The sequence below is a fragment of the Triticum dicoccoides genome, chromosome 2A (assembly GCF_002162155.2).
Source record: "Triticum dicoccoides isolate Atlit2015 ecotype Zavitan chromosome 2A, WEW_v2.0, whole genome shotgun sequence".
NCBI lineage: Eukaryota > Viridiplantae > Streptophyta > Magnoliopsida > Poales > Poaceae > Triticum > Triticum dicoccoides.
The window spans coordinates 1068526-1140614 of record NC_041382.1 but is presented as its reverse complement, the minus strand read 5'-3'; the positions used below and the strand labels follow the sequence as shown (position 1 = coordinate 1140614).

Genomic DNA, 72089 nt, shown 5'->3' with positions numbered 1-72089 from the left:
AGACCGCACCATATCCAATAGAGTGCGATTACGACGTTCGGACACACAGTTTCGCTGAGGTGTTCCAGGCGGCGTGAGTTGTGAAACGATTCCACATTTCCTTAAGTGTGTGCCAAATTCGTGACTTAAATATTCTCCTCCACGATCTGATCGTAGGAACTTTATCTTTCGGTCACGTTGATTCTCCACCTCATTCTGAAATTCCTTGAACTTTTCAAAGGTCTCAGACTTGTGTTTCATTAAGTAGACATACCCATATCTACTTAAGTCATCAGTGAGAGTGAGAACATAACGATATCCTCCACGAGCCTCGACGCTCATTGGACCGCACACATCGGTATGTATGATTTCCAGCAAGTTGGTTGCTCGCTCCATTGTTCCGGAGAACGGAGTCTTGGTCATCTTGCCCATGAGGCATGGTTCGCATGTGTCAAATGATTCATAATCAAGAGACTCTAAAAGTCCATCAGCATGGAGCTTCTTCATGCGCTTGACACCAATGTGACCAAGGCGGCAGTGCCACAAGTATGTGGGACTATCGTTATCAACTTTACATCTTTTGGCATCTACACTATGAACATGTGTAATATTACGCTCGAGATTCATTAAGAATAAACCATTGACCATCGGAGCATGACCATAAAACATATCTCTCATATAAATTGAACAACCATTATTCTCGGACTTAAATGAGTAGCCATCTCGTATTAAACGAGATCCAGATACAATGTTCATGCTCAAACTTGGCACTAAATAACAATTATTAAGGTTCAAAACTAATCCCGTAGGTAAATGTAGAGGCAGCGTGCCGACGGTGATCACATCGACTCTGGAACCATTCCCGACGCGCATCGTCACCTCGTCCTTCGCCAGTCTCCGTTTATTCCGCAGCTTCTGCTGTGAGTTACAAATATGAGCAACGGCACCAGTATCAAATACCCAGGAGTTACTACGAGTACTGGTAAGGTACACATCAATTACATGTATATCAAATATACCTTTGGTGTTGCCGGCCTTCTTATCCGCTAAGTATTTGGGGCAGTTCCGCTTCCAGTGACCCTTCCCCTTGCAATAAAAGCACTCAGTCTCAGGCTTGGGTCCATTCTTTGACTTCTTCCCGGCAACTGGCTTACCGGGCGCGGCAACCTCCTTGTCGTCCTTCTTGAAGTTCTTCTTACCCTTGCCCTTCTTGAACTTAGTGGTCTTATTGACCATCAACACTTGATGTTCTTTCTTGATTTCAGCCTCTGCTGACTTCAGCATAGAAAACACTTCAGGAATGGTCTTTTCCATCCCCTGCATGTTGTAGTTCATCACAAAGCTCTTGTAGCTTGGTGGGAGCGACTGGAAGATTCTGTCAATGACCGCCTCATCAGGGAGGTTAATATTCAGCTGGGTCATACGGTTGTGCAACCCAGACATCTTGAGTATGTGCTCACTGACAGAACTATTTTCCTCCATCTTATAACTGTAGAACTTGTCAGAGACATCATATCTCTCAACCCGGGCATGAGCTTGGAAAACTAGTTTCAGCTCTTCGAACATCTCATATGCTCCGTGGTGCTCAAAACGCTTTTGGAGCCCCGGTTCTAGGCTGTAAAGCATGCCGCACTGAAGAGGGAGTAATCATCAGCACGAGTTTGCCAAGAATTCATAATGTCTTGGTTCTCTGGGACGGGAGCGTCACCTAGCGGTCCTTCTAGGACATATTGTTTCCTGGCAGCTATGAGGATGATCCACAGGTTCCGGACCCAGTCCGTATAGTTGCTGCCATCATCTTTCAGCTTGGTTTTCTCTAGGAACGCGTTGAAGTTCATGTTGACATGAGCGTTGGCCATTTGATCTACAAGACATATTTGCAAAGGTTTTTAGACTAAGTTCATGATAATTAAGTTCTAATCAAATTATGAACTCCCACTTAGGTTAGACATCCCTCTGGTCATCTAAGTGTTACACGATCCGAGTCAACTAGCCCGTGTCCGATCATCACGTGAGACGGACTAGTCATTGTCGGTGAACATTCTCATGTTGATCGTATCTTCCATACGACTCGTGTTCGACCTTTCGGTCTCCGTGTTCCGAGGCCATGTCTGCACATGCTAGGCTCGTCAAGTTAACCCTAAGTGTTTTCGCTGTGTAAAACTGTCTTACACCCGTTGTATGTGAACATAAGAATCCATCACACCCGATCATCACGTGGTGCTTAGAAGCGACGAACTGTAGCAACGGTGCACAGTTAGGGTAGAACACTTCTTGAAATTTTGTAAGGGATCATCTTATTTACTACCGTCGTCCTAAGTAAACAAGATGCATAAACATAATAAACATCACATGCAATTATATGGTTGTGACATGATATGGCCAATATCATATAGCTCCATTGATCTCCATCTTCGGGGCTCCATGATCATCTTGTCACCGGCTTGACACCATGATCTCCATCATCATGATCTCCATCATCATGTCTTCATGAAGTTGTCACGCCAACGACTACTTCTACTTCTATGGCTAACGCGTTTAGCAATAAAGTAAAATAAGTTACATGGCGTTCTTCAATGACACGCAGGTCATACAAAAATAAAGACAACTCCTATGGCTCCTGCCGGTTGTCATACTCATCGACATGCAAGTCGTGAATCCTATTGCAAAGAACATGATCTCATACATCACAATTCATCATTAATGACAACTTCTGGCCATATCACATCACATGATCAATCGCTGCAAAAACAAGTTAGACGTCCTCTAATTGTTGTTGCATCTTTTACGTGGCTGCAATTGGGTTCTAGCAAGAACGTTTTCTTACCTACGAATAACCACAACGTGATTGTATCAACTTCTATTTACCCTTCATAAGGGCCCTTTTCATCGAATCCGCTCCAACTAAAGTGGGAGAGACAGACACCCGCCAGCCACCTTATGCAACTAGTGCATGTTAATCGGTGGAACCGGTCTCACGTAAGCGTATGTGTAAGGTTGGTCCGGGCCGCTTCATCCCACAATACCGTTGAAGCAAGAAAAGACTAGTAGGGGCAAGTAAGTTAACAAGATCCACGCCCACAACAAAATTGTGTTCTACTCGTGCAAAGAGAACTACGCATAGACCTAGCTCATGATGCCACTGTTGGGGAACGTTGCAGAAAATTAAAATTTTTCCTCCGGATTCACCAAGATCCATCTATGAGTTCATCTAAGCAACGAGTCAAGGAAGAGAGTTTGCATCTACATACCACTTGTAGATCACGAGCGGAAGCTTGCCAAGGGGATGGTGATGATGGAGTCGTACTCGAACGTGATTCGGATCACCGATGTCCAAGTGCTGAACGGACAGCACCTCCGCGTTCAACACACGTACGGGACGGGAGACGTCTCCTCCTTCTTGATCCAGCAAGGGGGAAGGAGAGGTTGAGGAAGATCGCTCCAACGGCAGCAGGATGGCGTGGTGTAGTCGGTGCAGCAGTACTCCGACAGGGCTTCGCCAAGCACGTATGGAGGAGGAGAGGTGTTGGGGAGGGGAGGGGCTGCGCCTTGGCTTGTGGTGCTGCAGCCCTCCCCTCACCCCTCTATTTATAGGGGAAGGGGCAAGGGGGGCCGGCCCCTCTAGATGAGATCTAGAGGGGGGGCGGCGGCCAGGGTGGGGGGACTTGCCCCCCAAGCAAGGGGGGTGCCCCCTTTAGGGTTTCCCCCCCAACCCTAGGCGCAAGGACCCAAGGAGGGGGGCACGCCCAGCCCACCAGGGGCTGACTGCTATCCCATGCGGCCCCATGTGGCCCCCCGGGAGGGGTGGCCCCTCCCGGTGGACCCCCGGAACCCTTCCGGTGGCCCCGGTACAATACCGATAAGCCCCCGAAACTTTTCGGTGTCTGTATAACAACTTCCCATATATAAAACTTCACCTCCGGACTATTCCGGAACTCCTCGTGACGTCCGGGATCTCATCCGGGACTACGAACAACATTCGGGTGTCACATACTAGTCTTCCTAACAACCCTAGCGTCACCGAACCTTAAGTGTGTAGACCCTACGGGTTTGGGAGACATGCAGACATGACCGAGACCACTCTCGGGCAATAACCAACAGCGGGGTCTGGATACCCATGTTGGCTCCCACATGCTCCTCGATGATTTCATCGGTTGAACCACGATGTCGAGGATTCGATCAAACCCTGTATACAATTCCCTTTGTCAATCGGTACGTTACTTGCCCGAGACTCGATCGTCGGTATCCCAATACCTTGTTCAGTCTCGTTACCGGCAAGTCACTTTACTCGTACCGTAATGCATGATCCCGTGGCCAACACCTTGGTCACCTTGAGCTCATTATGATGATGCATTACCGAGTGGGCCCAGAGATACCTCTCCGTCATACGGAGTGACAAATCACAGTCTCGATCCGCATAAAACAATAGATACTTTCGGAGATACCTGTAGTGCACCTTTATAGTCACCCAGTTACGTTGTGACGTTTGATACACCCAAAGCACTCCTACGGTATCCAGGAGTTACACGCTCTCATGGTCGAAGGAAGAGATACTTGACATTGGCAAAGCTCTAGCAAACGAACTACACGATCTTGGTGCTATGCTTATGATTGGGTCTTGTCCATCACATCATTCTCCTAATGATGTGATCCCGTTATCAACGACATCCAATGTCCATAGCCAGGAAACCATGACTATCTGTTGATCACAACGAGCTAGTCAACTAGAGGCTCACTAGGGACATATTGTGGTCTTTGTATTCACTCGTGTATTTACGATTTCCGGATAATACAGTTATAGCATGAATACAAGACAATTATCATGAACAATGAAATATAATAATACTTTTATTATTGCCTCTAGGGCATATTTCCAACAGTCTCCCACTTGCACTAGAGTCACTAATCAAGTTACATTGTGATGAATCGAACACCCATAGAGTTCTGGTGTTGATCATGTTTTGCTCGCAAGAGAGGTTTAGTCAACGGATCTGCGACATTCAGATCTGTATGTACTTTGCAAATTTCTATGTCTCCATCTTGAACATTTTCACGGATGGAGTTGAAACGACGCTTGATGTGCCTGGTCTTCTTGTGAAACCTGGGCTCCTTGGCAAGGGCAATAGCTCCAGTGTTGTCACAGAAGAGTTTGATTGGCCCCGACGCATTGGGTATGACTCCTAGGTCGGTGATGAACTCCTTCACCCAAATCGCTTCATGCGCTGCCTCCGAGGCTGCCATGTACTCCGCTTCACACGTAGATCCCGCCACGACGCTCTGCTTGCAGCTGCACCAGCTTACTGCTCCACCATTCAACATATACACGTATCCGGTTTGTGACTTAGAGTCATCCGGATCTGAGTCGAAGCTAGCGTCGACGTAACCCTTTACGACGAGCTCTTCGTCTCCTCCATAAACGAGAAACATGTCCTTTGTCCTTTTCAGGTACTTTAGGATATTCTTGACCGCTGTCCAGTGTTCCTTGCCGGGATTACTCTGGTATCTTGCTACCAAACTTACGGCAAGGTTTACATCAGGTCTGGTACACAGCATGCCATACATAATAGATCCTATGGCTGAAGCATAGGGGATGGCACTCATCTCTTCTTTATCTTTTGCCGTGGTTGGTGATTGAGCTGAGCTCAATCTCACACCTTGTAACATAGGCAAGAACCCTTTCTTGGACTCATCCATTTTGAACTTTTTCAAAATCTTATCAAGGTATGTGCTTTGTGAAAGAACTATGAGGCGTCTCGATCTATCTCTATAGATCTTGATGCCTAATATATAAGCAGCTTCTCCAAGGTCCTTCATTAAAAAACATTTGTTCAAGTAGGCCTTAATGCTGTCCAGAAATTCTATATTATTTCCCATCAAGAGTATGTCATCTACATATAATATGATAAATGCTACAGAGCTCCCACTCACTTTCTTGTAAACGCAGGCTTCTCCATAAGTCTGCATAAACCCAAACGCTTTGATCAACTCATCAAAGTGAATATTCCAACTCCGAGATGCTTGCACCAGCCCATAAATGGATCGCTGGAGCTTGCATACTTTGTTAGCGTTCTTAGGATCGACAAAACCTTCCGGCTGCATCATATACAGTTCTTCCTTAAGATGCCCGTTAAGGAATGCCGTTTTGACGTCCATCTCCCATATCTCATAATCATAGTATGCGGCAATTGCTAACATGATTCGGACGGACTTCAGCTTCGCTACGGGAGAGAATGTCTCGTTGTAGTCAATCCCTTGAACTTGTCGATAACCCTTAGCGACAAGTCGAGCTTTGTAGATGGTAACATTGCCATCCGCGTCCGTCTTCTTCTTAAAGATCCATTTGTTTTCTATCGCTCGCCGATCATCGGGCAAGTCTGTCAAAGTCCATACTTTGTTTTCATACATGGATTCTATCTCGGATTTCATGGCTTCAAGCCATTTGTTGGAATCTGGGCCCGCCATCGCTTCTTCATAGTTCGAAGGTTCACCGTTGTCTAACAACATGATTTCCAGGACAGGGTTGCCGTACCACTCTGGTGCGGAACGTGTCCTTGTGGACCTACGAAGTTCAGTAGTAACTTGATCCGAAGTACCTTGATCATCATCATTGTTTTCCTCCTTGATTGGTGTGGGCATCACAGGAACATTTTCCTGAGCTGCACCACTTTCCCGTTCGAGAGGTAGTACTTCATCGAGTTCTACTTTCCTCCCACTTACTTCTTTCGAGAGAAACTCTTTTTCCAGAAAGCATCCGTTCTTGGCAACAAAGATTTTGCCCTCGGATCTTAAGTAGAAGGTATACCCGACAGTTTCCTTAGGGTATCCTATGAAGACGCATTTTTCCGACTTGGGTTCGAGCTTTTCAGGTTGAAGTTTCTTGACATAAGCATCGCATCCCCAAACTTTTAGAAACGACAGCTTAGGTTTCTTCCCAAACCATAATTCATACGGTGTCGTCTCAACAGATTTAGACGGTGCCCTATTTAAAGTGAATGTAGCTGTCTCTAGAGCGTATCCCAAAAATGATAGTGGTAAATCGGTAAGAGACATCATAGACCGCACCATATCCAATAGAGTGCGATTACGATGTTCAGACACACCGTTTCGCTGAGGTGTTCCAGGCGGCGTGAGTTGTGAAACGATTTCCACATTTCCTTAAGTGTGTGCCAAATTCGTGACTTAAATATTCTCCTCCACGATCTGATCGTAGGAACTTTATCTTTCGGTCACGTTGATTCTCCACCTCATTCTGAAATTCCTTGAACTTTTCAAAGGTCTCAGACTTGTGTTTCATTAAGTAGACATACCCATATCTACTTAAGTCATCAGTGAGAGTGAGAACATAACGATATCCTCCGCGAGCCTCAACGCTCATTGGACCGCACACATCGGTATGTATGATTTCCAACAAGTTGGTTGCTCGCTCCATTGTTCCAGAGAACGGAGTCTTGGTCATCTTGCCCATGAGGCATGGTTCGCATGTGTCAAACGATTCATAATCAAGAGACTCTAAAAGTCCATCAGCATGGAGCTTCTTCATGCGCTTGACACGAATGTGACCAAGGCGTCAGTGCCACAAGTATGTGGGACTATCGTTATCAACTTTACATCTTTTGGCATCTACACTATGAACATGTGTAATATTACGCTCGAGATTCATTAAGAATAAACCATTGACCATCGGAGCATGACCATAAAACATATCTCTCATATAAATCGAACAACCATTATTCTCGGACTTAAATGAGTAGCCATCTCGTATTAAACGAGATCCAGATACAATGTTCATGCTCAAACTTGGCACTAAATAACAATTATTAAGGTTCAAAACTAATCCCGTAGGTAAATGTAGAGGCAGCGTGCCGACGGCGATCACATCGACTTTGGAACCATTCCCGACGCGCATCGTCACCTCGTCCTTCGCCAGTCTCCGTTTATTCCGCAGCTCCGGCTGTGAGTTACAAATATGAGCAACGGCACCGGTATCAAATACCCAGGAGTTACTACGAGTACTGGTAAGGTACACATCAATTACATGTATATCAAATATACCTTTGGTGTTGCCGGCCTTCTTATCCGCTAAGTATTTGGGGCAGTTCCGCTTCCAGTGACCCTTCCCCTTGCAATAAAAGCACTCAGTCTCAGGCTTGGGTCCATTCTTTGACTTCTTCCCGGCAACTGGCTTACCGGGCGCGGCAACCTCCTTGCCGTCCTTCTTGAAGTTCTTCTTCCCCTTGCCCTTCTTGAACTTAGTGGTCTTATTGACCATCAACACTTGATGTTCTTTCTTGATTTCAGCCTCTGCTGACTTCTGCATAGAAAACACTTCAGGAATGGTCTTTTCCATCCCCTGCATGTTGTAGTTCATCACAAAGCTCTTGTAGCTTGGTGGGAGCGACTGGAGGATTCTGTCAATGACCGCCTCATCTGGGAGGTTAATGTTCAGCTGGGTCATACGTTTGTGCAACCCAGACATCTTCAGGATGTGCTCACTGACAGAACTGTTTTCCTCCATCTTACAACTATAGAACTTTTCGGAGACATCATATCTCTCGACCAGGGCATGAGCTTGGAAAACTAGTTTCGGCTCTTCGAACATCTCATATGCTCCGTGATGCTCAAAACGCTTTTGGAGCCCCGGTTCTAAGCTGTAAAGCATGCCGCACTGAACGAGGGAGTAATCATCAGCGCGAGTTTGCCAAGCATTCATAATGTCTTGGTTCTCTGGGACGGGAGCGTCACCTAGCGGTCCTTCTAGGACATATTGTTTCCTGGCAGCTATGAGGATGATCCTCAGGTTCCGGACCCAGTCCGTATAGTTGCTGCCATCATCTTTCAGCTTGGTTTTCTCTAGGAACGCATTGAAGTTCATGTTGACATGAGCGTTGGCCATTTGATCTACAAGACATATTTGCAAAGGTTTTTAGACTAAGTTCATGATAATTAAGTTCTAATCACCAAAAGATGCTACAACAATTAGAGGACGTCTAACTTGTTTTTGCAGCGATTGATCATGTGATGTGATATGGCCAGAAGTTGTGATGAATGATGAATTGTGATGTATGAGATCATGTTCTTTGTAATAGGATTCACGACTTGCATGTCGATGAGTATGACAACCGGCAGGAGCCATAGGAGTTGTCTTTATTTTTGTATGACCTGCGTGTCATTGAAGAACACCATGTAACTTATTTTACTTTATTGCTAAACGCGTTAGCCATAGAAGTAGAAGTAGTCGTTGGCGTGACAACTTCATGAAGACACGATGATGGAGATCATGATGATGGAGATCATGGTGTCAAGCCGGTGACAAGATGATCATGGAGCCCCGAAGATGGAGATCAATGGAGCTATATGATATTGGCCATATCATGTTACAACCATATAATTGCATGTGATGTTTATTATGTTTATGCATCTTGTTTACTTAGGACGACGGTAGTAAATAAGATGATCCCTTACAAAATTTCAAGAAGTGTTCTCCCCTAACCGTGCACCGTTGCTACAGTTCGTCGCTTCTAAGCACCACGTGATGATCGGGTGTGATGGATTCTTACGTTCACATACAACGGGTGTAAGACAGTTTTACACAGCGAAAACACTTAGGGTTAACTTGACGAGCCTAGCATGTGCAGACATGGCCTCGGAACACGGAGACCGAAAGGTCGAACACGAGTCGTATGGAAGATACGATCAACATGAGAATGTTCACCAACGATGACTAGTCCGTCTCACGTGATGATCGGACACGGGCTAGTCGACTCGGATCGTGTAACACTTAGATGACCAGAGGGATGTCTAATCTAAGTGGGAGTTCAAAATTTGATTAGAACTTAATTATCATGAACTTAGTCTAAAAACCTTTGCAAATATGTCTTGTAGATCAAATGGCCAACGCTCATGTCAACATGAACTTCAACGCGTTCCTAGAGAAAACCAAGCTGAAAGATGATGGCAGCAACTATACGGACTGGGTCCGGAACCTGAGGATCATCCTCATAGCTGCCAGGAAACAATATGTCCTAGAAGGACCGCTAGGTGACGCTCCTGTCCCAGAGAACCAAGACATTATGAATGCTTGGCAAACTCGCGCTGATGATTACTCCCTCGTTCAGTGCGGCATGCTTTACAGCTTAGAACCGGGGCTCCAAAAGCGTTTTGAGCATCACGGAGCATATGAGATGTTCGAAGAGCCGAAACTAGTTTTCCAAGCTCATGCCCTGGTCGAGAGATATGATGTCTCTGAAAAGTTCTATAGTTGTAAGATGGAGGAAAACAGTTCTGTCAGTGAGCACATCCTGAAGATGTCTGGGTTGCACAAACGTATGACCCAGCTGAACATTAACCTCCCAGATGAGGCGGTCATTGACAGAATCCTCCAGTCGCTCCCACCTAGCTACAAGAGCTTTGTGATGAACTACAACATGCAGGGGATGGAAAAGACCATTCCTGAAGTGTTCTCGATGCTGAAGTCAGCAGAGGCTGAAATCAAGAAAGAACATCAAGTGTTGATGGTCAATAAGACCACTAAGTTCAAGAAGGGCAAGGGCAAGAAGAACTTCAAGAAGGACGGCAAGGAGGTAGCCGCGCCTGGTAAGCCAGTTACCGGGAAGAAGTCAAAGAAAGGACCCAAGCCTGAGACTGAGTCCTTTTATTGCAAGGGGAAGGGTCACTGGAAGCGGAACTGCCCCAAATACTTAGCGGATAAGAAGGCCGGCAACACCAAAGGTATATTTGATATACATGTAATTGATGTATACCTTACCAGTACTCGTAGTAACTCCTGGGTATTTGATAGCGGTGCCGTTGCTCATATTTGTAACTCACAGCGGGAGCTGCGGAATAAACGGAGACTGGCGAAGGACGAGGTGACGATGCGCGTCGGGAATGGTTCCAGAGTCGATGTGATCGCCGTCGGCACGCTACCTCTACTTTTACCTACAGGATTAGTTTTGAACCTTAATAATTGTTATTTAGTGCCAAGTTTGAGCATGAACATTGTATCTGGATCTCATTTAATACGAGATGGCTACTCATTTAAGTCTGAGAATAATGGTTGTTCGATTTATATGAGAGATATGTTTTATGGTCATGCTCCGATGGTCAATGGTTTATTCTTAATGAATCTCGAGCGTAATATTACACATGTTCATAGTGTAGATGCCAAAAGATGTAAAGTTGATAACGATAGTCCCACATACTTGTGGCACTACCGCCTTGGTCACATTGGTGTCAAGCGCATGAAGAAGCTCCATGCTGATGGACTTTTAGAGTCTCTTGATTATGAATCGTTTGACACATGAGAACCATGCCTCATGGGCAAGATGACCAACACTCCGCTCTCCGGAACAATGGAGCGAGCAACCAACTTGTTGGAAATCATACATACCGATGTGCGCGGTCCAATGAGCGTTGAGGCTCGCGGAGGATATCGTTATGTTCTCACTCTCACTGATGACTTAAGTAGATATGGGTATGTCTACTTAATGAAACACAAGTCTGAGACCTTTGAAAAGTTCAAGGAATTTCAGAATGAGGTGGAGAATCAACGTGACCGAAAGATAAAGTTCCTACGATCAGATCGTGGAGGAGAATATTTAAGTCACGAATTTGGCACACACTTAAGGAAATGTGGAATCGTTTCACAACTCACGCCGCCTGGAACACCTCAGTGAAACGGTGTGTCCGAACATCGTAATCGCACTCTATTGGATATGGTGCGGTCTATGATGTCTCTTACCGATTTACCGCTATCATTTTGGTGATACGCTCTAGAGACATCTACATTCACTTTAAATAGGGCACCGTCTAAATCCGATGAGACGACACCGTATGAATTATGGTTTGGGAAGAAACCTAAGCTGTCGTTTCTAAAAGTTTGGGGATGCGATGCTTATGTCAAGAAACTTCGACCTGAAAAGCTCGAACCCAACTCGGAAAAATGCGTCTTCATAGGATACCCTAAGGAAACTGTCGGGTATACCTTCTACTAAAGATCCGAGGGCAAAATCTTTGTTGCCAAGAACGGATGCTTTCTGGAAAAAGAGTTTCTCTCGAAAGAAGTAAGTGGGAGGAAAGTAGAACTCGATGAAGTACTACCTCTCGAACGAGAAAGTGGTGCAGCTCAGGAAAATGTTCCTGTGATGCCCACACCAATCGAGGAGGAAAACAATGATGATGATCAAGGTACTTCGGATCAAGTTACTACTGAACTTCGTAGGTCCACAAGGACATGTTCCGCACCAGAGTGGTACAGCAACCCTGTCCTGGAAATCATGTTGTTAGACAACGGTGAACCTTCGAACTATGAAGAAGTGATGGCGGGCCCAGATTCCAACAAATGGCTTGAAGCCATGAAATCCGAGATAGAATCCATGTATGAAAACAAAGTATGGACTTTGATAGACTTGCCCGATGATCGGCGAGCGATAGAAAACAAATGGATCTTTAAGAAGAAGACGAACGCGGATGGCAATGTTACCATCTATAAAGCTCGACTTGTTGCTAAGGGTTATCGACAAGTTCAAGGGATTGACTACGACGAGACATTCTCTCCCGTAGCGAAGCTGAAGTCCGTCTGAATCATGTTAGCAATTGCCGCATACTATGATTATGAGATATGGCAGATGGACGTCAAAACGGCATTCCTTAACGGGCATCTTAAGGAAGAACTATATATGATGCAGCCGGAAGGTTTTGTCGATCCTAAGAACGCTAACAAAGTATGCAAGCTCCAGCGATCCATTTATGGGCTGGTGCAAGCATCTCGGAGTTGGAATATTCGCTTTGATGAGATGATCAAAGCGTTTGGGTTTATGCAGACTTATGGAGAAGCCTGCGTTTACAAGAAAGTGAGTGGGAGCTCTGTAGCATTTCTCATATTATATGTAGATGACATACTCTTGATGGGAAATAATATAGAATTTCTGGACAGCATTAAGGCCTACTTGAACAAATGTTTTTTAATGAAGGACCTTGGAGAAGCTGCTTATATATTAGGCATCAAGATCTATAGAGATAGATCGAGACGCCTCATAGGTCTTTCACAAAGCACATACCTTGATAAGATTTTGAAAAAGTTCAAAATGGATGAGTCCAAGAAAGGGTTCTTGCTTATGTTACAAGGTGTGAGATTGAGCTTAGCTCAATCACCGACCACGGCAAAAGATAAAGAAGAGATGAGTGTCATCCCCTATGCTTCAGCCATAGGATCTATTATGTATGCCATGCTGTGTACCAGACCTGATGTAAACCTTGCCATAAGTTTGGTAGCAAGATACCAGAGTAATCCTAGCAAGGAACACTGGACAGCGGTCAAGAATATCCTGAAGTACCTGAAAAGGACAAAGGACATGTTTCTCGTTTATGGAGGAGACGAAGAGCTCGTCGTAAAGGGTTACGTCGACGCTAGCTTCGACTCAGATCCGGATGACTCTAAGTCACAAACCGGATACGTGTATATGTTGAATGGTGGAGCAGTAAGCTGGTGCAGCTGCAAGCAGAGCGTCGTGGCGGGATCTACGTATGAAGCGGAGTACATGGCAGCCTCGGAGGCAGCGCATGAAGCGATTTGGGTGAAGGAGTTCATCACCGACCTAGGAGTCATACCCAATGCGTCGGGGCCAATCAAACTCTTCTGTGACAACACTGGAGCTATTGCCCTTGCCAAGGAGCCCAGGTTTCACAAGAAGACCAGGCACATCAAGCGTCGTTTCAACTCCATCCGTGAAAATGTTCAAGATGGAGACATAGAAATTTGCAAAGTACATACGGATCTGAATGTCGCAGATCCGTTGACTAAACCTCTCTCGCGAGCAAAACATGATCAACACCAGAACTCTATGGGTGTTCGATTCATCACAATGTAACTAGATTAGTGACTCTAGTGCAAGTGGGAGACTGTTGGAAATATGCCCTAGAGGCAATAATAAAAGTATTATTATATTTCATTGTTCATGATAATAGTCTTGTATTCATGCTATAACTGTATTATCCGGAAATCGTAAATACACGTGTGAATACAAAGACCACAATATGTCCCTAGTGAGCCTCTAGTTGACTAGCTCGTTGTGATCAACAGATAGTCATGGTTTCCTGGCTATGGACATTGGATGTCGTTGATAACGGGATCACATCATTAGGAGAATGATGTGATGGACAAGACCCAATCATAAGCATAGCACCAAGATCGTGTAGTTCGTTTGCTAGAGCTTTGCCAATGTCAAGTATCTCTTCCTTCGACCATGAGAGCGTGTAACTCCTGGATACCGTAGGAGTGCTTTGGGTGTATCAAACGTCACAAGTAACTGGGTGACTATAAAGGTGCACTACAGGTATCTCCGAAAGTATCTATTGTTTTATGCGGATCGAGACTGGGATTTGTCACTCCGTATGACGGAGAGGTATCTCTGGGCCCACTCGGTAATGCATCATCATAATGAGCTCAAGGTGACCAAGGTGTTGGCCACGGGATCATGCATTACGGTACGAGTAAAGTGACTTGCCGGTAACGAGACTGAACAAGGTATTGGGATACCGACGATCGAGTCTCGGGCAAGTAATGTACCGATTGACAAAGGGAATTGTATACAGGGTTTGATGGAATCCTCGACATTGTGGTTCAACCGATGAAATCATCGAGGAGCATGTGGGAGCCAACATGGGTATCCAGACCCCGCTGTTGGTTATTGCCCGAGAGTGGTCTCGGTCATGTCTGCATGTCTCCCGAATCCGTAGGGTCTACACACTTAAGGTTCGGTGACGCTAGGGTTGTTAGGAAGACTAGTATGTGACACCCGAATGTTGTTCGGAGTCCCGGATGAGATCCCGGACGTCACGAGGAGTTCCGGAATAGTTCGGAGGTGAAGTTTTATATATGGGAAGTTGTTATACAGACACCGGAAAGTTTCGGGGGCTTATCGGTATTGTACCGGGGCCACCGGAAGGGTTCCGGGGGTCCACTGGGAGGGGCCACCCCTCCCGGGGGGCCACATGGGGCCGCATGGGATAGCAGCCAGCCCCTGGTGGTCTGGGCGCGCCCCCCTCCTTGGGCCCTTGCGCCTAGGGTTGGGGGGGAAACCCTAAAGGGGGCGCCCCCCTTGCTTGGGGGGCAAGTCCCCCCACCCTGGCCGCCGCCCCCCGCCCCCTCTAGATCTCATCTAGAGGGGCCGGCCCCCCTTGCCCCTTCCCCTATAAATAGAGGGGTGAGGGGAGGGCTGCAGCACCACAAGCCAAGGCGCAACCCCTCCCCTCCCCAACACCTCTCCTCCTCCGTACGTGCTTGGCGAAGCCCTGTCGGAGTACTGCTGCACCAACTACACCATGCCGTCGTGCTGCCGTTGGAGCGATCTTCCTCAACCTCTCCTTCCCCCTTGCTGGATCAAGAAGGAGGATACGTCTCCCGTCCCGTACGTGTGTTGAACGCGGAGGTGCTGTTCGTTCAGCACTTGGACATCGGTGATCCGAATCACGTTCGAGTACGACTCCATCATCACCATCCCCTTGGCAAGCTTCCGCTCGTGATCTACAAGTGGTATGTAGATGCAAACTATCTCCCTTGACTCGTTGCTTAGATGATCTCATAGATGGATCTTGGTGAATCCGTAGGAAAAATTTTAAATTTCTACAACGTTCCCCAACAGTGGCATCATGAGCTAGGTCTAAGCGTAGTTCTCTTTGCACGAGTAGAACACAATTTTGTTGTGGGCGTGGATCTTGTTAACTTACTTGCCCCTACTAGTCTTTTCTTGCTTCAACGGTATTGTGGGATGAAGCGGCCCGGACCAACCTTACACGTACGCTTACGTGAGACCGGTTCCATCGATTAACATGCACTAGTTTCATAAGGTGGCTAGCGGGTGTCTGTCTCTCCCACTTTAGTTGGAGCGGATTCGATGAAAAGGGCCCTTATGAAGGGTAAATAGAAGTTGACAAAAAATCACGTTGTGGTTATTCGTAGGTAAGAAAACGTTCTTGCTAGAACCAAATTGCAGCCACGCAAAAGATGCAACAACAATTAGAGGACGTCTAACTTGTTTTTGCAGCGATTGATCATGTGATGTGATATGGCCAGAAGTTGTGATGAATGATGAATTGTGATGTATGAGATCATGTTCTTTGTAATAGGATTCACGACTTGCATGTCGATGAGTATGACAACCGGCAGGAGCCATAGGAGTTGTCTTTATTTTTGTATGACCTGCGTGTCATTGAAGAACGCCATGTAACTTATTTTACTTTATTGCTAAACGCGTTAGCCATAGAAGTAGAAGTAGTCGTTGGCGTGACAACTTCATGAAGACACGATGATGGAGATCATGATGATGGAGATCATGGTGTCAAGCCGGTGACAAGATGATCATGGAGCCCCGAAGATGGAGACCAATGGAGCTATATGATTTTGGCCATATCATGTCACAACCATATAATTGCATGTGATGTTTATTATGTTTATGCATCTTGTTTACTTAGGACGACGGTAGTAAATAAGATGATCCCTTACAAAATTTCAAGAAGTGTTCTCCCCTAACTGTGCACCGTTGCTACAGTTCGTCGCATCTAAGCACCACGTGATGATCGGGTGTGATGGATTCTTACGTTCACATACAACGGGTGTAAGACAGTTTTACACAGCGAAAACACTTAGGGTTAACTTGACGAGCCTAGCATGTGCAGACATGGCCTCGGAACACGGAGACCGAAAGGTCGAACATGAGTCGTATGGAAGATACGATCAACATGAGAATGTTCACCGACGATGACTAGTCCGTCTCACGTGATGATCGGACACGGGCTAGTCGACTCGGATCGTGTAACACTTAGATGACCAGAGGGATGTCTAATCTAAGTGGGAGTTCAAAATTTCATTAGAACTTAATTATCATGAACTTAGTCTAAAAACCTTTGCAAATATGTCTTGTAGATCAAATGGCCAATGCTCATGTCAACATGAACTTCAACGCGTTCCTAGAGAAAACCAAGCTGAAAGATGATGGCAGCAACTATACGAACTGGGTCCGGAACCTGAGGATCATCCTCATAGCTGCCAGGAAACAATATGTCCTAGAAGGACCGCTAGGTGACGCTCCCGTCCCAGAGAACCAAGACATTATGAATGCTTGGCAAACTTGCGCTGATGATTACTCCCTCGTTCAGTGCGGCATGCTTTACAGCTTAGAACCGGGGCTCCAAAAGCGTTTTGAGCATCACGGAGCATATGAGATGTTCGAAGAGCTCAAACTAGTTTTCCAAGCTCATGCCCGGGTCGAGAGATATGATGTCTCCGACAAGTTCTATAGTTGTAAGATGGAGGAAAACAGTTCTGTTAGTGAGCACATCCTGAAGATGTCTGGGTTGCACAACCGTATGACCCAGCTGAACATTAACCTCCCAGATGAGGCGGTCATTGACAGAATCCTCCAGTCGCTCCCACCTAGCTACAAGAGCTTTGTGATGAACAACAAGATGCATGGGATGGAAAAGACCATTCCTGAAGTGTTCTCGATGCTGAAGTCAGCAGAGGTTGAAATCAAGAAAGAACATCAAGTGTTGATGGTCAATAAGACCACTAAGTTCAAGAAGGGCAAGGGTAAGAAGAACTTCAAGAAGGACGGCAAGGAGGTTGCCGCGCCCGGTAAGCCAGTTGCTGGGAAGAAGTCAAAGAATGGACCCAAGCCTGAGACTGAGTGCTTTTATTGCAAGGGGAAGGGTCACTGGAAGCGGAACTGCCCCAAATACTTAGCGGATAAGAAGGCCGGCAACACCAAAGTTATATTTGATATACATGTAATTGATGTGTACCTTACCAGTACTCGTAGTAACTCCTGGGTATTTGATACCGGTGTCGTTGCTCATATTTGTAACTCACAGCAGGAGCTGCGGAATAAACGGAGACTGGCGAAGGACGAGGTGACGATGCGCGTCGGGAATGGTTCCAGAGTCGATGTGATCGCCGTCGGCACGCTGCCTCTACATTTACCTACGGGATTAGTTTTGAACCTTAATAATTGTTATTTAGTGCCAAGTTTGAGCATGAACATTGTATCTGGATCTCGTTTAATACGAGATGGCTACTCATTTAAGTCCGAGAATAATGGTTGTTCGATTTATATGAGAGATATGTTTTATGGTCATGCTCCGATGGTCAATGGTTTATTCTTAATGAATCTTGAGCGTAATATTACACATGTTCATAGTGTAGATGCCAAAAGATGTAAAGTTAATAACGATAGTCCCACATACTTGTGGCACTGCCGCCTTGGTCACATTGGTGTCAAGCGCATGAAGAAGCTCCATGCTGATGGACTTTTAGAGTCTCTTGATTATGAATCGTTTGACACATGCGAACCATGCCTCATGGGCAAAATGACCAAGACTCCGTTCTCCGGAACAATGGAGCGAGCAACCAACTTGTTGGAAATCATACATACCGATGTGTGCGGTCCAATGAGCGTTGAGGCTCGCGGAGGATATCGTTATGTTCTCACTCTCGCTGATGACTTAAGTAGATATGGGTATGTCTACTTAATGAAACACAAGTCTGAGACCTTTGAAAAGTTCAAGGAATTTCAGAATGAGGTGGAGAATCAACGTGACCGAAAGATAAAGTTCCTGCGATCAGATCTTGGAGGAGAATACTTAAGTCACGAATTTGGTACACACTTAAGGAAATGTGGAATCGTTTCACAACTCACGCCGCCTGGAACACCTCAGTGAAACGGTGTGTCCGAACGTCGTAATCGCACTCTATTGGATATGGTGCGGTCTATGATGTCTCCTACCGATTTACCGCTATCATTTTGGGGATACACTCTAGAGACAGCTACATTCACTTTAAATAGGGCACCGTCTAAATCCGTTGAGACGACACCGTATGAATTATGGTTTGGGAAGAAACCTAAGCTGTCGTTTCTAAAAGTTTGCGGATGCGATGCTTATGTCAAGAAACTTCAACCTGAAAAGCTCGAACCCAAGTCGGAAAAATGCGCCTTCATAGGATACCCTAAGGAAACTGTCGGGTATACCTTCTACTTAAGATCCGAGGGCAAAATCTTTGTTGCCAAGAACGGATGCTTTCTGGAAAAAGAGTTTCTCTCGAAAGAAGTAAGTGGGAGGAAAGTAGAACTCGATGAAGTAATACCTCTCGAACGGGAAAGTGGTGCAGCTCAGGAAAATGTTCCTGTGATGCCCACACCAATCGAAGAGGAAAACAATGATGATGATCAAGGTACTTTAGATCAAGTTGCTACTGAACCTCATAGGTCCACAAGGACACGTTCCGCACCAGAGTGGTACGGCAACCCTGTCCTGGAAATCATGTTGTTAGACAACGGTGAACCTTCGAACTATGAAGAAGCGATGGCGGGCCCAGATTCCAACAAATGGCTTGAAGCCATGAAATCCGAGATAGAATCCATGTATGAAAACAAAGTATGGACTTTGACAGACTTGCCCGATGATCGGCGAGCGATAGAAAACAAATGGATCTTTAAGAAGAAGACGGACGCGGATGGCAATGTTACCATCTATAAAGCTCGACTTGTCGCTAAGGGTTATCGAGAAGTTCAAGGGATTGACTACGACGAGACATTCTCTCCCGTAGCGAAGCTGAAGTCCGTCCGAATCATGTTAGCAATTGCCGCATAGTATGATTATGAGATATGGCAGATGGACGTCAAAACGGCATTCCTTAACGGGCATCTTAAGGAAGAACTGTATATGATGCAGCCGGAAGGTTTTGTCGACCCTAAGAACGCTAACAAAGTATGCAAGCTCCAGCGATCCATTTATGGGCTGGTGCAAGCATCTCGGAGTTGGAATATTCGCTTTGATGAGATGATCAAAGCGTTTGGGATATGCAGACTTATGGAGAAGCCTGCGTTTACAAGAAAGTGAGTGGGAGCTCTGTAGCATTTCTCATATTATATGTAGATGACATACTCTTGATGGGAAATAATATAGAATTTCTGGACAACATTAAGGCCTACTTGAACAAATGTTTTTCAATGAAGGACCTTGGAGAAGCTGCTTATATATTAGGCATCAAGATCTATAGAGATAGATCGAGACGCCTCATAGGTCTTTCACAAAGCACATACCTTGATAAGATTTTGAAAAAGTTCAAAATGGATGAGTCCAAGAAAGGGTTCTTGCCTATGTTACAAGGTGTGAGATTGAGCTCAGCTCAATCACCGACCACGGCAAAAGATAAAGAAGAGATGAGTGTCATCCCCTATGCTTCATCCATAGGATCTATTATGTATGCCATGCTGTGTACCAGACCTGATGTAAACCTTGCCGTAAGTTTGGTAGCAAGATACCAGAGTAATCCCGGCAAGGAACACTGGACAGCAGTCAAGAATATCCTGAAGTACCTGAAAAGGACAAAGGACATGTTTCTCGTTTATGGAGGAGACGAAGAGCTCGTCGTAAAGGGTTACGTCGACGCTAGCTTCGACTCAGATCCGGATGACTCTAAGTCACAAACCGGATACGTGTATATGTTGAATGGTGGAGCAGTAAGCTGGTGCAGCTGCAAGCAGAGCGTCGTGGCGGGATCTACGTGTGAAGCGGAGTACATGGCAGCCTCGGAGGCAGCGCATGAAGCGATTTGGGTGAAGGAGTTCATCACCGACCTAGGAGTCATACCCAATGCGTCGGGGCCAATCAAACTCTTCTGTGACAACACTGGAGCTATTGCCCTTGCCAAGGAGCCCAAGTTTCACAAGAAGACCAGGCACATCAAGCGTCGTTTCAACTCCATCCGTGAAAATGTTCAAGATGGAGACATAGAAATTTGCAAAGTACATACGGATCTGAATGTCGCAGATCCGTTGACTAAACCTCTCTCGCGAGCAAAACATGATCAACACCAGAACTCTATGGGTGTTCGATTCATCACAATGTAACTAGATTAGTGACTCTAGTGCAAGTGGGAGACTGTTGGAAATATGCCCTAGAGGCAATAATACAAGTATTATTATATTTCATTGTTCATGATAATTGTCTTGTATTCATGCTATAACTGTATTATCCGGAAATCGTAAATACACGTGTGAATACAAAGACCACAATATGTCCCTAGTGAGCCTCTAGTTGACTAGCTCGTTGTGATCAACAGATAGTCATGGTTTCCTGGCTATGGACATTGGATGTCGTTGATAACGGGATCACATCATTAGGAGAATGATGTGATGGACAAGAACCAATCATAAGCATAGCACCAAGATCGTGTAGTTCGTTTGCTAGAGCTGTGCCAATGTCAAGTATCTCTTCCTTCGACCATGAGAGCGTGTAACTCCTGGATACCGTAGGAGTGCTTTGGGTGTATCAAACGTCACAACGTAACTGGGTGACTATAAAGGTGCACTACAGGTATCTCCGAAAGTATCTATTGTTTTATGCGGATCGAGACTGGGATTTGTCACTCCGTATGACGGAGAGGCATCTCTGGGCCCACTCGGTAATGCATCATCATAATGAGCTCAAGGTGACCAAGGTGTTGGCCACAGGATCATGCATTATGGTACGAGTAAAGTGACTTGCCGGTAACGAGACTGAACAAGGTATTGGGATACCAATGATCGAGTCTCGGGCAAGTAACGTACCGATTGACAAAGGGAATTGTATACAGGGTTTGATCGAATCCTCGACATCGTGGTTCAACCGATGAAATCATCGAGCAGCATGTGCGAGCCAACATGGGTATCCAGACCCCGCTGTTGGTTATTGCCCGAGAGTGGTCTCGGTCATGTCTGCATGTCTCCCGAACCCGTAGGGTCTACACACTTAAGGTTCGGTGCCGCTAGGGTTGTTAGGAAGACTAGTATGTGACACCGAATGTTGTTCGGAGTCCCGTATGAGATCCCGGACGTCACGAGGAGTTCCGGAATAGTCCGGAGGTGAAGTTTTATATATGGGAAGTTGTTATACAGACACCAGAAAGTTTCGGGGGCTTATCGGTATTGTACCGGGGCCACCGGAAGGGTTCCGGGGGTCCACCGGGAGGGGCCACCCCTCCCGGGGGGCCACATGGGGCCGCATGGGATAGCAGCCCGCCCCTGGTGGGCTGGGCGCGCCCCCCTCCTTGGGCCCTTGCACCAAGGCGCAGCCCCTCCCCTCCCCAACACCTCTCCTCCTCCGTACGTGCTTGGCGAAGCCCTGTCGGAGTACTGCTGCACCAACTACACCACGCCGTTGTGCTGCCGTTGGAGCGATCTTCCTCAACCTCTCCTTCCCCCTTGATAGATCAAGAAGGAGGAGACGTCTCCCGTCCCGTACGTGTGTTGAACGCAGAGGTGCTTTCCGTTCAGCACTTGGACATCGGTGATCCGAATCACGTTCGAGTACGACTCCATCATCACCATCCCCTTGGCAAGCTTCCGCTCGTGATCTACAAGTGGTATGTAGATGCAAACTCTCTCCCTTGACTCGTTGCTTAGATGAACTCATAGATGGATCTTGGTGAATCCGTAGGAAAAAATTTAATTTTCTGCAACGTTCCCCAATAGTGGCATCATGAGCTAGGTGTATGCGTAGTTCTCTTTGCACGAGTAGAACACAATTTTGTTGTGGGCGTGGATCTTGTTACCTTACTTGCCCCTATTAGTCTTTTCTTGCTTCAACGGTATTGTGGGATGAAGCGGCCCGGACCAACCTTACACGTACGCTTACGTGAGACCGGTTCCATCGATTAACATGCACTAGTTTCATAAGGTGGCTAGCGGGTGTCTGTCTCTCCCACTTTAGTTGGAGCGGATTCGATGAAAAGGGCCCTTATGAAGGGTAAATAGAAGTTGACAAAAAATCACGTTGTGGTTATTCGTAGGTAAGAAAACGTTCTTGCTAGAACCAAATTGCAGCCACGCAAAAGATGCAACAACAATTAGAGGACGTCTAACTTGTTTTTGCAGCGATTGATCATGTGATGTGATATGGCCAGAAGTTGTGATGAATGATGAATTGTGATGTATGAGATCATGTTCTTTGTAATAGGATTCACGACTTGCATGTCGATGAGTATGACAACCGGCAGGAGCCATAGGAGTTGTCTTTATTTTTGTATGACCTGCGTGTCATTGAAGAACGCCATGTAACTTATTTTACTTTATTGCTAAACGCGTTAGCCATAGAAGTAGAAGTAGTCATTGGCGTGACAACTTCATGAAGACACGATGATGGAGATCATGATGATGGAGATCATGGTGTCAAGCCGGTGACAAGATGATCATGGAGCCCCGAAGATGGAGACCAATGGAGCTATATGATTTTGGCCATATCATGTCACAACCATATAATTGCATGTGATGTTTATTATGTTTATGCATCTTGTTTACTTAGGACGACGGTAGTAAATAAGATGATCCCTTACAAAATTTCAAGAAGTGTTCTCCCCTAACTGTGCACCGTTGCTATAGTTCGTCGCATCTAAGCACCACGTGATGATCGGGTGTGATGGATTCTTACGTTCACATACAACGGGTGTAAGACAGTTTTACACAGCGAAAACACTTAGGGTTAACTTGACGAGCCTAGCATGTGCAGACATGGCCTCGGAACACGGAGACCGAAAGGTCGAACACGAGTCGTATGGAAGATACGATCAACATGAGAATGTTCACCGACGATGACTAGTCCGTCTCACGTGATGATGGGACACGGGCTAGTCGACTCGGATCGTGTAACACTTAGATGACCAGAGGGATGTCTAATCTAAGTGGGAGTTCAAAATTTCATTAGAACTTAATTATCATGAACTTAGTCTAAAAACCTTTGCAAATATGTCTTGTAGATCAAATGGCCAACGCTCATGTCAACATGAACTTCAACGCGTTCCTAGAGAAAACCAAGCTGAAAGATGATGGCAGCAACTATACGAACTGGGTCCGGAACCTGAGGATCATCCTCATAGCTGCCAGGAAACAATATGTCCTAGAAGGACCGCTAGGTGATGCTCCCGTCCCAGAGAACCAAGACATTATGAATGCTTGGCAAACTTGCGCTGATGATTACTCCCTCGTTCAGTGCGGCATGCTTTACAGCTTAGAACCGGGGCTCCAAAAGCGTTTTGAGCATCACGGAGCATATGAGATGTTCGAAGAGCTCAAACTAGTTTTCCAAGCTCATGCCCGGGTCGAGAGATATGATGTCTCCGACAAGTTCTATAGTTGTAAGATGGAGGAAAACAGTTCTGTTAGTGAGCACATCCTGAAGATGTCTGGGTTGCACAACCGTATGACCCAGCTGAACATTAACCTCCCAGATGAGGCGGTCATTGACAGAATCCTCCAGTCGCTCCCACCTAGCTACAAGAGCTTTGTGATGAACAACAAGATGCATGGGATGGAAAAGACCATTCCTGAAGTGTTCTCGATGCTGAAGTCAGCAGAGGTTGAAATCAAGAAAGAACATCAAGTGTTGATGGTCAATAAGACCACTAAGTTCAAGAAGGGCAAGGGCAAGAAGAACTTCAAGAAGGACGGCAAGGAGGTTGCCGCGCCTGGTAAGCCAGTTACCGGGAAGAAGTCAAAGAAAGGACCCAAGCCTGAGACTGAGTGCTTTTATTGCAAGGGGAAGGGTCACTGGAAGCGGAACTGCCCCAAATACTTAGCGGATAAGAAGGCCCGCAACACCAAATGTATATTTGATATACATGTAATTGATGTATACCTTACCAGTACTCGTAGTAACTCATGGGTATTTGATACCGGTGCCGTTGCTCATATTTGTAACTCACAGCGGGAGCTGCGGAATAAACGTAGACTGGCGAAGGACGAGGTGACGATGCGCGTCGGGAATGGTTCCAGAGTCGATGTGATCGTCGTCGGCATGCTACCTCTACTTTTACCTACGGGATTAGTTTTGAACCTTAATAATTGTTATTTAGTGCCAAGTTTGAGCATGAACATTGTATCTGGATCTCGTTTAATACGAGATGGCTACTCATTTAAGTCTGAGAATAATGGTTGTTCGATTTATATGAGAGATATGTTTTATGGTCATGCTCCGATGGTCAATGGTTTATTCTTAATGAATCTCAAGCGTAATATTACACATGTTCATAGTGTAGATGCCAAAAGATGTAAAGTTAATAACGATAGTCCCACATACTTGTGGCACTGCCGCCTTGGTCACATTGGTGTCAAGCGCATGAAGAAGCTCCATGTTGATGGACTTTTAGAGTCTCTTGATTATGAATCGTTTGACACATGCGAACCATGCCTCATGGGCAAAATGACCAAGACTCCGTTCTCCGGAACAATGGAGCGAGCAACCAACTTGTTGGAAATCATACATACCGATGTGTGCGGTCCAATGAGCGTTGAGGCTCGCGGAGGATATTGTTATGTTCTCACTCTCGCTGATGACTTAAGTAGATATGGGTATGTCTACTTAATGAAACACAAGTCTGAGACCTTTGAAAAGTTCAAGGAATTTCAGAATGAGGTGGAGAATCAACGTGACCGAAAGATAAAGTTCCTGCGATCAGATCTTGGAGGAGAATACTTAAGTCACAAACTTGGTACACACTTAAGGAAATGTGGAATCGTTTCACAACTCACGCCGCCTGGAACACCTCAGTGAAACGGTGTGTCCGAACGTCGTAATCGCACTCTATTGGATATGGTGCGGTCTATGATGTCTCCTACCGATTTACCGCTATCATTTTGGGGATACACTCTAGAGACAGCTACATTCACTTTAAATAGGGCACCGTCTAAATCCGTTGAGACGACACCGTATGAATTATGGTTTGGGAAGAAACCTAAGCTGTCGTTTCTAAAAGTTTGGGGATGCGATGCTTATGTCAAGAAACTTCAACCTGAAAAGCTCGAACCCAAGTCGGAAAAATGCGCCTTCATAGGATACCCTAAGGAAACTGTCGGGTATACCTTCTACTTAAGATCCGAGGGCAAAATCTTTGTTGCCAAGAACGGATGCTTTCTGGAAAAAGAGTTCCTCTCGAAAGAAGTAAGTGGGAGGAAAGTAGAACTCGATGAAGTAATACCTCTCGAACGGGAAAGTGGTGCAGCTCAGGAAAATGTTCCTGTGATGCCCACACCAATCGAAGAGGAAAATGTTCCTGTGATCAAGGTACTTTAGATCAAGTTGCTACTGAACCTCATAGGTCCACAAGGACACGTTCCGCACCAGAGTGGTACGGCAACCCTGTCCTGGAAATCATGTTGTTAGACAACGGTGAACCTTCGAACTATGAAGAAGCAAATGGCGGGCCCAGATTCCAACAAATAGTCATGGTTTCCTGGCTATGGACATTGGATGTCGTTGATAACGGGATCACATCATTAGGAGAATGATGTGATGGACAAGAACCAATCATAAGCATAGCACCAAGATCGTGTAGTTCGTTTGCTAGAGCTGTGCCAATGTCAAGTATCTCTTCCTTCGACCATGAGAGCGTGTAACTCCTGGATACCGTAGGAGTGCTTTGGGTGTATCAAACGTCACAACGTAACTGGGTGACTATAAAGGTGCACTACAGGTATCTCCGAAAGTATCTATTGTTTTATGCGGATCGAGACTGGGATTTGTCACTCCGTATGACGGAGAGGCATCTCTGGGCCCACTCGGTAATGCATCATCATAATGAGCTCAAGGTGACCAAGGTGTTGGCCACAGGATCATGCATTACGGTATGAGTAAAGTGACTTGCCGGTAACGAGACTGAACAAGGTATTGGGATACCGACGATCGAGTCTCGGGCAAGTAACGTACCGATTGACAAAGGGAATTGTATACAGGGTTTGATCGAATCCTCGACATCGTGGTTCAACCGATGAAATCATCGAGGAGCATGTGGGAGCCAACATGGGTATCGAGACCCCGCTGTTGGTTATTGCCCGAGAGTGGTCTTGGTCATGTCTGCATGTCTCCCGAACCCGTAGGGTCTACACACTTAAGGTACGGTGACGCTAGGGTTGTTAGGAAGACTAGTATGTGACACCCGAATGTTGTTCGGAGTCCCGGATGAGATCCCGGACGTCACGAGGAGTTCCGGAATAGTCCGGAGGTGAAGTTTTATATATGGGAAGTTGTTATACAGACACGGGAATGTTTCGGGGGCTTATCGGTAATGTACCGAGGCCACCGGAAGGGTTCCGGGGGTCCACCGGGAGGGGCCACTTCTCACGGGGGGCCACATGGGGCCGCATGGGATAGAAGCCAGCCCCTGGTGGGCTGGGTGCGCCCCCCTCCTTGGGCCCTTGCGCCTAGGGTTGGGGGGGAAACTTACGGCAAGGTTTACATCAGAGTTCCCCAACAAGGTCGAGCATGAGTCGTATAGTAGATACGATCAACATGAAGATGTTCACCGATGATGACTAGTCCGTCTCACGTGATGATTTGACACGGCCTAGTTGACTCGGATCATGTAATCACTTAGATGACCAGAGGGATGTCTATCTGAGTGGGAGTTCATAAGATGAACTTAATTATCCTGAACATAGTCAAAAGACCTTTGCAAATTATGTCGTAAGCTCGCGTTTTAGTTCCACTGTTTAGATATGTTCCTAGAAAAAATATAGTTGAAAGTTGATAGTAGCAATTATGCGGACAGTAGAAAGCTTATGTCCTTAATGCACTGCTCAGTGTGCTGAACCCCAAACGTCGTTTGTGGATGTTGCGAACATCGGACATACACGTTTTGATAACTACGTGATAGTTCAGTTAAACGGTTTAGAGTTGAGGCACTAAAGACGTTTTCGAAACATCGCGGAACATATGAGATGTTTCAAGGGCTGAAATTGGGATTTCAGGCTCGTGCCCATGTCAAGAGGTATGAGACCTCCGACGATTTTCTTAGCCTGCAAACTAAGGGAGAAAAGCTCAATCGCTGAGCTTGTGCTCAGATTGTCTGAGTGCAACAATCACTTGAATCGAGTGGGAGTTGATCTTCCAATAAGATGGTGATGTTTCTCCAAAGTCATTGCCACCAAGCTGCTAGAGCTTCGTGATGAACTATAACAAATCAGGGATAGATATGATGATCCTTGAGATATTTGTGATGTTTGACACCGCGAAAGTAGAAATCAAGAAGGAGCATCAATTGTTGATGGTTGGTGAAACCACTAGTTTTCAAGAAGGGCAAGGGCAAGAAGGGATACTTCATGAAACGGCAAATCAGCTGCTGCTCTACTGAAGAAACCCAAGGTTGAACCCAAACCCGAGACTAAGTGCTTCTGTAATAAGGGGTACAGCCACTGGAGCAGAATTACCCTAGATACTTGGTAAATGAGAAGGCTGGCAAGGTCGATAGAAGTATATTGGATATACATTATGTTAATGTGTACTTTACTAGTACTCCTAGTAGCACCAGGGTATTGAGATACCGGTTCGGTTGCTAAGTGTTAGTAACTCGAAATAAAAGAGCTACGGAATAAACGGAGACTAGCTAAAGGTGAGCTGACGATATGTGTTGAAAGTGTTTCCAAGTTTGATGTGATCAAACATCGCACGCTCCCTCTACCATCAAGATTAGTATTAAACCTCAATAATTGTCATTTGGTGTTTGCGTTGAGCATAGACATGATTGGATTATGTCTATCGCAATACGGTTATTCATTTAAGGAGAATAATGGTTACTCTGTTTATTTGAATAATACCTTCAATGGTCTTGCACCTAAAGGAATGGTTTACTGAATCTTGATCGTAGTGATACACATTTTCATGCCAAAAGATATAAGATAGTAATGATAGTACCACTTACTTGTGGCACTGCCATGTAAGTCATAATGGTATAAAACGCATGAAGAAGCTCCATGTTGATGGATCTTTGGACTCACTCGTTTTTGAAAAGTTTGAGACATGCGAACCATGTCTATTGGTGTGTACGCATGAAGAAACTCCATGCAGATGGATTGTTTGGACTCACTTGGATACCTCGTTTTTCAGTAAAATGGAAAAAGATAGCAACTTGTTGGAAGCAACACATTTTGATGTGTGCAGTCCAATGAGTGCTGAGGCATGTAGTGAATATCATTATGTTCTTACTTCACAGATGATTTGAGTAGATACTGAGTATATTTACTTGATGAAACACAAGTCTGAATTATTGAATGGTTCAAGTAATTTCAGAGTGAAGTTGAAGATCATCGTGACAAGAGGATAAAATGTCTATGATATGATCATAGAGATCAGTATCTGAGTTACGAGCTTTGGCACGCAATTAAGACAAACCGGATACGTATAGTGGAGCAACCATTTGGAATAGCTCCAAGTGGAGCGTGGAAGAAGCATTTACAATATGACATAGAGAATTGCGAAGTACATACGGATCTGAATGTTGCAGACCCGTTGACTAAAACCTCTCTCACAAGCAAAACATGATCAAACCCCAGATCTCATTGAGTCTTAATCACATGATGATGTGAACTAGTTTAGTGACACTAGTAAACTCTTTGGATGTTGGTCACATGGTGATGTGACCTGTCATTGTTAATCACATGGTGATGTGAACTAGATTATTGACTCTAGTGCAAGTGGGAGACTGTTGGAAATATGCCCTAGAGGCAATAATAAATTAGTTATTATTATATTTCCTTGTTCAAGATAATCGTTTATTATCCATGCTATAATTGTATCGATAGGAAACTCAGATACATGTGTGGATACATAGACAACACCATGTCCCTAGTAAGCCTCTAGTTGACTAGCTCGTTGATCAATAGATGGTTACGGTTTCCTGACCATGGACATTGGATGTCATTGATAACGGGATCACATCATTAGGAGAATGATGTGATGGACAAGACCCAATCCTAAGCCTAGCACAAAGATCGTGTAGTTCGTATGCTAAAGCTTTTCTAATGTCAAGTATCTTTTCCTTAGACCATGAGATTGTGCAACTCCCGGATACCGTAGGAATGCTTTGGGTGTACCAAACGTCACAACGTAACTGGGTGGCTATAAAGGTGCATTACAGGTATCTCCGAAAGTGTCTGTTGGGTTGGCATGAATCGAGACTAGGATTTGTCACTCCGTGTAAACGGAGAGGTATCTCTGGGCCCACTCGGTAGGACATCATCATAATGTGCACAATGTGACCAAGGGGTTGATCACGAGATGATGTGTTACGGAACGAGTAAAGAGACTTGCCGGTAACGAGATTGAACAAAGGTATCGGTATACCGACGACCGAATCTCGGGCAAGTATAATACCGCTAGACAAAGGGAATTGTATACGGAATCGATTGAGTCCTTGACATCGTGGTTCATCCGATGAGATCATCGTGGAACATGTGGGAGCCAACATGGGTATCCAGATCCCGCTGTTGGTTATTGACCGGAGAACGTCTCGGTCATGTCTACATGTCTCCCGAACCCGTAGGGTCTACACACTTAAGGTTCGATGACGCTAGGGTTATAAAGGAAGTTTGTATGTGGTTACTGAATGTTGTTCGGAGTCCCGGATGAGATCCCGGACGTCACGAGGAGTTCCGGAATGGTCCGGAGGTAAAGATTTATATATGGGAAGTCATATTTTGGCCACCGGAAAATGTTCGGGACTTTTTGGTATTGTACCGGGAAGGTTCTAGAAGGTTCCGGAGTGGGCCCACCTGCATGGGGGGACCCACATGAACGTGGGTAGTGGGGGCAAGGCCCCACACCCCTGGTGAAGGCGCACCAAGATCCCCCCTTAGAAGGAATAAGATCATATCCCGAAGGGATAAGATCAAAATCCCTAAAAAGGGGGGATAACAATCGGTGGGGAAGGAAATGATGGGATTTCTTTCCTCCCACCGTGGCCAACGCCCCAATGGACTTGGAGGGCAAGAAACCAGCCCCTCCACCCCTATATATAGTGGGGAGGCGCATGGGAGCTTCACACGAAGTTTTGGCGCAGCCCTCCCCCTCTCCCAAGTACTTCTCCTCTCCCCGGTGCTTGGCGAAGCCCTGCAGGATTGCCACGCTCCTCTACCACCACCACGCCGTTGTGCTGCTGTTGGATGGAGTCTTCCTCAACCTCCCCCTCTCTCCTTGCTGGATCAAGGTGTGGGAGACGTCATCGGGCTGTACGTGTGTTGAACGCAGAGGTGTCGTCCGTTCGGCACTAGGATCTCCGGTGATTTGAATCACGACGAGTACGACTCCTTCAACCCCGTTCTCTTGAACGCTTCCGCTTAGCAATCTACAAGGGTATGTAGATGCACTCTCCTTCCCCTCGTTGCTGGTTTCTCCATAGATAGATCTTGGTGACACGTAGGAAAATTTTGAATTTCTGCTACGTTCCCCAACATTTATGTGTTACCAAACGTCACAACGTAACTGGGTGATTATAAAGGTGCTCTACAGGTGTCTCCGATGGTGTTTGTTGAGTTGGCGTAGATCGAGATTAGGATTTGTCACTCCGATTATCGGAGAGGTATCTCTGGGCCCTCTTTGTTAGTTACGGGATGATGCATTACGGAACGAGTAAAGAGACTTGCCGGTAACGAGATTGAACTAGGTATTGAGATACCGACGATCGAATCTCGGGCAAATAACATACCGATGACAAAGGGAACAACGTATGTTGTTATGCGGTTTGACCGATAAAGATCTTCGTAGAATATGTGGGAGCCAATATGAACATTCAAGTTCTGCTATTGGTTATTGACCGAAGACGAGTCTCGGTCATGTCTACATAGTTCTCGAACCCGTAGGGTCATAGGGTCCGCACGCTTAACGGTCGGTGACGATCGATATTATGAGTTTATGTGTTTTGATGTACCTAAGGTTGGTCGGAGTCCCGAATGAGATCAGGGACATGACGAGGAGTCTCGAAATGTTTGAGACGTAAATATCGATATATTGGAAGGCTATATTCGGACATCGGAAAGGTTCTGAGTGGTTCGAGTATTTATCGGAGTACCGGAGAGTTACGGGAATTCGCCGAGAAGTATATGGGCCTTATTGGGCTTTAGGGGAGAGAGAGGGGCTGCCTAGGGCAGCCCCCCCCCAGGCCTAGTCCGAATTGGACTAGGGGGAGGGGCGGCGCCCCCTCCTTCCTTCTCTTCTCTCTTCCCCTTCCTTCTCTCCTACTCCTACTACTTGGAAGGGGGGAATCCTACTCCCGGTGGGAGTAGGACTCCCCAGGGCGCGCAATAGTAGAGGGCTGGCCCTCCCCTCCTCAACTCCTTTATATACGGGGGAGGGGGGCACCCCATAGACACACAAGTTGATCATTGATCTCTTAGCCGTGTGCGGTGCCCCCCCTCCACCATAATCCACCTCGCTCATATTGTAGCAGTGCTTAGGCGAAGCCCTGCATCGGTAGCTTCATCATCACCGTCATCACGCCATCATGCTGACGGAACTCTCCCTCGAAGGTCTACTGGATCGTGAGTTTGTGGGACAGAAATCGAGCTGAACGTGTGCAGATCGCGGAGGTGCCGTACGTTCGGTACTAGGATCGGTTGACCGTGAAGACGTACAACTACATCAACCGCGTTGTCATAACGCTTCCGCTTACAATATACGAGGGTACGTGGACGACACTATCCCCTCTCGTTGCTATGCATCACCATAATTGCGTGTGCGTAGGAAATTTTTTGAAATTACTACGTTCCCCAACACCCGCAAGGCGACAAGATACGGTATGTCTTACGCCTGCGGTTCAAAGACCCCTCCAACAACAAAGCCGAATATGAAGCCTTCAGGGTGAAGGTTGAAGAATTTCAAGACATCCCGAAAAAATTTGGAGCCGGGCGGAGTAAAGCCTCTAAGGATATGGTCAGTAAAAACCACAACCTCCCCTTCACCGGGATTAGGAACGTTGTCCCCTCGACTGACTCGGCAGCCAATTTCTTCCTGACCCGCCAAGAGACCTTGTGCTTGATAATCTTTGAGGATGGTATCAGTGACTAGGGAAGGCGACCAATCGCAAATAGTGGTTTTCGACATACTGAGCCACCTAAATATTATGGAAGACTGCGGAAATAGAATATGGTGGGTTACTTGGAAAGTAATGACCCGTCATCATAGTGGAATGAATAAGACAACATAATGATAAATCAAATTAAAACAGTGAATCGGTTTAGTTACAGATGCAGCTTCTGAGATTTGGCGAGTTACAAATATGTCGGTAAGCCGTCCACATATACAAGGGCGCGAGCTAAGGTGAGGATTGTTGAATGTTCTACTAAGTATGGAACAAACAAGTTTCAGACTAGAACAACTACACTTATGGATCTACGGGCAATTTAAAAAAGAAAGATAATGGCTAACCCTAATGGCAGTGGAGGAGCTGCTAGTGAACCATACGCGAATTCTGAACGAAGCATGATTTATTCAGATTGCAAGATTGATATTCAAAATATTCCCGCAGTACTTCTATGGCCATCTCAGATCCAGTATAAAATCTACTCAAGTTATCATGAGGAAGAGCGGATGAACACCGACGAACTCTATGAACTCCGACGAGGTAATGTGAATCTAAGGAAGAGAGCTTTCGGTACCTGTTGTAGTGGCTGAGAGCGGAGGTGCGCCGCTGAGCTCCGGTGAAGACAGAGCGGTGCTGCAGTCCCGAGCGAGGCAGCCGGCAAAGGTCGATGGCGCGGCAGAGGTTTGATGGTAGAGGGTTTCGTGAGGAAGAAGAAGTGGAGGAGACAAGGTAAAAATGAAAGAGGGGGCCCCGTACGTATTTATAGGTGGAGGTAACAGTAAAAGGCAGGTGCAAGACCCGAGGAGGCATGGTAACTTTTGGAACGAGAAGGGCACCTCGATTTTCGAGATAAATAGGATTTGTATAAGATTTGTTATGACGACATGAGAAAACTCCCTAAATTTATGGAGGTGACATCATCATTTTGTATGGTGGGTTATGAAATTTTTCAAGCTAAGGTCGTGAGACTCGGAGGGAAGACTTGCCAGACTAAGAAGAAGATTGACATGAACAAGTTCAAATCAATCTGGGGCCTAATGTTGGGGATATAACCCCGCAGTGTAACCCGCCCTGTGAAGGCTGGGTTAAACTACTGGCGACTCTTGGAGCTGGTCTTCAGATGGACCAGGATGATTATGACGCAGTACCGGATGGGCGGCTCACAAGATGGGCCGGCTTAGGGCCCGAAGTCAGAAGGCGGCAGGCGGCCCAGAGGAGTAAGCCGTCGTACGGTGACTTGTCATGAAAGGCAAGGCGACTTAGAGTTAGGCTTGGTCACGTGTCATGACGCGGCCCGGACTCTTGTAAGGCAGGGGCCTCGACCTGTATATAAAGACGAGTCCCTGACACAGAATAGACATGTTACAATCAATCGATAGCTAGGTCAAGCGAAATTGCTCCCTTGTAATCGATACTCAAGCAATAAGCAACAAGAGAAGGAGTAGGCTTTTACCTCCACCATGAGGGGCCGAACTTGGGTAAACTTGTGTCTCTTGACCCGCTCAACCCTGACAAGTTAATCACCATTATGATGGCCTCATGTCTAAGTCCTTTCGTTAGGATATTTGTCGTGAAAATACCACGACAAAGTTGGTTGAAAAAAATACAGAGTACTCAAGCAACTGTTTTGTTGAGGGAGCTTGTGATAATCTCTTTTCAGTTGGAGATAGGTTTAGCTATACTCCTATAGACTATGTGGTTGATCTCAAGACAAAGAAGTGTACTTGCAACTGATGGAAACAATCAGGAGTACCTTGTCCACATGTCATTGCTTGTGTAAGGCAAGAGAACATTGATCCTCTTTTTCTCTAGTGGACAAGGGTTACTCCATTGAGATGCACAAGAAAGCCAATGCCAACATAGTACATCCTTGCAAAGATAGGACTGAATGGGAGAAGATGAATCGACCTACCATTCTACCTCCTGTGTACCAAAAGCATGTTGGAGGACCAACAAAGAAGAGAAGGAAAGCACCAGGTGAAATAGATTTTAGGGGTGGGGGGATAATGTCAAGGCATGGGGTGATATGCAGTACAGCTACTGTGGACTACCAAATCATAATAAAAATGGTTGCTACTGGTTCAAAAATTGCTTAGTTCCACCAAATTCAGTACCACTAAATGTTCCAACACCACCTGCTGCACCTAACCCTGAACCAGTCTCTACTCGGGTTAATTTTATCTATAGTCACTGCTCATTCCATCTTGTTCATGCATTGTACTCATCTATTTCATGTTGTACAGGAGAGTAGCATCCATGGACCTGCTGTTTTACCATCTTACCAAGACACATTTGTTGGAAGATTATCTCAGGAAATAAATGCCATCTTACCTAAATCCTATGCAACATTGTTCAAATTGATCAAGGAATTGACTTTTTTTGTAATCTATGCAGGTACCTATTGTCAGGAATGTGGCAGCAATGCCCATTCCACATTCATCATTCATAACTAAAGCCCAGAGCCAAGTTGATGCCCAACCCACTACAAGTACAATGATACAAGATGAGATGGAACAGAAGTTGCTTGCTCTGCAGAGGGATAAGACCAAGGCAATTGAAGACAAGAATCTAACCATTCTAGAGGCCAAGTTGGAAGCTGAGTTGAAGAAAGCAGAGGATGCGCCTCAGAAAGAACAAGAGAAGGGTGCAAAAGATCAAGCAAAGGCATCAGAAATAGCAGCTAAAATGGAGAAGAAGAAGGCAGAAGCTGAGCTGAACAAGCTTGCAAGAGCAGAAGTCAACAAAGAGTTTAAATGGGGCTTACAATCTGCTTCAGGTACACATTATGTTCACTCTTGTTTATGTTAAAGCTGGGACTGCGTGCTCAAATATATGGACAAACAAATACAATTTTTTTCAACCCAAGAAATTAACAGGCAGGTGAAAAACTCAAACAACCACATCGAGATGATCCAGCCACGTCTAATTCTGCTCCACGCACGTCCTTGACTTGTCTTCACAAAACCAAAACATCCTGCTAGACGACATAGTGGGCAACATGGGCACCGCCAACAGGATGCCGGAGACCGCGGCGGGCTCCTGTGCCATCTCCGGTTGCTCTTGCCCGTGCCTCAGCCGCTGCTGCTGCTGCGTCCCTTGGTGGGAGCCTTGGCTCCTCACCTCCGAGAAACTTGTTTACAGCAACAAGTTTGAACTTGAGAAACAGTCCATCATTATGATTATACATGAAAGAAAGAAAGAAAGAACACAAGTAGGGAGTGTTAACATGAATGATTACCGTGCGACCTGGCACATATGACGAGCAAGTAGATTCCATACCCAATGCCCAGTAAACCAACAAGGACACCTACCAACGAAGGCAATAGCACTGAAAGAGATACGCGACCATGCATGCGAGACCACGGGTGAAGAAGGCGGTGGCAGGAGCATTGCAGGAGGAGGGGGGGGGGTAGAGTGGTCCACATTGGCCAGGAGGCACTTGCTCTTCTCCACCGCAGATGTTCTCGAGAAAGAGGATGTGTGCTCGATCCATATGGCTGCTCTCCCGAACCTCTGCCTCTTCGCTCACTTCGCACAAGAAGCTCCGCTCCACGATCGTAGAGATGATCTGGCAGCAAATTGGACTTGGCGCGTTCTCACTCGTGTCACAAGTTAGCACCAGTCGGTCTGCCAATTGCCTTGCAGCGCACTTGTTGGTGTATCGAGCACCTGATCGAATTCAATCATTTCTTACAAAAGTTCAGTCCATTTGACTCCAACACTGAATCCATCGTGGCTGTCATGGCTAGGGTTTCCTCTCTGCGGCCGGCCTCAATATGGTCTGGTGCATGCATCAACGCTGCCACATTTCTTTGTTGTCGTGGTAAACATGGTGAGTAGTTTACATTACATGCATGTAGGTGAGTTGCACGGCTTAGATTAGTGAGTGAGAATGTGGTGCACCGATGTCCTGTGGTCGTGTTCAGGTGGCGGTGCATGGTAACTAGGAAGTCAATGATCTCCCAGCGCAGGGGCTAGCCTCCTTCGGAAACGTTAGAGCGTGCTTGGCCTACGCAACCGTCCAGGAACGGTCCAAATAAATTTGGAATTGAGACCAAAAAAATAAATAGTTTTGTACCAAACTTTTACTCTTATTTATTTAATTTCTATCATAATACAATATTAAGGAGTATAATTTTGATTATTTAGTTGGTATAATTAACCACATTGGTTAGTTGTTATAGTTAACAAGTGTTCTTTGTTATAAATTGTAATGCATATCACTAATCAGTTTGTGCATGCTAAATGTAAATTAAATGATATAACATAAATTATATAGGAATCACTTTTGTGTCAATTTCACAAATTATATGGTGCAAATATACATATTAGTATGTATGTGTATATATTCATGTTATATCTATCTAAAGAATAATGTCCAACTAATATCTTAATAATAATTTCTAGTGTATTATTAGGTGTGCATATTTATAGAACCTTGTAGAATATAAATTTTAACGTTTGCAAATGTGTTCCGGTTAGATTCGGTAATAAGTTCAACATATATATGGTATTAAAATAACACTGATCACCAACAAACATAAACATATTGGCGATTCATTTATGCTTACATACATTATTTATTTGGTATACTCCTCTAGACATTTGGTCTCATCAAGTGCATACAAGTGCTAATGCCGATTTTTAAAATTAAAACTTATGTATGGTTTAAACATAGACTAGTGTACATAGATTTCGGTACCACCTACAGGACGTCTATTAGGGAAATAGACTAACATGCTAACTAAGCTCATTGTCGCCTATTAGACTGCCGCCTACCAGATTCACTATCTCCTATCATATTGGTTGTTACTTTGATGTGATGTAGATTTGCTCCTGCAAAATTAGGATTCTATTACACATGTGCAATGATCTTTGGACTCAACCGATAGTAGTATAGTGGTTTTTTGTACCATCGCCCACCTCTTCTTTGGGCCCAGGCGTTCGCCCACTTTGCCCGGCCTAGTGCTGGTCATGCAACTGTCATAAAAAACCCAGGGGTGCAGGTATACATGTGTATGACTTTGTTGATTTGTGTGAGTTGATGCAATGCAATGTATGAGTAACGAATTGTTTCTCCGTCGAATGCACCCATGGGCCCCACTTGCAAGAGTAGTTTGTGAGATGGTAGTCCTTCCATTCCCTAATATAAGACATTTTAGTATGTATGCTCACTCATTTTAGTATGTATGTAGTCACTATTTTGACATAGCTAAAAGGTCTTATATTAGAGAAGGGAGTAGCATGCATGTTTCTGTTGTACCAAAAGGTTAGTGCAGTTAGACTTATGCTTCAGTTGGTATTGTGATGTCCACCTTGAGCACTAAATTAGTAGTACAGTACAAACCATGTGTATAGTACCAGCCTCTTCTCTACTACTCCCTTCGTTTCTAAACATAAAAACCTTTTTGTAGAGATTTCAATATGAACTACATACAGATGTATATAGATGCATTTTAGAGTGTGGATTCACTCATTTTGCTCGGTATGTAGTCTGTAATGGAATCACTAAAAGTCTTATATTTAGGAACCAAGGGAGTAATATCCTAGGACATTGGATGGTGTACTATATGCTTCTACTTTTTTTATCACAAGAGATTCTAGGATTATCTCAGTTAAACCAGGGGCACTTGTACAAAACAGGCTTTTGGTCCAGGCCTGAAAAGGGCATTGGTCCTGGTTCAGCTACGAACCGGGACCAGTGAGCCCTTTAGTCCTGGTTAATGAGGCCAGGGCGCCGGCCCGGCCTCTAGGGCCATTGGTCCCGGTTCCAGACACGAACCAAAACTAAAGGGCCTGCTGCCTTTTAGTCCCGGTTGGTGGCTGGAACCGGGACTAAAGAGCAGGCTTCTGTCCTGGTTCTAGCCACCAACCGGGACTAAATAAATGCCTATATATACACGCCCCTGCCTGCTCACTCCTCTATTTTTTGGCCGTGTGAGATGTGTGTGCATGAGCTCTGAATGTCTCCCTTCTATGCATGCACATGAGGTGTTCGATGAAATGCCCAAGCCACACTTAAGCTTTCTCCTCTCGAAGCTCGACCTCAAAAATCCATTTTCCTCAAGATTTGTCTAGGTTTGGCGGTCCATCCCATCCCGTCCCCGTCCTCACCGCCGTCGATCGCCCACGCCGATCACATCGCCGGCACCATCGCCGGCATCACATCGCTAATCACATCGCCGGCATCGCCTCTTGTTCTTATCTTCTTTTTAAAAGAAAAAATTTCTTACTTGGATATTTTTCTTAATTTTATTATTGTTTATTATTATATAGTGTCATGGTTTTGGTATCCGCCGCCGTAGGCCCTCGTCCTATCTATGATTCGGATGTGGTATATTATCTTTTATAACTATTTGTTTCATTTAGTGTTTATGACAATTATGTCGACCAACGTGACATAGATGTTTTTATCTAGGAGGTATGTGAACCGGAAATTCTAGCCGACCCTCTTGTCAAGAGGTTAAATTTAGTTGAAAAAGAAAAAAATTACTTGAAAAAAAATTGAAAAGAATTGAGGAGGAGAAGATGGAATTGGAGTTGCGTTTTGCGGATGTCGTCCATGATCACAAGATCAAGATGGATGCAATGCGCTTGAAAATAAGAAAGACTAGAAAATATGCCATTCATACTGAAGCTTGGTATCATTATGCCGTTGGATCAATTCTTACCTTAGTTGCGATTATGATCACATTTGTTGTTGCATTAAAATGTTTTACATAGTTTCAATGTATGTTTTAATTAGATGCGCTAGAGAGCTATATGTTGTTCAATGAGAACTATGTATGAACTTTTATGTATTTATTTTTTCCGTAATAACATTTGATCACTGATAACCCACAAGTATAGGGGATCGCAACAGTTTTCGAGGGTAAAGTATTCAACCCAAATTTGTTGATTCGACACAAGGGGAGCCAAAGAATATTCTCAAGTATTAGCAGCTGAGTTGTCAATTCAACCACACCTGGAAACTTAGTATCTGCAGCAAAGTGTTTAGTAGCAAAGTAATATGATAGTGGTGATAATGGTAACAAAGTAAAGACAACAAAAGTAATGTTTTTGGTATTTTTGTAGTGATTGTAACAGTAGCAACAGAAAAGTAAATAAGCGTAAACCAGTATATGGAAAACTCGTAGGCACCGGATCAATGATGGATAATTATGCCGGATGTGTTTCATCATGTAACAGTCATAACATAGGGTGACACAGAACTAGCTCCAGTTCATCAATATAATGTAGGCATGTATTCCGTAAATAGTCATACGTGCTTATGGAAAAGAACTTGCATGACATCTTTTGTCCTACCCTCCCGTGGCAGCGGGGTCCTATTGGAAACTAAGGGATATTAAGGCCTCCTTATAATAGAGAACCGGAACAAAGCATTAACACATAGTGAATACATGAACTCCTCAAACTATGGTCATCACTGGGAGTGGTCCCGATTATTGTCACTTCGGGGTTGCCGGATCATAACACATAGTACGTGACTATAGACTTGCAAGATAGGATCTAGAACTCACATATATTCATGAAAACATAATAGGTTCAGATCTGAAATCATGGCACTCGGGCCCTAGTGACAAGCATTAAGCATAGCAAAGTCATAGCAACATCAATCTCAGAACATAGTGGATACTAGGGATCAAACCCTAACAAAACTAACTCGATTACATGATAAATCTCATCCAACCCATCACCATCCAGCAAGCCTACGATGCAATTACTCACGCACGGCGGTGAGCATCATGAAATTGGTGATGGAGGATGGTTGATGATGACGACGGCGACGAATCCCCCTCTCCGAAGCCCCGAATGGACTCCAGATCAGCCCTCCCGAGAGAGATTAGGGCTTGGCGGCGGCTCCGTATCGTAAAACGCGATGAAACTTTTTCTCTGATTTTTTTCTCCTCGAAAGCCAATATATGGAGTTGGAGTTGGCGTCGGAGGGCCACCAGGGGGCCCACGAGGTAGGGGGCGCACCCAGGGGGGAGGGGCGCGCCCCCCCCCACCCTCGTGGACAGGGTGTGGGCCCCCTGGTCTTCATCTTTGGCGAGGATTTTTTATTATTTATTCTAAGATATTCCGTGGAGTTTCAGGTCATTCCGAGAACTTTTGTTTTCTGCACATAAAACAACACCATGGCAATTCTGCTAAAAACAGCGTCAGTCCGGGTTAGTTCCATTCAAATCATACAAGTTAGAGTCCAAAACAAGGGCAAAAGTGTTTGGAAAAGTAGATACGACGGAGACGTATCAACTCCCCCAAGCTTAAACCCTTGTTTGTCCTCAAGAAATTCAGTTGACAAACTGAAAGAGAAAAAGAAAAACTTTTACAAACTCTGTTTGCTCTTGTTGTTGTAAACATGAAAAGCCAGCATTCAAGTTTCAGCAATTATTATGAACTAACCATACTCACTATAACACGTAGGTCTCACACTTACTCATATCAATAGCATAATCACCTAGCGAGCCATAATAATAAAACTCGGATAACAACACTTTCTCAACATAATCATAACATGATATAACAAAATGGTATCTCGCTAGCCCTTTCTGAGATCGCAAAACATAAATGCAGAGCACCTTTAAAGATCAAGGACTGACTAAACATTGTAATTCATGGTAAAAGAGATCCAGTCAAGTCATACCCAATATAAACCAATCATAATGAATGCAAACGATAGTGTGCTCTCCAGCGGGTGCTTTTTAATAAGAAGGGTGATGACTCAACATAAAAGTAAATAGATAGGCCCTTCGCAGAGGGAAGTAGGGATTGGTAGAGGTGCCAGAGCTCGATTTTTGAAATAGAGATAAATAATATTTTGAGCGGCATACTTTCACTGTCAACGTAACAACTATGAGATGGTTGTATCTTCCATACTACATGCATTATAGGCAGTTCCCAAAAAGAATGGTAAAGGTTTATACTCCCCCTCCTCCACAAGCATCAATCCATGGCTTGCTCGAAACAACGAGTGCCTCCAACATTCAACGGGTCCCAGGGGGAGTTTTGTTTAATTATTTTGATTTGCTTTGATCTTTTTGGATCATGGGACTGGGCATCCCGGTTACCGGCCCTTTCACGTGAATGAGGAGCGGAGTCCACTCCTCTTGAGAATAACCCACCTAGCATGGAAGATATAGGCAGCCATAGTTGCACATGAGCTGCTCGAGCATACAAAACAGAATTTCATTGGAAGGTTTGGAGTTTGGCACATACAAATTTACTTGGAACGGCAGGTAGATACCGCATATAGGAAGGTATAGTGGACTCATATGGAACAACTTTGGGGTTTAAGGAGTTTGGATGCACAAGCAGTATTGCCGCTTAGTACAGGTGAAGGCTAGCAAAAGACTGGGAAGCAACCAACTGAGAGAGCGACAACAGTCGTAAACATGCATTAAAATTAATTCACACCGAATATAAGCATGAGTAGGATATAATCCACCATGAACATAAATATCATGAAGGCTATGTTGATTTGATTCAACTACATGCGTGAACATGTGCCAAGTCGAGTCACTCAATTCATTTAAAGGAGGATACCATCCTATCATACCACATCATAATCATCTCAATAGCATGTTGGCACGCAAGGTTAACCATTATAACTCATAGCTAATCAAGCATGGCACAAAGCAACTATAATCTCTAAATGTCATTGCAAATATGTTTACTTCATAATAGCTGAATCAGGAACGATGAATCATCATATTTACAAAAATAAGAGAGGTCGAGTTCATACCAGCTTTTCTCATCCTAATGAGTCCATCATATATCATCATTATTGCCTTTCACTTGCACGACCGAACGGTGTGTATAATAATAAGAGTGCACGTGCATTGGACTAAGCTGGAATCTGCAAGCATTCAACTCAAGAGAGAAGACAAGTAATATGGGCTCTAAGTTAAATAAACAATCATGCATATTGTTGGGAAACGTAGTAATTTCAAAAAAAAAATCCTACGCACACACAAGATCATGGTGATGCATAGCAATGAGAGGGGAGAGTGTGATCTATGTACCCTTGTAGATCAACAGCGGAAGCGTTGACGCAACATAGAGGAAGTAGTCCTACGTCTTCCCGATCCGACCGATCCAAGCATCGTTACTCCGGCACCTCCGAGTTCTTAGCACACGTATAGCTCGATGACGCTCCCCGGGCTCCGATCCAGCAAAGCTTCGGGGATGAGTTCCGTCAGCACAACGGCGTGGTGACGATGATGATGTTCTACCGACGCAGGGCTTCGCCTAAGCACTACAATGATATGATCGAGGTGGAATATGGTGGCAGGGGGCACCGCACACGGCTAAGGAACGATCACGAGGATCAACTTGTGTCTTCTAGGGTGCCCCCTGCCCCCGTATATAAAGGAGCAAGGGGGAGGCCGGCCGGCCCTATGGGGCGCGCCAAGGGGAGGGGGAGTCCTCCTCCTAGTGGGAGTAGGACTCCCCTTTCCTAGTCCAACTAGGAGACTTGAGGGGGAAGGAAAGAGAGGGAGAGGGAGAGGGAAAGGGGGGCCACGCCCCCCCTCCTAGTCCAATTCGGACTCCCCATGAGGGGGGGCGCCATCTCTTGGGCTGCTGCCCTCTCTCTCCCCTCAGGCCCAATAAGGCCCATTACTTCCCCGGGGTGTTCCGGTAACCCCTCCGGCACTCCGGTTTTATCCGAAATCACCCGGAACACTTCCGGTGTCCGAATATAGCCGTCCAATATATCAATCTTTATGTCTCGACCATTTCGAGACTCCTCGTCATGTCCGTGATCACATCCGGGACTCCGAACAAACTTCGGTACATCAAAATGCATAAACTCATAATAACTGTCATCGTAACGTTTAAGCGTGCGGACCCTACGGTTCGAGAACAATGTAGACATGACTGAGACAAATCTCCGGTCAATAACCAACAGCGGGACCTGGATGCCCATATTGGCTCCGACATATTCTACGAAGATCTTTATCGGTCAGACCGCATAACAACATACGTTGTTCCCTTTGTCATCGGTATGTTACTTGCCCGAGATTCGATCGTCGGTATCCAATACCTAGTTCAATCTCGTTACCGGCAAGTCTCTTTGGAGACACTTGTAGAGCTCCTTTATAATCACCCAGTTACGTTGTGACGTTTGGTAGCACACAAAGTGTTCCTCCGGCAAACGGGAGTTGCATAATCTCATAGTCATAGGAACATGTATAAGTCATGAAGAAAGCAATAGCAACATACTAAACGATCGGGTGCTAATGGAATGGGTCATGTCAATCAGATCATTCACCTAATGATGTGATCCCGTTAATCAAATAACAACTCTTTGTTCATGGTTAGGAAACATAACCATCTTTGATTAATGAGCTAGTCAAGTAGAGGCATACTAGTGACACTAAGTTTGTCTATGTATTCACACATGTATTATGTTTCCGGTTAATACAATTCTAGCATGAATAATAAACATTTATCATGATATAAGGAAATAAATAATAACTTTATTATTGCCTCTAGGGCATATTTCCTTCAGTCTCCCACTTGCACTAGAGTCAATAATCTAGATTACATAGTAATGATTCTAACACCCATGGAGTCTTGGTGCTGATCATGTTTTGCTCGTGGAAGAGGCTTAGTCAATGGATCTGCAACATTCAGATCCGTATGTATCTTGCAAATCTCTATGTCTCCCACCTGGACTAGATCCCGGATGGAATTGAAGCGTCTCTTCATGTGCTTGGTTCTCTTGTGAAATCTGGATTCCTTTGCCAAGGCAATTGCACCAGTATTGTCACAAAAGATTTTCATTGGACCCGATGCACTAGGTATGACACCTAGATCGGATATGAACTCCTTCATCCAGACTCCTTCATTTGCTCCTTCCGAAGCAGCTATGTACTCTGCTTCACATGTAGATCCCGCTACGACGCTTTGTTTAGAACTGCACCAACTGACAGCTCCACCGTTTAATGTAAACACGTATCCGGTCTGCGATTTAGAATCGTCCGGATCAGTGTCAAAGCTTGCATCAACGTAACCTTTTACGATGAGCTCTTTATCACCTCCATATACGAGAAACATATCCTTAGTCCTTTTCAGGTATTTCAGGATGTTCTTGACCGCTGTCCAGTGATCCACTCCTAGATTACTTTGGTACCTCCCTGCTAAGCTTATAGCAAGGCACACATCAGGTCTGGTACACAGCATTGCATACATGATAGAGCCTATGGCTGAAGCATAGGGAACATCTTTCATTTTCTCTCTATCTTCTGCAGTGGTCGGGCATTGAGTCTGACTCAACTTCACACCTTGTAATACAGGCAAGAACCCTTTCTTTGCTTGATCCATTTTGAACTTTTTCAAAATCTTATCAAGTATGTGTTTGTGAAAGTCCAATTAGGCGTCTTGATCTATCTCTATAGATCTTTATGCTTAATATGTAAGCAACTTCACCGATGTCTTTCATTGAAAAACTCTTATTCAAGTATCCCTTTATGCTATCCAGAAATTCTATATCATTTCCAATCAGTAATATGTCATCCACATATAATATCAGAAATGCTACAGAGCTCCCACTCACTTTCTTGTAAATACAGGCTTCTCCGAAAGTCTGTATAAAACCAAATGCTTTGATCACACTATCAAAACGTTTATTCCAACTCCGAGAGGCTTGCACCAGTCCATAAATGGATCGCTGGAGCTTGCACACTTTGTTAGCTCCCTTTGGATCGACAAAACCTTCCGGTTGCATCATATACAACTCTTCTTCCAGAAATCCATTCAGGAATGCAGTTTTGACATCCATCTGCCAAATTTCATAATCATAAAATGCGGCAATTGCTAACATGATTCGGACAGACTTAAGCATCGCTACGGGCGAGAAGGTCTCATCGTACTCAACCCCTTGAACTTGTCGAAAACCTTTTGCGACAAGTCGAGCTTTGTAGACAGTAACATTACCGTCAGCGTCAGTCTTCTTCTTGAAGATCCATTTATTCTCAATTGCTTGCCGATCATCGGGCAAGTCAACCAAAGTCCATACTTTGTTCTCATACATGGATCCCATCTCAGATTTCATGGCTTCAAGCCATTTTGCGGAATCTGGGATCACCATCGCTTCTTCATAGTTCGTAGGTTCATCATGATCTAGTAGCATGACTTCCAGAACTGGATTACCATACCACTCTGGCGCGGATCTTACTCTGGTTGATCTACCAGGTTCAGTAGTATCTTGTCCTGAAGTTTCATGATCATTATCATTAACTTCCTCACTTATTGGTGTAGGTGTCGCAGAAACAGTTTTCTGTGATGTACTACTTTCCAATAAGGGAGCAGGTACAGTTACCTCGTCAAGTTCTACTTTCCTCCCACTCACTTCTTTCGAGAGAAACTCCTTCTCCAGAAAGTTTCCGAATTTAGCAACAAAAGTCTTGCCTTCGGATCTGTGATAGAAGGTGTATCCAATAGTTTCCTTTGGATATCCTATGAAGACACATTTCTCCGATTTGGGTTCGAGCTTATCAGGTTGAAGCTTTTTCACATAAGCATCGCAGCCCCAAACTTTCAGAAACGACAACTTTGGTTTCTTGCCAAACCACAGTTCATAAGGCGTCGTCTCAACGGATTATGATGGTGCCCTATTTAACGTGAATGAGGCTGTCTCTAGAGCGTATCCCCAAAACGATAGTGGGAAATCAGTAAGAAACATCATAGATCGCACCATATCTAGTAAAGTACGATTACGACGTTCGGACACACCATTACGCTGTGGTGTTCCGGGTGGCGTGAGTTGCGAAACTATTCCACAATTTTTCAAATGTACACCAAACTCGTAACTAAAATATTCTCCTCCACGATCAGATCGTAGAAACTTTATTTTCTTGTTACGATGATTTTCAACTTCACTCTGAAATTCTTTGAACTTTTCAAATGTTTCAGACTTGTGTTTCATTAAGTAGATATACCCATATCTGCTTAAGTCATCTGTGAAGGTGAGAAAATAACGATATCCGCCACGAGCCTCAATATTCATCGGACCACATACATCGGTATGTATGATTTCCAACAAATCTATTGCTCTCTCCATAGTACCGGAGAACGGTGTTTTAGTCATCTTCCCATGAGGCACGGTTCGCAAGTACCAAGTGATTCATAATCAAGTGGCTCCAAAAGTCCATCAGTATGGAGTTTCTTCATGCGCTTTACACTGATATGACCTAAATGGCAGTGCCACAAATAAGTTGCACTATCATTATCAACTCTGCATCTTTTGGCTTCAACATTATGAATATGTGTATCACTACTATCGAGATTCAACAAGAATAGACCACTCTTCAAGGGTGCATGACCATAAAAGATATTACTCATATAAATAGAACAACCATTATTCTCTGATTTAAATGAATAACCGTCTCGCATTAAACAAGATCCAGATATAATGTTCATGCTCAACGCTGGCACCAAATAACAATTATTTAGGTCTAATACTAATCCCGAAGGTAGATGTAGAGGTAGCGTGCCGACCGCGATCACATCGACTTTGGAACCGTTTCCCACGCGCATCGTCACCTCGTCCTTAGCCAATCTTCGCTTAATCCGTAGTCCCTGTTTCGAGTTGCAAATATTAGCAACAGAACCAGTATCAAATACCCAGGTGCTACTGCGAGCATTAGTAAGGTACACATCAATATCATGTATATCACATATACCTTTGTTCACCTTGCCATCCTTCTTATCCGCCAAATACTTGGGGCAGTTTCGCTTCCAGTGACCAGTCTGCTTGCAGTAGAAGCACTCAGTTTCAGGCTTAGGTCCAGACTTGGGTTTCTTCTCTTGAGCAGCAACTTGCTTGCCGTTCTTCTTGAAGTTCCCCTTCTTCTTCCCTTTGCCCTTTTTCTTGAAACTAGTGGTCTTGTTGACCATCAACACTTGATGCTCCTTTTTGATTTCTACCTCCGCAGCTTTCAGCATTGCGAAGAGCTCGGGAATAGTCTTGTTCATCCCTTGCATATTATAGTTCATCACGAAGCTCTTGTAGCTTGGTGGCAGTGATTGGAGAATTCTGTCAATGACGCAATCATCTGGAAGATTAACTCCCATCTGAATCAAGTGATTATTATACCCAGACATTTTGAGTATATGCTCACTGACAGAACTGTTCTCCTCCATCTTGCAGCTATAGAACTTACTAGAGACTTCATATCTCTCAATTCGGGCATTTGCTTGAAATATTAACTTCAACTCCTGGAACATCTCATATGCTCCATGACGTTCAAAACGTCGTTGAAGTCCCGATTCTAAGCCATAAAGCATGGCACACTGAACTATCGAGTAGTCATCAGCTTTGCTCTGCCAGACGTTCATAACATCTGGTGTTGCTCCAGGAGCAGGCCTGGCACCCAGCGGTGCTTCCAGGACGTAATTCTTCTGTGCAGCAATGAGGATAATCCTCAAGTTACGGACCCAGTCCGTGTAATTGCTACCATCATCTTTCAACTTTGCTTTCTCAAGGAACGCATTAAAATTCAACGGAACAACAGCACGAGCCATCTATCTACAATCAAACATAAACAAGCAAGATACTATCAGGTACTAAGTTCATGATAAATTTAAGTTCAATTTAATCAAATTACTTAAGAACTCCCATTTAGATAGACATCCCTCTAATCCTCTAAGTGATCACGTGATCCAAATCAACTAAACCATGTCCGATCATCACGTGAGATGGAGCAGTTTCATTGGTGAACATCACTATGTTGATCATATCTACTATATGATTCACGCTCGACCTTTCGGTCTCCGTGTTCCGAGGCCATATCTATATGCTTGGCTCGTCAAGTATAACCTGAGTATTCCGCGTGTGCAACTGTTTTGCACCCGTTGTATTTGAACGTAGAGCCTATCACACCCGATCATCACGTGGTGTCTCAGCACGAAGAACTTTCGCAACGGTGCATACTCAGGGAGAACACTTCTTGATAATTAGTGAGAGATCATCTTATAATGCTACCGTCAATCAAAGCAAGATAAGATGCATAAAAGATAAACATCACATGCAATCAATATAAGTGATATGATATGGCCATCATCATCTTGTGCCTGTGATCTCCATCTCTGAAGCACCGTCATGATCACCATCGTCACCGGCGCGACACCTTGATCTCCATCGTAGCATCGTTGTCGTCTCGCCAATCTTATGCTTCCACGACTATCGCTACCGCTTAGTGATAAAGTAAAGCATTACATCGCGATTGCATTGCATATAATAAAACGACAACCATATGGCTCCTGCCAGTTGCCGATAACTTAGTTACAAAACATGATCATCTCATACAATAAAATTTAGCATCATGTCTTGACCATATCACATCACAACATGCCCTGCAAAAACAAGTTAGACGTCCTCTACTTTTTTGTTGCAAGTTTTACGTGGCTGCTATGGGCTTAAGCAAGAACCAATCTCACCTACGCATCAAAACCACAACGATAGTTTGTCAACTTGATGCCGTTTTAACCTTCGCAAGGATCGGGCGTAGCCACACTCGGTTCAACTAAAGTTGGAGAAACAGTCACCCGCAAGCCACCTTTGTGCAAAGCACGTCGGGAGAACCGGTCTCGCGTAAGCGTACGCGTAATGTCTGTCCGGGCCGCTTCATCCAACAATACCGCCGAACCAAAGTATGACATGCTGGTAGGCAGTATGACTTATATCGCCCACAACTCACTTGTGTTCTACTCGTGCATATAACATCAAACCAGAAAACCAGGCTCGGATGCCACTGTTGGGAAACGTAGTAATTTCAAAAAAATTCCTACGCACACGCAAGATCATGGTGATGCATAGCAACGAGAGGGGAGAGTGTGATCTACGTACCCTTGTAGATCAACAGCGAAAGCGTTGACGCAACATAGAGGAAGTAGTCGTATGTCTTCCCGATCCGACCGATCCAAGCACCGTTACTTCGGCACCTCCGAGTTCTTAGCACACGTACAGCTCGATGACGCTCCCCGGGCTCCGATCCAGCAAAGCTTCGGGGATGAGTTCCGTCAGCACAACGGCATGGTGACGATGATGATGTTCTACCGACGCAAGGCTTTGCCTAAGCACTACAACGATATGATCGAGGTGGAATATGGTGGCAGGGGGCACCGCACACGGCTAAGGAACGATCACGAGGATCAACTTGTGTCTTCTAGGGTGCCCCCTGCCCCCGTATATGAAGGAGCAAGGTGGAGGCCAGCCGGCCCAATGGGGCGCGCCAAGGGGAGGGGGAGTCCTCCTCCTAGTGGGAGTAGGACTCCCCTTTCCTAGTCCAACTAGGAGACTTGAGGGGGAAGGAAAGAGAGGGAGAGGGAGAGGGAAAGGCCCCCCCTCCTAGTCCAATTCGGACTCCCCATGAGGGGGGGCGCGCCACCTCTTGGGCTGCTGCCCTCTCTCTCCCCTCAGGCCCAATAAGGCCCATTACTTCCCCGGGGGGTTCCGGTAACCCCTCCGGCACTCCGGTTTTATCCGAAATCACTCGGAACACTTCCGGTGTCCAAATATAGCCGTCCAATATATCAATCTTTATGTCTCGACCATTTCGAGACTCCTCGTCATGTCCGTGATCACATCCGGGACTCCGAACAAACTTCGGTACATCAAAATGCATAAACTCATAATAACTGTCATCGTAACTTTTAAGCGTGTGGACCCTACGGTTCGAGAACAATGTAGACATGACTGAGACAAATCTCCGGTCAATAACCAACAGCGGGACCTAGATGCCCATATTGGCTCCTACATATTCTACGAAGATCTTTGTCGGTCAGACCGCATAACAACATTCGTTGTTCCCTTTGTCATCGGTATGTTACTTGCTCGAGATTCGATCGTCGGTATCCAATACCTAGTTCAATCTCGTTACCAGCAAGTCTCTTTACTCGTTCCGTAATACATCATCTCGCAACTAACTCATTAGTTGCAATGCTTGCAAGGCTTATGTGATGTGCATTACCGAGAGAGCCCAGAGATACCTCTCCGACAATCGGAGTGACAAATCCTATTCTCGAAATACGCCAACCCAACATCTACCTTTGGAGACACCTGTAGAGCTCCTTTATAATCACCCAGTTACGTTGTGACATTTGGTAGCACACAAAGTGTTTCTCCGGCAAAAGGGAGTTGCATAATCTTATAGTCATAGGAACATGTATAAGTCATGAAGAAAGCAATAGCAACATACTAAACGATCGGGCGCTAAGCCAATGGAATGGGTCATGTCAATCAGATCATTCATCTAATGATGTGATCCCATTAATCAAATAACAACTCTTTGTCCATGGTTAGGAAACATAACCATCTTTGATTAACGAGCTAGTCAAGAAGAGGCATACTAGTGACACTAAGTTTGTCTATGTATTCACACATGTATTATGTTTCCGGTTAATACAATTCTAGCATGAATAATAAACATTTATCATGATATAAGGAAATAAATAATAACTTTATTATTGCCTCTAGGGCATATTTCCTTCACATATAAGAGCCACTAAGCATTTTCAATATAGTCTTCTCGACCCCCAAACAAAGGAAAATAAAAATAAAAACTATTTACACGGGAAAGCTCCCAACAAGCAAAAGAAGGACGGGAAATATTTTTGGGTTTTCTTTTTAATTCTACTACAAGCATGGAAAGTAGACTAACACTAATTTTTTTTGTTTTTCTTAAGGTTTATTGAACACACAAGAAGAAAGCAGGAAAAAGGAAAATAAACTAGCATGGATATTACAGTGAAAGAGTATGAGCACCGACATCTAGCAATGAGTGTGAACATGAATGTAATTTCGGTGGGAAATACGTACTCCCCCAAGCTTAGGCTTTTGGCCTAAGTTGGTCTATTGCCAAGGATAAGCTGGCTGATACCCGTAGATGAAGCTGGGGTCGTACTGCGCTGAAGAATAGTTGGGATCATAATGTGATGAAGAGGACTCTGACTGCCACTAGCTGGCAACCGCCTCAGGATCCCAAGAATAAACAGACATTCATGGAGGCTCCGGTTTCGAGGCTGGTGCAGGATTCCTATAGGCTTGAACAGCCGCCCACGGAACAATGTAAGTACCTGCAGACAAGTTAAACAAAGAGGGAGCAGGCAAAGTAATAGTCTCAGGGTGATGTTTATCAAAGTACAATTTATATTTAAGCGCCCTTTCGCGATTCTTAACAAGAAAATCATGCGCTACCATACTCTTATAATCTAAATAAGCATGGGGCAGCGTTGTTTCTTCTTTCTCCTCATGCCTAATAGGTATTTCAAAATGTTCAGCTAGGCGTGAAGCATAAATGCCTCCAAAGATGGGGCCCTTAGTACGGTTCATACTCAGCCGTCTAGCAACAATTCCACCCATACTAACAGAGTTATTGCGGTATAAACCATGGAGCAAAATAATAATATTAGGAATACTAAGGTTCCCACAGTTCCCGCGACCAATCAAGCAACGACTAGCAAATAAGGCAAAGTAGCTTACAACAGGGAAATGTATGCTAGTAATTCTTGCATCAGAAACGTTCCTGGTTTCTCCCACAGTGATAGTGTCAATATAAGCTTCCACTTCATTACGGTGTGGTTCATCTAAAGAACCCTCGAAAGGTATTTTGCAAACCTCGCAAAATGCAGCTAATGTCATCTCCCTAGCAACATCATATAAATGGAACTCTACTGTTGGAGGTGATTTCTTAGGGAAAAAGTAGAAGTTCTGCACAAAAGTATTTGTGAGTAAGAGATACTGATGACGTTGGTCGCGGAGGAAGTTGGTGAGGCCGGCGTTCTCAATCAATAGATAGAAATCTTCATAAATCCCAGCACTCCTCAAGAAGTCATCGGAAGGCCATTCACATGGCCAGACCTCCATGATACGAGGCAGATTAAATTTGGGCTTCCGTTCTTCTTCCTTTTGTTTCTCCTTAGAACTTCGGCTCGACGAGCCCCTCAAAAGTCTCTTCATTATTTCTGAAACAATCTAAAATTTTTAGTAACTTCAAACAAAGTGAACCAACTTCAATAAGATTGATAGCAACTACTCATACAAGTGCCTAGAGCATATATCAAGCATTAGAACTACTTGGAACCATATATATTTGACATGCAAGCTCAAGAACATGGTCACCTATGCAGTACAAATTTGCAATGAATAAATCACTAGAACAAAAACTAATTTGACCAATGGAGGAGTCACATACCAAGGAACAATCTCCCCAAGCAGTTTTGCGAGAGGTGCTTTGAGCAAGGAGATCGAAAATCGCAGCAAAAGTTGCTGGAACACGAGCTTGAGTTGGTTTTTCGGGTTTGTGTGAGACAGAGGAAGAAGATGGGTGCAGGAATAAGTGGAGGAGGGCCACCGTGGGCCCACAAGACAGGGGGCGCGCCCAGGGGGGTAGGGCGCGCCCTCCACCGTCGTGACCAGGTGGCAGCTCCCCCCGCGGTAATTTTTGCACTAAAAATCCTTCAATATTCTCTAAAAAATCATATTAAATTGGCATGGCATTCTGAGGACTTTTATTTTCGGGATATTTTTATATTGCACGGATAAGTCAGGAAACAGACAGAAAAATACTATTTTACTTTATTTCTACTAAAGAACAGAAAATATAAAGAGGGTACAGAAGGTTGTGCTTCTAGTTTCATCCATCTCATGCTCATCAAAAAGAATCCACTAACAAGGTTGATCAAGTCTTGTTAACAAACTCATTCCGATAATCATGGAACCGGAGAAATTTCGAATAACACTATGTTACCTCAACGGGGATATGGACATCCCCAACAATAAGTATATCATATTTCTTTTTGACAGTAGGAAGAGGAAATTCAAAACCTTCAAATATAATCGAGGGAATTTTTCCAATAGAGTTGACACTATAAACTTTAGGTTGTTTCCTCGGAAAGTGCACCGTATGCTCATTACCATTAACATGAAAAGTGACATTGCCTTTGTTACAATCAATAACAGCCCCTGTAGTATTAAGGAAAGGTCTTCCAAGAATAATAGACATACTATCATCCTCAGGAATATCAAGAATAACAAAATCCATTAAAATAGTAACGTTTGCAACCACAACAGGTACATCCTCACAAATACCGACAGGTATAGCAGTTGATTTATCAGCCATTTGCAAAGATATTTCAGTAGGTGTCAACTTATTCAAGTCAAGTCTATGATATAAAGAGAGAGGCATAACACTAACACCAGCTCCAAGATCACATAAAGCAGTTTTAACATAATTTCTTTTAATGGAGCATGGTATAGTAGGTACTCCTGGATCTCCAAGTTTCTTTGGTATTCCACCCTTAAAAGTGTAATTAGCAAGCATGGTGGAAATTTCAGCCTCCGGTATCTTTCTTTTATTAGTAATGATATCCTTCATATACTTAGCATAAGGATTTGTTTTGAGCACATCAGTCAATCGCATACGCAAAAAGATAGGTCTAATCATTTCAGCAAAGCGCTCAAAATCCTCATCATCCTTTTTCTTGGATGGTTTCGGAGGAAAATGCATGGGTTTCTGAACCCATGGTTCTCTTTCTTTACCATGTTTCCTAGCAACGAAGTCTCTTTTATCATAATGTTGATTCTTTGATTGTGGATTATCAAGATCAACAACAGGTTCAACTTCTACATCATTATCATTACTAGGTTGAGCATCATCATGAACATCATCATTAACATTTTCACTAGGTTCATGTTCATTACCAGATTGTGTTTCAGCATCAGACATAGAGATATCATTTGGATTATCAGGTGGTTCAGCAATAGGTTCACTAGAAGTTTGCATAGTTCTATCATTTTTCGTTTTCTTCCTTTTAGAAGAACTAGGTGCATCAATATTATTTCTTTGAGAATCTTGCTCGATTCTCTTAGGGTGGCCTTCAGGATACAAAGGTTCCTGAGTCATTCTACCAGTTCTAGTAGCCACTCTAACAGCATAATCATTTTTCTTACTATTCATTTAATCAAGCATTTCTTTCTGAGCTTTAAGTACTTGTTCTACTTGAGTGGTAACCATAGAAGCATGTTTGCTAACAAGTTTAAGTTCACCTCTAATATTATCCATATAATCACTCAAGCGTTTAATCATAAAGGTATTCTGCTTTAGTTGTCTACCAAAATAAGCATTAAAGTCATCTTGCTTAAACATAAAGTCATCAAACTCATGCAAGCACTGACTAGCAATTTTAGTAGGAGGGACTTCAACTTTATCATATCTATAGAGAGAATTTACCTTTACTACCTGTGTCGGGATATCGGGAGGTTCTTCAGTAAATAAGTAATTGAGATCATATACTTCTTCAACAGGCGGTAAATTAAGACCATGTATTTCTTCAATAGGAGGTAAATTCTTAACATCTTCAGCTTTAATACCTTTTTCTTTCATAGATTTCTTTTCCTCTTGCATATCTTCGGGACTGAGAAATAGAACACCTCTCTTCTTCGGAGTTGGTTTAGGAATAGGCTCAGTAATTGGCTCAGGAGCTAGCTCAGGAGTTGGCTCGGGAGGTGGCTCAGGAGGTGCCCAATTATTTTCATTTGCCAACATATTATTCAATAAAATTTCAGCGTCATCCGGTGTTCTTTCCCTGAAAAGAGAACCAGCACAACTATCCAGGTAATCTCTGGAAGCATCAGTTAGTCCATTATAAAAGATATCAAATATTTCAGGTTTCTTAAGAGGATGATCAGGCAAAGCATTAAGTAACTTGAGAAGCCTCCCCCAAGCTTGTGGGAGACTCTCTTCTTCAATTTGCACAAAATTGTATATTTCCCTCAAAGCAGCTTGTTTCTTATGAGCAGGGAAATATTTAGCAGAGAAGTAATAAATCATATCCTGGGGACTTTGCACACAGGCAGGATCAAGAGAATTAAACCATTTCTTAGCATCATCCTTTAATGAGAATGGAAATATTTTGAGTATATAAAAGTGGCGCGATCTCAGATTATTAGTAAACAGGGCAGCTATTTCATCTAACTTACGAAGATGTGCCACAACAGTTTCAGATTCATAGCCATAAAAAGGATCAGATTCAACCAAAGTAATTATATCTGGATCAACAGTAATATCATAATAATCCTAATCAGGAACACAGATAGGTGAAGTAGCAAAAGCAGGGTCGGGTCTCATCCTACCTCTAAAAGATTCCTTACTCCACTTAATTAGTAACCTCTTACGTTCAGGTTTATCCGGACAAGCAAGAATAGCTTCATAAGATTCATTATTAAAAAGATAACCCTCAGGAATAACAGGCATAGGTTCATCATCACTAACATCATCGTGTTCAGGTTCACTAATTTCTCTTTCTCTAGACTTAGAAATTTGCTCATCTAGAAATTCACCAAGTGGCACAATAGTATCAAGCATAGAAGTAGTTTCATCATAAGTATCATGCATAGCAGAAGTGGCATCATCAATAACATGTGACATATCAGAATTCATAGCAGTAGTAGGTTTAGGTGTCGCTAGCTTACTCATAACAGAAGGTGAATCAAGTGCAGAGCTAGATGGCAGTTCCTTACCTCCCCTCGTAGTTGAGGGAAATTTTTTTGTCTTAGCGTCTTTCAAGTTCTTCATAGTTTCCAGCAGATATAAATCCCAAGTGACTCAAAGAATAGAGCTATGCTCCCCGGCAACGGCGCCAGAAAAAGGTCTTGATAACTCACAAGTATAGGGGATCGCAACAGTTTTCGAGGGTAAAGTATTCAACCCAAATTTGTTGATTCGACACAAGGGGAGCCAAAGAATATTCTCAAGTATTAGCAGCTGAGTTGTCAATTCAACCACACCTGGAAACTTAGTATCTGCAGCAAAGTGTTTAGTAGCAAAGTAATATGATAGTGGTGATAATGGTAACAAAGTAAAGACAACAAAAGTAATGTTTTTGGTATTTTTGTAGTGATTGTAACAGTAGCAACAGAAAAGTAAATAAGCGTAAACCAGTATATGGAAAACTCGTAGGCACCGGATCAATGATGGATAATTATGCCGGATGTGTTTCATCATGTAACAGTCATAACATAGGGTGACACAGAACTAGCTCCAGTTCATCAATATAATGTAGGCATGTATTCCGTAAATAGTCATACGTGCTTATGGAAAAGAACTTGCATGACATCTTTTGTCCTACCCTCCCGTGGCAGCGGGGTCCTATTGGAAACTAAGGGATATTAAGGCCTCCTTATAATAGAGAACCGGAACAAAGCATTAACACATAGTGAATACATGAACTCCTCAAACTATGGTCATCACTGGGAGTGGTCCCGATTATTGTCACTTCGGGGTTGCCGGATCATAACACATAGTACGTGACTATAGACTTGCAAGATAGGATCTAGAACTCACATATATTCATGAAAACATAATAGGTTCAGATCTGAAATCATGGCACTCGGGCCCTAGTGACAAGCATTAAGCATAGCAAAGTCATAGCAACATCAATCTCAGAACATAGTGGATACTAGGGATCAAACCCTAACAAAACTAACTCGATTACATGATAAATCTCATCCAACCCATCACCATCCAGCAAGCCTACGATGCAATTACTCACGCACGGCGGTGAGCATCATGAAATTGGTGATGGAGGATGGTTGATGATGACGACGGCGACGAATCCCCCTCTCCGAAGCCCCGAATGGACTCCAGATCAGCCCTCCCGAGAGAGATTAGGGCTTGGCGGCGGCTTCGTATCGTAAAACGCGATGAAACTTTCTCTCTGATTTTTTTTCTCCTCGAAAGCCAATACATGGAGTTGGAGTTGGCGTCGGAGGGCCACCAGGGGGCCCATGAGGTAGGGGGCGCACCCAGGGGGGAGGGGCGCGCCCCCCCACCCTCGTGGACAGGGTGTGGGCCCCCTGGTCTTCATCTTTGGCGAGGATTTTTTTATTATTTATTCTAAGATATTTCGTGGAGTTTCAGGTCATTCCGAGAACTTTTGTTTTCTGCACATAAAACAACACCATGGCAATTCTGCTGAAAACGGCGTCAGTCCGGGTTAGTTCCATTCAAATCATACAAGTTAGAGTCCAAAACAAGGGCAAAAGTGTTTGGAAAAGTAGATACGACGGAGACGTATCAATCACTACTGTTCTTTGGTTTAAGGTAATGATGAACTTGTATTAATTTGGTCACTTTTCTATTCATGATTTTCTGTAATGGTTTTTGATACACTTAATTATATAATTCACGAAGACGGACCGGTAATGGATGTACGGTGACAGATGCACCTGCGAGTATATTGAGGGCCTGCATAATTTTCTCGAAGTGGCTAAGGCAAATGATACGTCTCCAACGTATCTATAATTTTTGATTGTTCCATGCTGTTATATTATCATTCTTGGATGTTTTACAATCATTTGGTAGTCATTTGATATCACTTTCTGGTACTAACCTATTGACATAGTGCCATGTGTCAGTTGTTGTTTTCTGCATGTTTTTTACATCGCAGGAAATCAATATCAAACAGAGTCCAAACACCGCGAAACTTTCTGCAGATTTTTTATGGGCCAGAAGACACCCAATGGGCCAGAACTGCACCTAGGGGGTGCCCCGAGGGGGGCACAACCTCAAAAGGACGGATACATAATTGAAAGCACATTGGCATTTTCTTTATTTGCACAACAACAAAAGGAGTCCCCTCTCCGAGAAGCGCCCTTTTGATGGATACATGAAGAGCATCTTCAGGTTTTCGCCGGAACTGAGATTGCGCATTTCCTGTGATCATGTATATGGATTTTGCATGTATAACTGCACCTGCTTCCCCAACCTAAAAGTTTGAACCCAAGCACCGCGGGTCACGAAAGAATTCCGAACATTCTCAATTATCAGAAACGAAAGATACATTTGTTTGTATGTCACACGGCAACAAACTAGTGTTGCGGCGGATATAATAGAATTAGTAAACCCTAAGAAGAGGATGCAACATAAGGATACACATGGTCATTGACAGATGACAGGGAGGGAGGCTGGCTTTCACCAAACAATAGTTACAATAAGAGCCGGCCTCCAAGATTTAGATCCTAGATTGACAGGAAGCTTCTCTCTACTTGCTGTTTGTACCTTGTCGATGCCCAGCCAGACGGGGCCGACGGCAGCTCCTTTCTACATTCCAGACACCACAAAAGAGAACCAACCACCCTACGTACGTCGCTACTGGGGCGAGCCTGACAACATCCCAGGCCACCCTCATCACGCCACCATGCCTCGACTCTGCCTCCTGGAATGTCCTTCCAGATGCCTCGGAAGGGTGGGGAATCTCCCTCCACTTCTCGACCTTGAGCTCGGTGACGTCGATGATGCAGATGTGGCTCTCCGCCAGGCTCTTCCCTTGGGCCCTGCCCTCAACCTGGAAGATCTCGCCCCTGTCGACTTCGTTCCCTTCCTTGTCGATCAGCAGAACGGGGTGGCCAGGCTCGAATGACAATGATCTTGTGAACGGGCGGCTCGTCATCATGTCTTGTGTAGTCGACTAGCAGGCTGCCTCTCATCCTCGTCCCGGCCCGGAGACCACTTTCCTTGCTAGGTTCTGGTGTTTTGAAATGGTCTACACTTCTGCAGCGTGGGAACTCCATGCTGGTAGCAGTACTGGGACCCGGATAGCCCACGCTAGTCGTTCTCGCAACGCCAAGATGGATTAGGTTCTGACCGACTGAATTTTGCAGGACCCCGGCATTTGTACCTAGTGGCACGGTTTCTTGGAGTCTCAATATCTCATCCCTAGCATTTCCATCTTGTTTCATGGGGGGTGTCGCCAAAGACTCTTCGATGTTTTGCACATCCTGCTAGCATCAATTTCGGATTGCATTGGGATCAAATACAATACCTAGTCAATGGCCAATATTAAGGCAATCAACAATGTTACCTTAGGAGGGGCATCCTTATCCATATTGGGGTCTGGAACACCAGCCCTTGTTGGCTGGGGCTGCTGCACCGGTTGCAAGTCTACCTTCATTTCTGATGTGACATCACTTTTTGCCACCTAAAACATCACATAATGAAATCATCTAACATGAGAAATTGAGGTACTGGCAACAACTTTCAGTAGACTGCTAAGAAGTGTGAAGCTGCCACCCAATGCATGGCTCCAGGCTATTTTGTAGTTTACACACACACACTGAGCACACCCATCACAACAACCATACAAAAGAAACAGTGACTTTGCTTGAGGGCAGTATGCACTTTTAAACTATCCTTGTAGAAATGTAATTTACTACTTTTACAGATTATCCCTTGAGAACCAGAGAAGAAGAGAGACCCTAAACATGATGCTTTGAAAAGAATAATAAATGAGTAAAGCAAACAAACCTGCGATATTCTCTGTCCAACTTGCGATTTACACCAATGTTGGGAGCAGGATCCCCTGACGTGGGGCCACTGGCAGGTGGGTCTGGGCCCACACGGCAGTGTGTGGGCCGTACGTCACAGGAGCCGCGTCCCCAACGTTGCAACTTATAAGCAAAATCACTGCAGAGAGGAAAAGTAAAGTTTAGAGAAGCATCAACAAAGAAGTTGTCGGATGAGTGCAACAAATTCAAACCAATCAGGCATACAACAAGAGAAGCATAAAGAATACTGTTTCTATGTGGCACACCAGGACCAGTCAGAATGACATTACCCACCTTAATAGTTGCGCATCTTCCTCATTTAACAAGTTGCCAGGGATCAATGATTTAGCATAATGGGACAAAGTGTTGGTTTTGATCTGACGGCTTAAACAGGCCAGTTAGATCTATTAGTCTAACAGAAAATAAATAAAGGGATAACGATAAGTGAAAGGGTCCACGTACCAACGTACGTGAGCCTCGATCAGAACTAACGCGCTCTGATCGGGGGCGCCCAAAAACCATCTCAGGTTTTGGGTCCCCTGTCGCCAGCGCCATATTAAAAGGATACGGGAGAGAGCTGGCCACCTGCGAGATCACAATTCACGTAAGGTTTACTCTCCTCCCGATATTCTCTCACCCCATCCGATCAGGGGGAGTGCTGCAGCGACGGGAAGACCTAAGCCAGCCGCCGCCGTTGTCCCTGTGCAGTGCCGGTGGCGCCATGAAGGAATCAGGACGTCGAGGAGAACCTCTACTTCGACTACATCACCCCTGCATCAAGCCTGCACCACGCAAGCGATCATGTCCATTACCGTGACATGTAAGGATCCCCTAAACCCTTCTCTGTTCATGCTTTTAGGTGATCTAGATGCAATCAGTTCTTGCTAATGGCATCCCAGAGATGCATAATTATTCCAACAATGGTATCAGTCGCCAATTTTGATTGCAATAGGTCCCTACATTATTTATCTGTAGATCAACATCAAGTTTTAGATAAAGTCAGGTTTAGGGTTTTTAAGATCATGATTGCAAGTTTAGCCCTATGATCATGCTACTATTTGACGTTCATGCCAATTGCCATCTGCAAATAATTATGTGATACACTAATTATGCTTCGAATCATTACTGTTAATGTCAGTTCCTTTTAATTAACCCATGTTAAAGATTAATGCTCATGGTTATGTCACGGTTAATTAGAATCAATCATGTTTAAGTACTGATTCCGGTTTTTGATAAACAAATTAGAAGGCAGAGGGATCAACAGTAGCAAACCCTCCCATGTTCAAGAACCCTAGAATTTTTCCCCAATTCGAAAGAACCCTAATTCTGAAATTAGGAGTGTTTTCACCACAAATCACGCACTATGTACACGAATTGGAGAAGAATGAGGAGAATCCTCACCTAATGCGCCGCGTAGCCGCCTTTCCCTTCGGGGCCCGCACTGCGTCCACCGTAGTGCGAGGGCGGAGACGCCGCGACGCCGTCGCCTCCCACCGGAGCGACGCGTGGAACGTCTACTAGCCGCCACCGCCGCTACTTGAATGGACGAGCTCATCGCCGTCGCCCGTCATGTCGCGGTGGCCGGCGTCCCTCCTCCCTTGATGCGCCATGAAGCACGGACGCCGGGGCCACGTTCGACGGGGGAGCGTGCGGGATTCATCCTGCTGCACGCTCCTCCGGCGAGCGCAGCCGCCGCGCCGCCATGGCCGGCGCGCCTCGAGCCGCCGTTGAATGTCGCCGCCGCTCTCTGTAGCGCTAAACGCGGGGAGTCAGGGGAGAAAGTGAGACTAGGGTTAGGCCGGTCGGCATTTTTGTTCCGGCCGCATGCCGCGCCAGTCGTCCAATTCGATCGGACGGCTCACAGCGACGCGGAGTGCCGACTCGGGCCGGCGGGCATTAATGGGCCATTTTCGGCCATGGGCTTCAGCCTAGGTTGCCTTAGCCCAGCGCGTTTTTTTATTACGGTTTTTCGCTGCTCGGTTGGGCTATTGAATAACTGTGGGTATTTTGGGCCGTCGCATTTTTCTGTGTTTTCCAGTGCACTGTAAGTTAATATCTTTCATGTTTTGCACTGTTTAAAACAGAAAATGCCTAAAAATAAAATGAACACATTATTATTCTGGGTAAAATTGAACCAACGAGATTTTTTATTCAGGATTTATTATGTGTTTTGCATGATGAATTTTTAGACATCAAAAACAATGATATTTTCTTTCATGTTGATGTTTAAATTCAGAATGAAATGACTCTAATTTTAATTCGGACCAACGTTGTTTTATCATTATGAGTCATCCCCTATGATATTTTAATTCCATGTTTTTTCTGTCCAACGGTGTTTTGACATGGAGTTGAAATTAAATACTTGGCATGTTTGTTTATTTACCAACGTAAATTTATAATCATGCAAGTTTACTTATGAATTTTTATGATGATTTCAGCTTCCGCTCCATTTCGGTCCGACACGATCGAACCACTTACGGGGAGTAATTTCCCTCGTTGGAAGTCCCAAGTCGTATTATGTTTGGGTTGTAATGAATTTGACTATGCCTTGAGGGAAGAAAAACCTGTGGCACCTATTGCAGATGCTACAGGGTATGCAGAACTCAAGAAGAATTATGATGCTACAGGGTATGCGCTTCTCATCATGAAACTGACAATATCGCCGGACATTTCTGAAGCACTCCCTAAGAAAGACACTGCTAAAGAATTCCTCACTGAAATGGAGGAGCAATTTAAAGGCTCCGACAAAGTGTATGCTCATGAGCTTTTTGCTAAACTTCTTCGGAAATACACTATTGACGGAAACGTTAGGCAACACATACTGAGGGTGGTAAATGCTTACACCAAACTTAAGGCTTTGGAGTGTTCTTTAAGTGAAGCCCTTCTTGTCATAATTATTTTTGAGTCTCTTCCAGAAGAGTTTGAACAATTTAAGGTCAACTATAACTCTCTAAGGGAAAAATGGCCACTCTCTGAGATGACCGCAAGGATCGTCAGGAGGAAGAGAGGATCATGGGGCAGAAGAAAGACCATGTTTTTCATGTTGGCTCTAACAAGAGAAACCATGACGGGCAAGGTTTTCCCAAGCCTCAGAAAAAGCAAGTCAAGAAAGAAGGCACTAAGCCATTCAACCCTAAGGCATTCAAGGGTAAAGAAGCCGGCAGTTCTTCTTCTACTCCTAGCAGCTCCACTGCTAGAGAAAATGCTTGTAACTTCCGCAAAGAGGAGGGACACTATCAAAGGGACTGCCCAGGCTTTCTAAAATGGATGAACAAAAGAGGTATTGATGAAATTACTTTTGTAGATGAATCTCTTTATGTCGATTTTTCTATAAAGTCATGGTGGATTGATTCAGGGGCAACCACTCACGTTGCTAACTCGATGCAGGGATTCGATACGATCCAAACTATAAGAGGAGGAACAAGAAAGCTTAAGGTTGCGAACGGAGTTGAGGCCGATGTTGAAGCTGTGGGATCTCTCACGTTGCAGCTACACACTGGCCACACTCTTAGATTGAATAATGTTATTTATGTGCCTACCTTAAGTAGGAATTTGATTTCAGTTTCTCGTTTAGATGATGATATGTATGAGTGCCATTTTAGCAAGAAACAATTTGCTTTGATCAAATGTAATAAGAATGTAGGCATCGGTGTTAGACGAGGCCAACTATACATGTTATCTCTTAATAATGATTCCGTTATGCATGTGAGTGATGAAATTAATGTTGAGAAGAAATGGAAAGGAGTTAGTAATTCTTCGAAATTGTGGCATTGTCGTTTGGGCCACATTTCGAGGGGGAGAATGGAATGCTTAGTTAAAAATGAAATACTCCTCCCATTAGACTTATCAGATGCAGACAAATGTGTTGACTGCATTAAAGGAAAATTTGCAAAAACAATTAAGAAAGGAGCAGTAAGAGCCACAGGGGTTTTAGAATTAATTCACACCGACATATGTGGACCCCTTAATGTTAAGTCTGTAGATGGTTTTGATTCATTCATTACATTCACAGACGACTTTTCCCGCTATGGATATATTTATCCCATACGTGACCGATCGAAAGCTTTGGAGAAATTCAAAGTCTATAAAGCGGAGGTTGAAAATCAACTGAACGCGAAAATCAAAGTTGTACGGTCTGATCGCGGGGGAGAGTATTATGATAGGCATGCTCCTTATGGGCAGATTCCTGGACCTTTTGCCAAGTTCTTATCTGAAAATGGAATCATTGCTCAATACTCAATGCCTGGTGAACCACAACAAAATGGTGTGGCCGAGCGTCGCAACCGCACCCTTATGGATATGGTGCGAAGCATGCTTAGTCACTCGAGTTTACCAGTAAGCCTGTGGATAGAGGCATTAAAGACAGCTGCACACATACTAAATCTTGATCCAACTAAGTCAGCACCAAACACACCTTACGAGATGTGGGCGGGAAAGAAACCGAGCTTGAATTACTTACGGGTGTGGGGTTGCCCTGCTGAAGCTAAAGTTTTCAATCCACAACTTAAGAAATTGGATCCAAAAACAGTCAGTTGTTTTTTCGTTGGATACCCTCATAGGGGAAAGGGATATCGTTTTTATTGTCCAAGTCACACCACCAAATTTGTGGAGACTAGACAAGCGGTATTTTTTTAGGATAATGAGGTCACAAATTTAAGGGAGATCGATCTTGAGGAGAAGCGGGTTTGTGTGCCATCCCCGACTATCCAAGAGATTGTTTTTCCAATACGAAGAAATGTGACATCTGATGATCCTGAATCTCATGGTTCAGTCTCTCGGTCGAATGGTGATCTAGAAACTAATAATGAGAATCCAAACACAAATGAGGATCTCCAAGAAAATAATGAAAATGATGATGTTCCACCACCACCTCCGCCCATGGGTAGACCACGGCATGAGAGGAAGAAATCCATATCAGATGATTATATCACTTTTCTAATGGAGGACATGAATGATATGGGAAAGGTGGAGGATCCAACCTCCTATAAGGAAGCCATTAAAAGAGAAAATTCGTCCAAATGGTTGGTTGCCATGGAAGACGAGTTGAAATCTATGGGCTCAAACGACGTATGGGACTTAGTAGAAGTTTCCGATGTAGCTAAGAAATTAGGCTGCAAGTGGGTCTACAAAAACCAAGTATGGTTCCAAAGGGAATGTCGAACGGTTCAAGGCAAGGCTAGTGGCAAAAGGGTATACACAGAGAGAAGGCATTGATTATAAGCAAACCTTCTCTCCTGTGTCAACCAAGGATTCTTTCAGAATAATAATGGCATTAGTAGCTCATTACGACCTAGAACTACACCAAATGGATGTTAAAACGGCATTTCTAAATGGTGACTTAAAGAAAACGTTTACATGGCTCAGCCAGAAGGATTTGTTGTGGAAGGGAAGGAACATTTGGCATGTCGTCTAAAGAAATCGATTTATGGCTTGAAGCAAGCTTCAAGAGAGTGGTACCTCAAGTTTGATACAATTATCAAAACTTTTGGTTTCACCGAAAATGTTGTGGACAACTGCATATACGTTAAGTTTAAAGGCAGTAAGTTCACATTTTTAGTCCTATACGTTGATGACGTATTGTTGGCATGTAGCGATAAGGATATGCTGCATGAGACCAAGAATTTTCTGTCATCTAGTTTTGATATGAAAGATATTGGTGAAGCCTCGTATGTCCTCGGCATCGAGATTCATCAAGATAGGTCCAGAGGAACGTTAGGACTATCTCAAAAGGCATACTTTGAGAGAGTACTGAAAAAATTCAATATGCATAAGTGCTAACCCTCACCTGCTCCTATAGTTAAGGGCGATAAGTTTGGGACATTTCAATGTCCGAGGAACCAATGTGAAACTGATCAGATGAAGTCGGTTCCTTATGCTTCAGCTGTCGGAAGCATCATGTATGCTCAAGTGTGTACACACCCAGATTTATGTTTTGTAACTGGGATGCTTGGCAGATACCAATCAAATCCAGGACTGGACCACTGGAAGGCCGCAAAGAAAGTCTTGCGTTATATGCAAGGAACTAAGGATTTCATGCTTACATATAAAAGAATGATAACCTAGAAATTGTTGGTTATTCAGACTCTGATTTTGCCGCGTGTGGAGATAGTAAGAGATCCACGTCAGGTTATATATTCACACTCGTGGGAGGAGTTATATCATGGAAAAGCGCCAAACAAACATTAACTGCTGGATCTACGATGCAAGCAGAATTTGTAGCATGTTACGAGGCCACCGGGCAGGCTGTATGGCTGAAGAATTTTATTCCTGGACTTAAAGTGGTTGACAGCATATCTAAACCAATTTTATTGTACTGCGATAATGAACCGGCAGTTTTCTATACGAGTAACAACAGGTCAAGTAATGCTGCCAAACACATTGACATAAAGTATCGTGTTGTGAAAGATAGAATCCAGGATCAAACAGTTGATGTTAAACACATAAGAACGAAGCATATGCTTGCGGATCCGCTAACAAAAGGCTTACCACCCAGTATTTTTCGTGAGCATGTTGCCGGCATGGGACTACTGGAAGCCTTATGATTCTGGAATAAGAGGACCATTAAAATAAACCAGTCCCCAATTAGCAAAATGTTTTCCATTTTAAAATAGGAGGGTGTGCTATAAGTGTTGAGGTTCTATAGCGTTTCGAGCTGTAGTAACACCTCACTTTGGTACATCATTCCTATGTAGAATGGGCGAATGAAGTTAAGCCTAACGATCAAGGGGGAGAATGTTGGTTTTGATCTGACGGCTTAAACAAGCCAGTTAGATCTATTAGTCTGACAGAAAAAAATAAAGGGATAACGGTAAGTGAAAGGGTCCACGTACCAACGTACGTGAGCCTCGATCAGAACTAACGCGCCCTGATCGGGGGCGCCCAAAAACCAACTCAGGTTTTGGGTCCCCTGTCGCCAGCGCCATATTAAAAGGATACGGGAGAGAGCTGGCCACCTGCGAGATCACAATTCACGTAAGGTTTACTCTCCTTCCGATATTCTCTCACCCCATCCGATCAGGGGGAGTGCTGCAGCGACGGGAAGACCTAAGCCAGCCGCCGCCGCTGTCCCTGGGCAGTGCCGGTGGCGCCCTGAAGGAATCAGGACGTCGAGGAGAACCTCTACTTCGACTACATCACCCCTGCATCAAGCCTGCACCAAGCAGGCGATCATGTCCACTGCCGTGACATGTAATGATCCCCTAAACCCTTCTCTGTTCATGCTTTTAGGTGATCTAGATGCAATCAGTTCCTGCTAATGGCATCCCAGAGATGCATAATTATTCCAACACAAAGATCCTGCAAACCAAGCAAAAGAAGAAGTTAAGTATGCAATGGAGATGAATTAACATAATCACAATAAATTGCAAAACAAAAAAGACAAGTGACTGTACCCAAGTTTGTACAAACTATAGTGATCTCATCAGCCGCTGGATGGTCCAATGATGGCTTGGGACTCTCTGATAACAAGTATTTCTGAAATTTCTGAAGAAAGAGGTCTCTTTCTTGCTCTGTTAACATACATGGCAATGGAACTTGCGTTTAACAAGGTTACACAAAAAATCGTACGGCATCTCATAGCTACTGAGAGAAGATCTGATCTTCGCATATGTTTGGAACAAAGACGTGCAAATTTGCTATTATTTTCACCACACAGGATGTTCTTGTCTGTTCATATTGTATTGAAGGCATGCTGATAGAGCAAAAATTGCATGAATAGTTAACTTTAGCTTCAGTCAGCACATTTGAAGCAGCTAACAGTGCCAGGTCAGCTGCACCAAATGGATCATAATCCAGATTAGTGTCATCTTCCATCACTGGCAGATCTACAGAGCACCAACTCGAGACAAACTCATCATGAGGAGTCGCCAAAATTTGCGTCAGAAAGGGAATCTGCAGAAAAGATGAACAAAAATTAAATTCGCTAAAGTAACAGTTTTGCAGTTGCAAAAAGACGATATATAACCCTATCAAAGTAGGTATTAATAAAGGCAGTCTGTTTCAAAGCTTACAGTATTAGTTATGAAGGAAGATCTAAAGTTTGAAACATCAGAAAAGACGTCAACGAGGCACAATGCACTGATAAGCACAGAACCCATGGGGTAACTCTTATCATGCGAACCGGCAGCAGGTTTCTGTTTCCTTCCAAATGCGATCTTCAGCAAATCAAGAACCTGCAGCAATCATTGTGATAAATTTGATAGCAACTGAATGATATTTTCAGATGCTGCAAAAAATGAGTTATTTCATCCCCAGCTGTGGTCAGAACTAACCTCCAGCCCTAGTTGCATGCTCTTTGGTAAAGTGGCGACTTCATCGAGGTAAGAAATACTTTCAGATTCACACAGTTGTAACAACTACAGAGTGTTTATACCAGGCATTAGTTATAAACTCAACACTGGCAGTACACAGTACTAGTACTTGAAAAACAAAGTAATTCAAGACTCATAACAAATTTACAATAGAAAGGATTTTAGCCTTCTGTCTGGAAATGGAAGAAGCGATATCAGTTGATCCTTTCAGCCATTCTGGGCTTCAATATCGTAATCGAGAGTGACAGTATACCTCCATTTCTACAGAGCTCCTGCGTTTAGTAACTTCTTGAGTCAATATCCTCAAGGGGCATACACCATGTAATGATATACAGAAACAGTAACATATTTGAGTACATACTCACTTCTTTTACCAGAAACACAGGAAGATGTATGTGTGTCACTAAATTAAAGTATTGTTCCACACACTAGATTAGTCTAAGTTAATCTATTTTCTGGAAATCTTATGCAAGGGACCGTGTGCGTTTTCACCTGTAATAACTGGATCTGGACATCTTGGTTTCGTTTCTGCAAATGAAATGGAACAGGGGCTCTGCCCTTTTCTTCTAAAAAAAATCTTATGCAAGGGGGCAGCAACATGGAATTGAACTAAAACCGGAGTAGAATTTAAACATTAACATGTTATAAATTCTGGAAGCTAGCTATATGCTTTCATATTTCACAGTTTCTTCAGAATCAAGCCATGAAACGAAATAATCACTAAATTACCATACGGGTTACCAACTACTTACCTTTGGATGTGCAAGAAGATTATGAACAAGTTCATGCCACAGAGATGAGAAGTAACTCGTCATCAGATGAAGACTTCCTGCTACAAGTGATGAATGTATGAAGGGAGAAGCGCCGAGATGATCTTCCTAATTTAGAACAATAGCTGTTACCAGAAATTAGTATGAAATGGTAACAGTTAAGTATAGGCATGCCGCCCTCACTAAATAATTTGGTGGTTGCCGAACCTTCTTCCAGTGGGACAGAACGGACAGCAGATAGAATATCAGGTCCATAACTTGTTCAGATAACTTCACATCATCCAGAAGAACCTGCACGAAGATAAACAAGGATTGTGACTCGATGCTCATCTTTTACTCATTTAGCATTTATAATCATACAGTAAAAGCAAAATTACTGAACGAATTAAGCTTTATCGGAGACAAGACACAAAGACCATATGATGTGATTCATGAGTCAACTATGACATGGAGAAAGAGAGAAGTCGCAGAACATCAAGATTCAAATGAGCAGGGTAAGAAATTGATATATGATGAAGCGGACGAGCAAGTTACCTGCTCCAGCTTTGTGTGGCGAGTTGCTAGCTCAGACAAAGAATGCAAAAAGCGCACGCCACGGAGCACATATGACAAATCTGAACCTCTTCCGACATCCAAACTTAGAGCAAGAAGATGGAGAGGAAGCGATGACACAAGCTTCTCCATGTCCACCTGCGAAGAAGAAGATGTGTCAGCGAAAGAGTGGCTGAAATAGATGTAAAGATACATTGTACGTAATAAGCAAGCACCTGGTCTGGACCTCCACCTTGCGCCTTGGACTGCAAGACGAAGCTGTCCGACTCGAGTTAGCGAATCGAGTTACATGAGTAATACTGAAGAACAAAAAACTGTTGGAAAGCTCTCTAATTTCAGACAGAATTGGTGCTACGACTGAGGGATCGGTGTAGCCAGAGTTTCAGAGGTCAACTGCCTCTAGACAGTCAGATTCCAGTTGCACGTGCGTGTAGCCGCGAAGCCGGGCGAAGATGGTACCATCGCGTAAGGAGAGCACCTTAGCAGTGAACGAATCTGTGCCCCCTAGATGGGGTTTGCACCATGCACCCAAGAATGCCAAGGAAGAACGGGCGAGGCCTCCAATGCCTGAATCTCGGTGGATCGCTGCGTTAGTGTTGATCTTGATGTAGTTTGCTTTCGGAGGTCGCCAACCATGGTCCGGCATAGGTATGAAGGCCTGTCCGGGAATGTCCAGCAACGCAAGATCTTCTCGAATTCGTCTAACCGAGCTGGCTGGATCGATGATCTCCTGATCATGCGTACGTCTGTTGTGGGACATCCAAATCGCCCACATAACCGTAATGATCGTAGCACGATCCTTGTCAGAAAAGGGTTGATCACACAATATATCTCTTGTCCAAGTCGGAGACTAAGGCCCCGCTTGGCATCAGTGTATTTTTATACACTTGTATTTACTTTACAGGGGTATGACACCGGTCATACTTGATTTTCATCTGTAAAAGGAAACGACGGATGGAGGTCTGTATAATTTACACGCGTATGGCGCTGTGAAACGCCAATCCAATCAGGGCCTAAGCCGGGTATACAATACAAAGCTATCCTTGAGGAAAATTTCAAGGTTGATCTTCCGGAATTCTATGTGAGCACGCAGTCAGTATCGGTGTCGAAGCGGAAGATGCGGTTGGCATGGTCGGCAACGATGACCTTGTTCTCCGAGGTTGTCACGAAGAAAAGTCACAAAGCAAATGAACGTCCATAAGGACTGGCACACTGGCGGCCTCACAGTCACCAGGGTGGTCGGCGGCTTGATCTTGGGTGCTGCCATCTTCACCATCGCCAAGTCAGCCTTGCAGTTCTCCTTGTGTTGCGCGCCGAGGCCTTGGCGGGCGTGAGCATTAGCACCACCTTGGTGTGCGCGGCCGCTTCTTTAGGTGTCTGGTAGAACAAGTCGACCTTGGAGAGGTCCAAGCGCCGAAGCGAATACAAGTCATTGTGCCCGTTGAACACCCCCAGGTTCAAGAAAACCGTCGCCCGACAACGTTGTCGCTTATCGAAGTCGAGTGGCGCAGATGATCTACTGGCGGCGATGAACCTGGAAGAGCAGAACGACATGAGAGTTGGATGGGAGGTAGAGGTGGCCTAGAGCGTCATGACGCATTTGTACCGATCATCGTCGATGGGACCTCCTACTCAGCAACCCGCGTGCTGGAACCCGGCCGCGCGCATCCCCTCGCTCCCCAACACGCCCTTTGGGGTGGGCCCATGTGCGGGCCAGGACGCCCCCTAATTTTTTCCTTTTGTTTTGTCAATAATGCAGGATATAAAAAAGTTCTAGATTTCAAAAAAGTATTGAATTTTGAAAAATGAATGGATTAAAAAGTATTGAATTCAAAAAAGTAGTCTCTTGATGCTCATATGATGTACCGTCCTCCTCTGCAACCATGCTCATATGATGTACCGTCCTCCTCTGCAACCATGCTCATATGATGTACCGTCCTCCTCTGCTAACCAAGTGGATTCAACTGAAGTCTGATCACTGATCAACATCACGTTGAAGGAGAATAGAACGGAGATAGTTTATCTTCTGGGTTGAATCCCAAGTCCCTCCAACCAGCCACAATTCTTTTGCAGAAGAGTGAACTAGTCTACCAAACCATCTGTCATCTTTGCGCACCATTGATTGCTCTACTGCAGTTTTTTTAGTAGTTTATCTTCTACACTCTTTGTCCCGATAGATAATTGTGATAATATATCTTCCTCTGTTTATTATGTGTAGCATGACTATGTTGTTCAGTGTATTTCAATTTGCCGAGCTTAAGATAGTTTGT

General features: G+C 44.3%; 1 pseudogene; it reads right to left on the bottom strand.

The window, feature by feature from the left end:
* Positions 1–35779: 35779 nt before the first annotated feature.
* LOC119352576 lies at positions 35780–71373 on the bottom strand (annotated as a pseudogene).
* Between the last annotated feature and the right edge of the window lie 716 nt (positions 71374–72089).